The sequence below is a fragment of the Centrocercus urophasianus genome, unplaced genomic scaffold (genome assembly GCF_019232065.1).
Source record: "Centrocercus urophasianus isolate 14NV4802_14NV808 unplaced genomic scaffold, USGS_Curo_1.0 seq_5, whole genome shotgun sequence".
Lineage (NCBI taxonomy): Eukaryota > Metazoa > Chordata > Aves > Galliformes > Phasianidae > Centrocercus > Centrocercus urophasianus.
The window spans coordinates 2,474,705-2,546,279 of NW_024885088.1; the positions used below are offsets into that span (position 1 = coordinate 2,474,705).

The following is a 71,575-nucleotide window of genomic DNA, read 5'->3' on the forward strand; positions in this document are numbered from 1 at the left end:
GAGTAGGGTCTTACTTTGTGTTGTGAGATCAGCAAACTGGTACCTCAGGTTGTGGTGCCTTGAAATTAACACAGGAATCACTGCCTGTGCTGGGAAGCTGTTGTCACCCTAGTGTCTGTCTGTTCAAAACTCTCTGTATCCACATGTTGCGTTCTTTTTTTTTTTTTTTTTTTAAGTGATCATAAATTCAACATTAACACAGCATCTTTTGTGCCTTGTCAGAAAGCTAAAGACCGTCCCTATCACAAGAAGGTGCAGCCTGTGACAAGATAGTGTGGCTGTATATAAACAAGAAAGGTAATTGAAAGAATGAGGAAATCTCATCAGTCTGTAAGATGAGCAGTTCTTGAACTGTCAGAACACCCTGACTACTTATTTCTACTTCTAGGGAAATGATGTCACAAAGGAATATTCTAAGAAATAACAATAAAGTGGCCTTGTGTGCATAATGGGTGGGGATTGGTTCAAAATTGTTAAACATCAACAACTACCTCAGTCTAGGAAATTTTCAGATTTTATTAATAAACTTTTCAGATTACTTTTGGCATTACTGATATTTATAAGTAGTATGCAAGTACATCAATAACTATAATTATTTTTTGTTAGGATTCTTATCACATAAGATCTTCATAGCAATTGGATGGCTATAGAATAGCTTTCCCATGCATGCTTCCACAATAGCAGCCTATTGCTTTCTGTTTGTCTGGAGTTCGTCTGTAATATAAACTTAAACAGCAAACATAAAAATTCCTTAATGACTGTATTGCCTTAGTTTTCACCTAACAGATACCTGTGGCTTTTGTACATAGCAGACTCCTCCTTATCTTGTCTATGTTTTGCTTTTACAGCCCTATAGATACATGAACTTTGCTCCTGTGAAAGGCAGTGCAGGTCTTTAAACACATTCCTGTGTATCAAGAGGTACCTTGGCCTAAGAGAAAACATCATGGTGCTGTTGGACTTTATGTTGAAATAAGCAAGAAAAGCCAGCGCGCAGAAGCAGAACACTTCAGAAAGCACTGAGGACAGCTTGCTTGACTCTCACGAGGTAAGAGCAGTAAGGTAGTTTTGAATGCTGTAAGGACCTAACCCTCCTGTATTTGCAGGTTTATAGCTAGAGTACAGAACAGGAAGTCAGTCTGACTGCTCTGCAAGCATCAGACAAGAGATGAGGAAATACCACTGGAAAATGGAGAGAGGAGGGATATTACTGGCATGGTGATACCAGAAGGCCAGAATGTCATCCTCCATGTTACACTTAACCTCGAATATATGCTTATTACCACTGTATTTGTAACATAGATTTATAAATAAAATAAATGCTAAGGAGAAAGAGCTTGAATTTTGAATTTCTGCGCATTCAAACCTTTGAGGTAAGTGGGTATGCATACATCAACTATACTGCAATTATTTTTTGTTAGGAGGCTTGTCACATAGTCTTGTATCTTCACTACAGTTGCTGTAGAATAGCTTCTTCATGTATGCTTACAGAACAGCAAACTATCACCTTCTGTTACTCGAATATCCTTTGCATCCTTTGTTTATTTGTAAGTCTGTATAGCAAGAAACTGTGCAAGCTTAGTAAAGCTGATGTTTGTGGTAATCAGCCATCACTTAAGCAAGAGGTGGGCTTGTTCTGAGTTTACCTGCAGTGCTCCATTAGCTTCTCCTTTAGTAGTCAGAGGACAAAAAGAGGTCAGAGAGTTGGTGGCAGGATTAAACAGTAGAATGGTGTTCAACAGAACATATAGGTAGGTACAGAGTTTTTTCCTAGACTGGTAGTGTTTACGTGACTTTCATAGAATCTAACTTAGAACTGTATTTTGTGGTAAGTAGGTGACTTGTGTCCTCAGTTCCTCATCAAATTGCTGTTATCACTGTGTTGATACAACTCACATCAGCCTTATGCTGCAACTAAATGGTACTTACTTCAATTTACAGATATAAATCATTACAATTATGTTGCACATTCTCAGTGGTATATAACCACAGAACTTTCACTAGTGTCAGTGTGATTAAGAGCCCCATCCATATATTGTGGTCCAGAATGACACACTGCCATAGCCTAACAAGGCCTCTCAGGACAATGTCTGATTTTGGGTATTTCTTTATCTATGAGTAGTTCTCCTTTAATTCATGTCTCAGAGCACAACCTTAAGTAAGTCAAAACTTTCAAAGCTTTCCAGAGATTACAATAGTTAGGGTCTTTCTAAAACCCACACCAACCACAGTGATGTACTCCATTTGTATAAATGATTTCCTGTGATGCCATTGCTTTGTGAGTCATTCTATGCAAGCAAAAGAGTCATGCAAATCATTAACTTCAATGGTCTACTGGAGAGGTCAGACTCACAAGGCTTGGATTTGTTCAGTGTCTGAAATGAGTAATTTACCTGCAAACATGAGCAACAATGCACAATATGGCCCAGGTACTGGATGTGCAAACTATGATTTCTATGCAAACATTTTCTCCATTATGCTCTCCTCTGTAAGAGCTCTTCAAATCCTACTTAGTTGTGTTTACACACTCAACATCTGAGGTTAAAAAAAAAAAAAATCCAGAAAATCTTCAAAACAAAGTGAAGGTGGCACCTATCAGCAGCAATTTCTGGAAGGTAATATCTGTAATTCTTGCATAATGGGATGTACTAAATGAAAATGCAAAGGGAATAAAAAAGACATTTTTTCTGAAGTACATTTTCTATCTGCGCTGCCAGTTCCACATTTCAGGCAATGATACAGGAGTGCTATAATTTCCAAAGCCTCTGTTCATTCAGCCATCTCCAGTGGCGTCACTGGGAATGTGTAGACATGAGCAGTACACCTTAGAATTATATCAAACTCATTTTCCTACCCACATATGACAGCAGAGTAGTCCCTGATACACTCAGACTGAAGATCAATCTGGGAGACTATTTGTTGTTGAGCTTCTGTTCATTACACTGAATTTGTTTTTTTTCCAGTGGTGAATGGTCTTGCATTAGAAGGAAATAAGCATTTTTTAAAATGACTTCTGTACTGTGCTGATTCTGAATGCTCTGTTGTGTATATATGTGTAACTAATATATATATATATATATATATATATATATATATATTTTTTTTTTTTTTTTTAAGATAAGAGTCAGAAGAATAAACAGAAACAAATCTTTGGACATTTCAAAGCATTCAAAGTCAATAGTGTGGATCTTAAAGAGACAAAAAAGAAGACCATACTCATGGGTAGTGCCTATATTTCATTAAGACGAATTTCTGTTCATGAGGATCATTGAATGTGGTTAAATTTCAGCAAGTATCTTAATTCTGATCATGGCACAGCCTTTTTTTTTTTCCTTTTCTCTAATTAAGTCCTTACTAGCTGAATGAATGGAAAGGCCTCTTTCAGCACCACATCTCTGAGTTTGCAGAACAGTCTTTCAAAGCACACAAAGCTGGGCAAGCCACTGTTTGCAGACAGAGAAGTAAAATAATGCACTCCTGCCTACTTGAGAAGATACAGATAAGCTCTGTGAAACCGAGCTGCTAGCTGTAATAACAATTCTTTCAATGTCACACAAGATAAAAGAGTAAGAATTCAGAACTACCCGGAGCTGTGTTTGTACATCTGTGAAAGTATTTGTGTCTTTGTCCATGAGTTTGCATCCTAGATGGGAGCACAACACCCTGTACAGTAGAGAGCTCACTTTATTAAATATCCTCTCATTACTCTTCTTTTCCCTTCTTCCCTGTGCAACTCAGCCTGAGGGAGGGGCTTTTCTTCCAGGCAGAGGTCCCCCATTTTGCTGGTTGTGTTGTGATTCTGTTTCCACGGTGTTTATAAAACTAAGGTTTGTCATGAACAAAGATTTAGTCAGAAAAATTAAACGGCCTTTTGTCAAAAGCAAAACAACACAGTAGATACTGGAGAACTCCTGTTAATGCCATCAGTGCCACCTACTGCTCGATTTCCAGAGTACAGCTTGTGCAAGTAACTAATGCTACAAACCTGTAAAATTTTGCCCTATGTTTATGAACATTTTTAATATCTATATATAATTTATTTCTACAGCTGACCCAGGTGCACTTTTCTCATTATAAATTCAGTCAATAAACAGTATTGACTATTTCTTCCCCAACATGCTCTTTCTTACAGCCAGAGCCTGATTTTCCAACTTTCTTGAGGTGGTTCTACAGGAGGGACTGAGGGGTCCCAAACAGAAGGAGTTAGATTAAAGCCAGTAGAGATGACCACATCCTGGAATGTAACAGTTTTGAAAAGAGCTTTATATGGGGCAGTGTGCTCTTATCTGCCTATTATCCCTGCCTGTCAATATTCAGAGAACTGCGCTGCCAGTTCCACATTTCAGGCAATGATGCTGGATACCTGTCAATATCCAGAGAACTGTAGGAAATTTAAAAACAAAACAAAACACACACTGTGCCATTTCTCTTCAAAGACTTTTCAGACACAGCCTTCTTATTGTCCAAGATCTTGCAAGTGAGATTAGTTCAAGTCCACAAGCTGAGAACTTGGTGCAACCACCTATGATGCCAGGCCAGACTGAGCCATGTTGTATAATGCATTACCTGAGGGTGTTTGTGTACTTTGGTGATAACAGTAATATGGGAACATAAAGACTGGACTCAAAACCAGTTTCAGTACTGTGGAAAGTATTTTTATAAACTACTGTGTTGTGTAGGTTTCCATTTTTCCAATTCAGCAGTTGTCCTTTCTGTTATATTACAGAAGAAGAAAAAAAATCTATAAGTATTGTACTTGGGTAAGGGCAACCCTAGATATATGTGCAGACTGGGAGAAGAACTTCTTGAGAGTAACCCTGCTGAGAAGGATTTAGGAGTCCTGATAGATGAAAACGTTAACATGAGCCAGCAGGGTGCGCTTGCAGCCCAGAAGTACAATGATATCCTGGGTTATATTAGAAGAGGGAGTGCCAGCAGAGAACTGTCCCTGTCTGCCTTCTTGACACCCTATCTGGAGTACTGTGTCCAGGCTTGGGATCCCCAGTACAGGAAAGATGTGGACCTTTTGGAGAAACTCCAGAGGAGGACCAGGAAGATGATCAGAAGGCTGGAGCATCTCTCCTATGAAGACAGGCTGAGGGAGCTGGGCTTGTTCAGTCTGGAGAAGAGAGGGCTCTGAAGAGACCTCATTACAGCCTTGCAGTCTTTAAAGGGAGATTATAAACAGGAGGGAAATCAACTTTTTACACAGGTGAATATCAATAGGATAAGGGGAAATGTTTTTAAATTAAAAGAGAGGAGATTTAGACTAGATGGCAGGGGAAAGGTTTACACAGGGTGGTGAGGCAGTGACACAGGCTGCCCAAAGAAGTTGTGGGTGCCCCATCCCTGGAGGTGTTCAGGGTCAGGTAGGATAAGGCCCTGGGTAGTCTGATCTAGTGGGTGGCAACCCTGCCCACAGCTGGGGATAGGAACCAGGTGGGCTTTAAGGTCCCTTGCAGTCCGAGCTATTCTAAGCTTAGTGACTTCCTATCTCTACAACAAAAAATGGCACTTTCTTCTAGTGTTAGCACTGTCCCCTTTTCATTACTTGCCTCTCAATGCACTTTGCATGGAGGATAGACAGTGACTTTTTTCCTTTCTGCTCTTGGAACTGCCCCCCCACTGCATATGCTGTAGATTTGCTCATTCTTGCTAACAGAATATAACTTTGCTCCTGGAGAGCTGTTTTCTTTCTGTAGGATCACAGGTACCAGCATTAAAGAACTTCTAAAGAACTTCTCTATTGTGAGGGTTATGGAGCACAGGCACAGGCTGCCTAAAGAGGTGGTGGAGTCTCTAGAGATATTTAAAACCTGCCTGGATGTCTACCTGTGCAACCTGCATTAGCAGGGGGTTGGACTTGATGATCTCTAGAGAACCCTTCCTACCCCTGCAATTCTGTGATACTCTTTGAGCTGATGATCCTTGCAAACCCACTTGCCAAGACTAAAGGAGTTCTACCATCTTTTGCCAACCCACACACACACACATACACAAAAAGCTGGAAAAGCCTGGAAAGTCTGAAAACCTCAGATTATATGAAAACCTTAACATTTTTATTATTTTGACCTCAGCTCACTGTTCACATGTCTTTTAGGTTTGTTACAGCTGCTGAATGCCTGGGGGCAGCGGACTGCCATCGTCCATCTGGCATCGGTCAGTACCCCCGCTATCCCACTGCTGGCTGACGCTGTACCCTGACATGGCGGCCAGGCTATCGCGCCGTTGGGAGGCGGGCGCCCCCTAGTGGTCAACGAGCAGCACACGTGGTGTGCGAAACGGAGCCTGGGTGGCACGGGGCTCTGCGGTTAAGATGAGTTTGTGGGCTGGCTTGGATTTGCCCTCTCTAGTCGTCACCTGGAATGATATTTGTGAGGCTGTCAGCCCCGCCTTGGTTTTCAGAGAAAAAAATTTTCAGAGAAAAGGGTGACTTGGGCAGATTTGATATTAGAATCATAGAATGGCGGAATCATAGAATGGCTTAGGTTGGAAGGGACCTGAAAGATTATGTAGTGCCATCCTCAGAAATGGGGTTCAGAAATGAGGAGACCCCCACAGTATTACAGGTTTTGCATCTAAATAACGTGAGCCAGCTGCTCTGAGGTACTACATTGCCTGTGTGCTGTTGTATACACGTCCATTCTTGCAGACTGGCAGCATAATGGTAAACAAGAGATGAATATGGTGATGCTGTGACAAAGCAACGTTGGCATATGTGGGCCTTAAGCTCTCCCACAGTTCAAATATTTACTGGCTTACAGCATTCCTTACATTTCTATTTTACAGGATGCTGTCCATTCCATGTAATTATGTAAATTGCAGTATTTATTACTGGTTTCTATATAGGAAAGAAAAGAAAGTCATATTTGTATTACTTTTATACAGATGGGCTGCCTGTCTTCTAAACCTATCGCCTTGGACTTGCTCCGTCCATCTGTGCTGCTATGAAGTCCACGCCTGCCATTGCCTTCCATAGAGCTAGTGATGCCCTGGATATCACCTGGAGATCTGGAGATCTGGTCAGCGCTGAACTCTGGATTTTGGGCAAGTTGTTTTCTAATCTCAGACTCTGGCTGAGTGGACACAGCTGTCCCAGAGGAACTAGGCTCTGAGCATAAGCACATAAGTATCATCACAGTAGGCAGCTGCTCTGTGGATCTTGGGAGGTCTTAAGCTGCAAGCTCTGCAGATGTGTGCACTCCTTGCAGCATCCTAGCTTTGTGCTTTGTGCTGCAGCAAGATGGGTGTATTTTTTCCCTGGGCCCAGAGGCCAGAGAAAAAGAGAAACCATGTGGAAAATAGGGGACAAGATCTAGGGAGTGCCACAAAAACATGTAAATAGAGCAACTGTAGCTCTGTCTGTAGAAACTCTCAGATATGCAGACCTGTCCTAAGGCAGAATGAAACCAACAGCTTGCCCAGAGACGGAACACAGCTGGAATTCGCTGTGGAAGGCAAATTGTGTGAGGCAAATTAGTGCTTTTGGACTGATGGACTGAACAAGAATAGGTAACAGTGCTTAACCTGACAAGTAATCTTACAGGCATCATGTAGAAAGAGCCTGTTTACCCTGCTGGCCAGTGGGTAGAGAAAGTCTATGAGTGGTAACAGGCAGGGGAGGACTCGGGGGCTGGACTCAGATCAGGTGGTGAACTCAGAGTGTCCTCTTTCCTGGAGTTTGCTCAGGGCAGTGCTGGATTTACAGCTGGTGAGTTTCAATTGTTCCTGAAGGGGAAGATACTGAATGCTGTGGCTGGGGAGTTCAAAACCAATTTTTACCTCCCTTTAGGGGCAGAAGAAAGGCCTGCCCCCAAAGCGAAGACCTTCCTCAGGTCAGTCTTTTTTAAATTCTTACCTCTGCCAGCAGCTGCTTCTCAAGCCCTGAGGATTTCACTGAGCCAATTTAATGCTGGTGGTCAGACAGTTTAAACCCATTAGCTGCCAGCTATCTGAGTAAATTTTCTTCTCCAAACCCAGCGCACCGGCAGACCACTCCAAGCAGAACTGCAGAGAAACGGCTACATTAAGCGGACATTTGAGTACAACTGTTGTGGCCTGCGTGGTGAGCATTTAGGGGCTGAAGAAAATGCCACTGGCCAGATCACTGTCCATGACCTCTCTTAATGGGCTTCCTCAATGGGAAGATGAAGACCTACCAGTGGAGGACTTGTTGCTCTTTGAAGTTTCTTGGGAAGTTACCAACAAAGGTTTGTACAACACTCATAAGAGTCAGCACTGCTGTTTTTGTGGAAGTGGGAGGAGAAGTGTAGGATGTGGTCATGAGGGGCATTAAAGGGAGACCGGGCAAAAGCTGGCTGCGTGTGTTTTGTATCGGCAGGAACAAATGCAGCATCCATGTTTGTGTGTGGGCTGCATCTGCATGTACTTCCGTGGAAGGAGCATAGTAGTGTCAGGACATGTATTTGTCTGCACACCATTCACCACCAGGGCTGCGTTGTTTAAACAAACATCTAAGTGTTATGCCCAGGTGTGCACGTTTATGAATATACAGACATTCCTTTGTACGTATTTAGATTTTATCTTCTATGCAAATTCACTTGGGAATATAACACATGAAAATGGGCTGCAAAACAGACACTAAATTCAGAGAAGTTAGTTTCTCCTTCTATAGCAGTGTGGAAAAGAGGCCCAATTTGAAATAGTCACAAATAAACATAGTCGCATTGAAACCACTGAACAAAAACAGACGTCAATGACCAACAGTCTTTACGCCAGCTGAAACCCTTTTGGACTGGCTTTTGCAAACACAGGTAGTGCCAGACAGGGACTTCATGTTTTGCACACGTGTACAGACTCAAAATCTGCTCACCATGCAGTGTTACACATAAAGTCTATGCTACTTGTTACTCAAAGATCTTTCTGCGTCCATTACCAATTCCTTCATCAAAATATACCCCTTTCATAGAATGGAGCCATAGAATCATAGAATGGAATCATTTTGGCTAGGTGCAGTTCACTAAGGGGGGACAGGCTCCATTTTTGCCATAAAAGCGAATTAGTATGAGTAAATGATTGACCTATGTGTCTTATTGTCCTGGCAGATAAATAAAGAGATTAGACTGAAGAGAGGATCTGTAATCTGCTAAGATTTTAACCCTAACGGGGAAATATGTGTGAGAGGAGCAGAGTGCTAGGGTCTATCACTCTGGTGGAACTAGAATTAATATTCTGTGATCGCTTCCAGTATTTAGTCTGCACTGAACTGCAATTTTACTTGCCCAGGAGGATCAATACACAGAGGTAGTACAGAGTAGCTTTTACACTTTGAATCCCTGTGGGCTTATTTTTCAGTAGTTTTAGTCAAGTTTTTTGAGGTAGTTGTCTACTGTCAGAATTTGGAGCATGCAGCATTTACTTTTGCAGCATGCATGGTAAGTAAGCCATTGGCAAGCAGATGGCAGCAGAAATCTGGAAAGTTCAGATGTCCTCGTTCACATTTCTGAGCCCTGTGCTATTTACATACTTTGTTATCTGGACCCCCTGGCTACAGGGATCACACAGATATTTAAGAAAAAGTGAAGAAGAATTCGATGTATCTGTCTTTATGTGAAAAATGCTGAGAATGTTTTGATCATCCATACAGCTTTTAATGACCTTATTTCTAGCTGTGTCAGTTGATTTGGCTGCACTGATTAGTTTCGTGTTTTATGGGAGAACTAATATTTATAATAGAGTGAACATTTTTTTCAAATTAGTTAAAAATAAAGGTGCTGTTAATTGTCCCAGGTGTCAAACTCATATGTCCAAATGGAGCTGACACAGCTAGACATAGCAAACAGTGTCTTCATTAAAACTGGATTTCTGTACAAAATTACCATCAGCCAACCCTGACTGGAAATGTTTGTGCAAAAAGTCTTCAATAAGCCTATTTCAGCTTACTTTTCTGTGAGCCTTTATATTCTTGCTGCTGAAGGCTTTTTTTTCCTGTGTGTTCCATGCAATTGAATGTCAAAGTCACATGATGAGATTCCCCAGTGACCTTTTTATAAACAGTTCTTGGAAAACGTTAAGGCATTGGGCTTATAAGGAAAGAGAATAGCCAACAAAAGGGAGAGTCTTCAGAGAAGATACACAGGCTTAGGAAATACAATCACTTACACCATTTTCCCCATCCTCCTTTAGCAGTTCTTATGGAATAACTGTTCATTTTACTAAGTACCCTGCCCCCACGTAGATTTAATGCTGCTGCATGTTTCAGTGTTTTAGTTTTAATGTTGCTATCTATATTTCTAATATAGAGGGAAAGATAAGCATAAGCTGGGCTTATTGCCCTGACAGGCTCATTTGATGATTTAATATGATGCCTTAATATTTCTTTTCTGGCAATGCAAAGCTGTTTCAGCATGAAGTTAGCTCATGCAGCTGAAGTGGTGTAATGTTGCTGCTGCCTACAGGAGAGTTGAAGTCTTTATATGTGCCTTGTGTGTATCACTAGTTGCTTGTAAGCAGTGCCCTTTGCAAGTAGCTTCAGTTTTCTGAACTTCACAAATACATTTGCCTTCAGAGTTGGAGGACAATGAAAGGTCCTGCAACTACAGGAGTATATGTGAGTATATGTGAGTATATGTGATTGTATGGTGTGAGAGGGTTTTCATATGCCAGACTGCCTGTTGGAAAAGAGGGTTGACTGGTATTTCCTTGAGCAGGAGGTGGTGCTGGTTGGTACTGAGGTCTATGATGCAGCGGAAGGAAAGGATTTGTCAGTTGCATGAACTCAATATTCAGAGATATGCAAGTATTCATTATTCCCAGAGCCTCTTAAGTTCTTTCTCAACAGCTGCCACAGTGAAGGTGCCTCCCTTTTTTAAGTCTAGTTCATTTAACACATGCTCTAACTAGCAGAGTTTTCTACTTGCCTATGCTTCCTTTTTATACTCTGTGTTCCAGTGCTGCCTGTGCTGAGTGGCAGCTTCTGACATAAGAACTGGAAAGCACCAGCATCTCAGTTATTCTTTTTTCCCCTAGCTTACATAGCCAATTTGGAGCATGCAGAGATAAGATAGCTGAAGGAGAGAATGAGGGATTAAAAAAAAAAAAAGAATCTCATCTGGAAGTGTGACTCTCCCTCCACCTTACCCCCAAGTAAAGCAAAAAGGAACTTGCCGCTTAAAATGTGAGCACAACATTAACACCATCTTGCACTGAAAGTCTTCTGTCACAAATGTAAGAAAAATGTAGTTTGTGATACAAGATTCTCCTGCTTTGACTCTCCACTGATGGGCAAGTCCCATACTGTGAAGTGAATCTACTGTGTTTATGTGGCAGAAAGGGACGAAACCAAACAGGCAAGAGCCCCAGTGCACTGCAGAGCTGCATGATCTGGTGGTAATCTTGGAGAAACTCAGCTTTTTTTCACACTTCCTTCCCCATCTTTTGGGGCCAGTACGCTTCAGTAAAGCTAGATCTGGGCCTATCTCTATGCATGTTGCAAAAGTGGACTGTTTGCTGTGTTTTGCTTTTTTTTTTTCTCTCTCTCATAACACAAAGACCAATGGAATTGTAAGAACGGGAGCACAGAGTATTGTATTGAGCTTTGTATATCTTGTGTCTGAAGCTCCATAGATAGAAATTGTCAGCAGGAAACCAAAAGCTACTACAGGAGCGTGGAGGCAACTGCAGCAAATCTTCCACAGTAATCTTTTGTCCTCAATTCCTCCTTCTCAACGTCTTTTAAATATTTTCCCACTGATAATTGGAGTATTTAACTGAGATAGAGAAGTGTAATTCTTAGCTGTAGGTTAGTGAGTTTTTGGATATGCATAATGAGAAGGGCTGCAAACTCTGAAAATCTGATCTGTGCTCTTTGAAGATTCCTTTAAAGTCATTCAATTGATGCTTAGATTCGTATCTCTTGCTATACTTAACAGCTTTTAGCTAGAAAGAAGAGTGCTTAAAAATGCTGGTCTGACTGCCAGTTTCTATCATCATTCAGCTGTGAACAGATTGGCTCAAAAATCACTCGTAGGTGAATCTTAAATATTTTTTTCCAGCCCTACTGGATTCTGTTAAAAACAAACCGTAATTCATTTTCCCCTGAAGCAGAGTTCTGTGCATGGGTTCCCTGGTGAAAACCTGGACCCTTGGTTATTAAATCATGAAATCACTGAAGTCAGCAGGACCAACATTTCACTCTGTCTGCATTAAATGTTTTTCCATGGTGGAAGGTCTTTGGGAGAAGGTGGATGATGAAATCTGTGACACAGTTGAACCAGAACACTTTAGAAAGTGAAGATGTGCTAGCATATGTCTTAAATATAACACATATTTGTTATCCATAAGAAAAATCATCTTCTTGTGGGAAACTTAGCATGAGCACAGCATCATAACCCATCGTGCTTCTGGATCTGGTGATATCTTGGCATCAAAGTAATATGAAATTAAATCCTTTGTATTTGAGATGATGTACACTGTATTGTGTGTACTGATGCAGGACTGTATTGTGAAAATCTTCTGTAAATTGCAGTGTTTTGGTATTATTTCAAAACATACTTCTAGTGCCAGAACTTCAAAGGATACAGATAACTTCTGTCTTCTGATGAGTCCTGGACACAAAAGTAGCCAAAAAAATACATTAAAAGTATGTGAAGTATGAAAGTATGTGAAGGGGCTTTGTATTTTTTGATTGACATTATTTTACTCCAAAGATAGTCACCAGATACACATAATGAAAAATTCAGAATAGAACCAAACATTAGAAGAAATGAGACCAGGCCCAATTTTATTACGTCTATAGATCAGAGACAAATTTTGAGGGGAAGGGGTGAAATAATAGTTGACGTTAACTAGTAATTGTGGCAGTGAAGTCATTTTAGGACAAGGGGGAATGGTTTTAAATTGAGACAGAGGAGGTTTAGGTTAGATATTAGGAGGAAGTTTTTCACACAGAGGGTGGTGACACACTGGAACAGGTTGCCCAAGGAGGCTGTGGATGCCCCATCCCTGGAGGCATTCAAGGCCAGGCTGGATGTGGCTCTTGGCAGTTTGGTCTAGTGGTTGGCGACCCTGCACATAGCAGGAGGGTTGAAACTAGGTGATCTTTGTGGTCCTTTTCAACCCAGGCCATTTTAAGATTCTACAATTTTGAATCCTGAAGTTGGTACTACTTCCCTCTTGGATTCCATGGCAAGCACAGCCCCCCAGAAAAGCTCTAGTGCCTTCTGTGTCAGGTTGTGGCAAGAAAGATGAAGTATAGAAAAGATGAAGAGTGGAAGCACCTTCCTTCCAGTAGGGCTGGAAAAAACTCTGCCTCTGTAGCAAAGGTGTGCAGGGAAGGGCTCCTGCCTCTATCCTGCAGGTGACAGTCTTCCTGTCTCAATTTTGTAGCTTCTCGTGCCGTCTCTTTACTTCCTTTTTGGTGTCTGCTGCTGCTTACCTCTGTCTTTCCACAATGTGGGGTAGGTAGGAGAGAAAGTAAAGTGAACAGTAGGTATCTCTGGCAGCTTTGAGAAGTTTGGACCATTCCCTGCTCAAACATTCCCACCTGCACAGGCCATTTTCTAGAAATGAATTTCCTGCGTAATCTTGCAAGTCCTTCCTCATCAGGTGACAAAGAGCATTTGCAATGGGTCTTTCCATGTGGTATTTTCAGCAGAAATAGTGTGCTTTCTGCAGTGATAGATCTTGCATAAAGATCTCCAGTTGCGAAATCAGGTCTCTGCTTCTGCATAATGCTGTCCTCAGTAGCGATGTGATACAGGGAGTCCATTCTGACTCACAGACCGTTTATTTATTTAAATAGCTCTGACAGCTGTCTCAGTGTCTCAGAAGGCACTAATTACTGCTTGGACTTTAAATATGCAGCAATAATAATACACTTGAAATGGGGAAAGAAGTAAGAGGCTGAAGTAATGAAGATGATAACTTCTTAGATAAATGCGCAGTTATGGTAAAGGCTATGAAAAAATTCAAACTTGGGAAAATAATTTTATGAAATATTTTCTGAGCAAATATTTTGTTTTCATCTTTTTCCTTTTAAAGAGGGCACTAAAAAGAAGTCAAACTTTCTCATGTGGACCTTCTTTCCCCAAAACTTTTTTTTTCCCCTGTCCCTACCAGTTTATTTTTCCCAAAAAAGAGGGAGAGGATGAATGGAAATAAATGAGGGGAATTATTTTTTCTTGAATTCTTTTTTAACTTAATTTCCTCTTTCTGGTGGAAAAGTTAAAAATAAATTTTAAAAACAAATAATAGAAACGTTTTTTTTCTCTCAAGGAGGTTTTAAAATTATCGGAACTTAAAATATTTGCATGAAGTGTTTCAGGTGGAATTGGAACACTAAATTGGTCCTGGAAGCACTCAAGGCCAGGCTGGATGGGGCTTTGAGCAAACTGGTCTAGAGGGAGGTGTCCCTGCCTACAGCAGGGGGTTGGAATCAGATGATCTTAAAGGTCCCTTCCAACCCAAACCGTTCTATGATTCTATAATTTATTCACATTTCACTATTAATTCTTCAGATAACAGAACTTCAGAGGCTGCATACAGAAACCTAAAACATCAGGGGATTTTCATACATCCTTATTGTTTGGGAACTTTTTATAGCTACAATATGACATAAAAGTATGTGATTAGGGACGAACAAGGTGATGTATCATATAGGTGAGAATAATTTGAGAATCCTGTTAGGATCTGTGTATTCAACTTCAGCCTAGCTCTGTTAGTTGGTAGAATCTGTAATACACTGATTACTAACATAAGTATTTCCAGTGGATTCAAAGCCACTGTGCAGATATAATCTGTCTCTTCATAATATATAACATGTTCCTTGAATTGTTTTGGGAAAGTGAATTTTCCAAAGTCTATGTGTTGTTCTAGACATTGCTCTTTCCTTCTCAGGTTGTCTTTTTTTAAGTTAAGCCTGACCCTTTTCACATACGCACAGTTTCACTCGCCCAGTCAATGTAAGTTTATACAAAGATGTGCCTTGTGAGTCATATTTCCACAGTGGCAGAGAAAACAAAAGTAGATTTGAGGACCAAGTAACCCTGACCTTTTATCGCAACTATCTTCTGCAGAGTTTTTACTGTCCATAAAATGTACTCTTTTGTTTTTATCCTTAGTAATTCTCATTGCATTTCAGGCAAAATAGTACCCTCAACTGTAATTTACATTGCTGTGCGACAGATTATGGTGGTAGATCACAGCACACTCTCCAATTTTTCATTCAGAACAGGCCTTCCTTTTTGACAGGACATGTTTTAGAACACAGAGTAATGCTACACGAAATCTTGCGAACAGGATCACTCAGCTGTTGGCTTTGTAAAGTGATGTCCCAGGCCATTTATCTCTTTTAAAGGCAGTATCTGCAAACTCAGCTGCCAACATTAAACACCTTGCAGTGTGAAAGGCACTGATCTCCACTCTTTTGATGGAGGGGAAAGAGCTCCATGCCGTTGATGTCATATGTGGCTTTATCGTGTTATCTAATATTCTAATTCTTGCACATAGGTTTTTTACTCATTTCCATGTGGCCACCAGGTAACTTTGCACAAAAATCTCCCCCTATTATAAGACCAACATTTTTGCCAATAAAAACCAACTAGTTTCACAGCTAGCATTTCTACTTGTTTATCTGTTTCGGATTAAAGTGATTTCTGTTCATATGATGACCTTTCCATGAGAGCAGACAACGTTTGTGTCATTGTAACCGCATGACATTGTAGATTGAATCTTCTGATTGTCACATTATTAAAATGGTGTATTTGCACAAATACAATATATTCATGTAGTTTCTATCAGCTTATGAGCAGAGGAATTTGGAGCCACTTTCTTTGGACTTTTTGAAATCCCTGTCCAGAGCAGCTATGGTAGACAGTCATAGAATCATGGAATCATACAATGGCCTGGGTTGAAAAGGACCACAAAGATCACCTAGTTTCAACCCTCCTGCTGTGTGCAGGGTCGCCAGCCACCAGACCAGGCTGCCCAGAGCCACATCCAGCCTGGCCTTGAATGCCTCCAGGGATGGGGCATCCACAGCCTCCTTGGGCAACCTGTTCCAGTGTGTCACCACCCTCTGTGTGAAAAACTTCCTTCCTAATATCTAACCTAAACCTCCTCTGTCTCAGTTTAAAACCATTCCCCCTTGTCTGACCACTATCCACCTTCATAAACAGTTGTACCCGCTCCTGTTTACATGCTCCCCTCAAATATTGAAAGGCCTCAATAAGGTGTCCCCGAAGCCTTCTCTCCTCAAGCTAACCAAGCCCTCAACCTTTCTTCATAGAAGAGGTGCTCATGGTGGCTGTGATTTAGTTTCCTTGGCTTTCTGATCTGACCAAAGTACAGAAGAATTTTCCAATGCATAGATTTATTTCTGCAGTTCCATATCTCCATGATGTGTACACCTTAACTGTAGCATTGATTTAGGAAGACACGAGAATCTTCTTAGATCCTGAGTTAGCATGTAGGTTAGTAACTTAATGAAATAGTTTTATTTAGCAAGCTGCTAGATTGGAACTGCGTTTGTATTTGTTTGTCAAATGCCTAGAAATCTGAGACTCTTCGACATAAAAAAAATTAAGGTTGGGAACCCTTCAGGCATTCAGAACAAATGGCATGCTTGTAAAGAAAAAGATTTTAAGTATGCAAATTCTCTTTTAGGAACACCATTAGAAAGCATAGTTCTGGCTGCTCAGTTTCTCAGGACTGTAAGATACCAGGCTTGGGAGAAGGCTTTCTATACTTTTCGGGTGATACAGTTTAATTAGTTTGGGAGCTAATCTCCTGAAGCTCTGAGCAACTTCAGCAGCTATTCTGTAAGGCATGGTCATTTGGGGCAGATTTTTAAGAAGAATCAGGTCAACCTTGAAGATTTTTTGTCATCTGCAGTGGTTATGCGCTCCACCTGCACTTCTAGATACTCAAGTACCTTTCAAAATGAAGTGTGGATTGCTGAATGCTAGACAATGATCACTTGCATTGCTGACTCCTTATGTATTTTGATGTTGTTGCTGAAAGGTGTAACATGGTCTTTTTATCTGAAGTATTACCAAATGCTTCCAGATTCAGTGGGAGGTGACATTTCTGAGTAGGAACTTTCATTATTTTCCTATTATTTCCTGGTCTGCAAATGTTGTTTGCCTTCATTTGTCTTACCTTGCTTAGAATCATCAGAGCTATGACAAAAAACATCTGTGATATATAGCAGCAGTCTCTTCTTTTGCCCTCCCTTCTACTTGATTGATCTAAGCACTTATTAGTGTTCTGTTTTTGTGGTGGTGGAATGGCCACTGCCTTGCATCGCAGGTCCTGTGACCAAGGGGGCTGCAAGGCTGCATTGCCAGTGCATAGATCACAGGGACAAATGTGGAAAACTGTCAGGGAAAAGTAACGAATTGAATCTAGCATCCCATATGCAAGACTAAATAGATTCTGTATTTACTCATCAGAAGATAGTACTGCTCTATTCTCTTAGAAATTTAGTACTACATTTACTTTTGAGATTGACGATATTGAGGTGGAAAGTGCTGCAGATATTTATATTGGCAACGTAGGCTACGTTCATACCAATTTAACAACTCTTTAGATTAGTGATGAATGTGACACCTTTTGCTACAAAGATTTAGGTTTAAATCCATTTCATGGCCAATAGTCCATAAAATTCATCACTGCCTCTACTTCTCTCTGTGATTTGTGTGAAACAAGCTGGAGGTGCCAGCCTACTTATTACCACATGTATTTCCACATTGCAAAGTACATGTTTGAAAATGATGACTTCTTCATTAAAAAAATAAAAAATAAAAAAAATAGCAGTCTGAATTTGAAATGCAGTAGAATCGAAATTAGGCAAGGGAAAATGGAACTGTGAGCCTCAGGATTTGAATCCCATAGTCTGAGTGCAGATATTTGAAAAGATATTTGAATAAACCTAAAAAAAAAAAAAAATTGAATGAATATTTATGATGTGACTTCATACACTTGAAAGAAATTAAAATAGTAATAATAATAGATAGAATTGGTAATTAAGGCTAGACAGCATCCATTTGAGATTAGAGGAGAAATTGAAGAAGAGAAATAGGAGGAGAAATAGAAGGAAGCCATATACTGTTAACCAGAATTAAGCAAAGAATTAAATTGCTATTTAAGGATAACACATGGTCTGCTACCACAGCATACTCCTAAACTAAATGGTGAAGCTCTGGTTACAATTTAGGAGGCTGAATTTCTATTTATTTGTTAGATTCCAGGTTTCATTTTAAGTCTGAATATGCGAAGTGATTTAGTCAGTCTGACTCCCAGGTAGGATGGAACTTATTCCAGAGCTTTAAGGTCTGTTCCCATTTCTACTTTTTGTTCTTTGTGATCTTGTTTTTCAGTGGGAGGAATTTATACCGTGATCCAGACGAAAGCCAAAATTACAGCAGATGAATGGGGTGAAAACTATTTTCTGATTGGTCCTTATTTTGAGCACAATGTGAAGACTCAGGTGGAAGTATGTGAGCCTCCAAACCCTGCAATTAAGAAGGCAATGGATACCATGAAAAGCCAAGGGTGTCAGGTAAATCAGATGTGCTTCTGCTTCTCAGGACAACTAAGCTGACTTTGAGGAGATTACAGTTTTGGTTAATGCTCCCACTGTTCCACTTGACACAGCAGTCCTGGTCAATGTCACAATGGGAAAAGCTCAGATTCTACGGTTAGAACAGCAAAGTCGATTCATTACAGGTTATTTTTGAGGAAGAAACAGTTTATCCAATTAAAGGTTTTAACACTCATTTATCTGCAAGACTACTTAATTGGATTAATGACTTATTTCTCCAGTATCTAAATACAGTGAGATTTTAGTGGATATAATACGACCTTAGTTTGACTGAACCCTTATGTTACCTTCAGCATTCTTGTGCTGTTGAAGAAACTTTAAGAAAAGCATCTCATCATCACAAAATTTTTTTATGAAGCAATGTGCTGAGTTGAAAGACACAAAGGGAAAAACCACAAGTGTGCTTAAGAAAAAGCACCCAACTGATAAAGAATCTGCTTCCTCAGATCAATACAACTGACTATCCATTCCCTAGAAAGAGGGTTTAAGCTGTAGCATACATAGGGAGTTAATCTGTGTTTCTTGCTCAGGTTTTATTGGTGTTTTCTCTGGGACCTCAGATCAATCTCATAGCTTGACTCCAACCATAAACTAGTAATAAAGTGCTTCTTATTCAGCAGTGAGCTAAAAATGGCACACCAGCTGTGGCACTGGCAATGTGTTATTTCCTTTTGCTATGGCAGTTCTTAAGTTCTCATGCCCTGCTATGTGTTAAGTACACTGCTGGAAATGCATGAGCCACAGCTTGGGATAGTGTCTGTTGAGGATGCTGTTGTTGTACGATGCTTGGCATTGTTAAAAATGAAATTCAAACTGAAAGGTCTAATCTAACAGGAATATAAATCTGTATTTTTATCAGACTTCCTAAGTGAATTATCAAGTTTTATGTGCTGCACCTGTTCCTTACAGAGAGATGTCTCTGCAAGGTAGCACTCCTTTGTTTAGATAATAGCAAAAGGCTTGTGGGGCGGATTATTTGCAAAGCTATCCATACATATATATATACTTTATGCTGTTCCAGCATACATTCAATTTAAGCAGTCAGCTCTGGCAGTCTGACATGTGCATCGTTCTGCTGGAGTATTCATATATAGCAGGAGATCTATCCCAGGTACGTCAAGTATAGCTTTGATCTCTAATAATGACGCTTTAGATTCCAGGAGCTGCACTTATCCTATTATCAGTGTGTCTGGATTTTGCTTATGTATCACAATGGAACCCTTTAAACCAGGGGACCTAGGAAAGCTTCCGAACTTCTCAGGTCAGGTGTGTTCCTTGCCACAACTTGACACCGTATTTAAAATCAGGGTTCACGCAGGATCCCTGCCCATCAACCTCATTTTCCTAAGGAAGAAACCAGAATAGCTTGAAATACGTATGTAAGGGCCTGAGCTTTCTTCATATAGCTACCTTTGATGCAGCTTTTATTTTTTGTGCAAATAGGTCTGAGAACTTTAGTCTCTGTTTTCAAGACCTGCCCTCTGTCTCACCAGCTCTAACATTAGGACAGGATTCCACTCTGGAGAGCCCAGGGGCTGGTGAATTAAATGCAATTGAACAACAACGTAAAAGATTCCTATGAGCCGGGTACAGAGTATAAACTGCATTAATCTACATATAGTACCTCATTATCCACAGTTAATATGCCTCTGCTGCTATAACCATTTTGGGTTGAAGACCCAAATGAGTGAGATAATTTGAAATAAGGTGAAATAATCTGACTGTGTAGACTGCTGCAATGTGAAATGTGATCCAAATTGCATTGTGTTGCCTTAGGACAGTTCAGCTTATTCTCCTTGTTGTGCAGGTAGGTTATTATCACTGGAGTTATAATTCTGTTACAGATGTTTAAGTGTACTGATGCAGATAAAGATGGAAAGCTGTATATTTGGGGGCTGATATTTTTAGATATTGTAACACCTTCTGATTGTTTCTTCCTCTCTGCAAAGGGCACCAACTGTACTGTGTGGGCAGAATGAGGAAATGTCATGCAATTTCCACTTACCCCGACCTTTGATCAAGTATTACTCCATGTATTTTGCAAGGAAAGCCACAAATCCTGGGTGTAGAGGACTATGATCCTTAGCATTCCTTATGTAAAATACGTATGATTTGATGGATGAAAATACTTGTGGAAATTTGTTTTCACATTCACTTTAACATTTTCTTCTTATATCTTTGCCTATTTTCTTTAGGTCTTTTTTGGAAGATGGCTGATAGAGGGCAGCCCATATGTCTTACTGTTTGATATAGGATCAGCAGCCTGGAATCTGGACAGATGGAAAGGCGAATTTTGGGATGCTACCAACATAGGGATTCCTTTTCATGACCGAGAAGCCAATGATGCTGTAATTTTTGGATCAGTAACAGCCTGGTTTTTAAAAGAGGTACAGTTTTTAAAATCTGGAGTTTTTAAAACCTCAACCTTGTCAGCAGAGAAGAAAAGTTTTGGGATGTGGTTCCTGACCTGGATGAAATTTGTATTTATAACTTAAGTCTTATCACTTTAATTATGTTTTTCCAAGTCTTATGTGAAATGTGCCATGTCTTCACTGTCATTTCTTACTGTTTTTTTTTTTTCCCAACTCCTTTATTTGTCACTGGGTGTTCTTACAGATAAGATCCCAAGCTCCCTTTTCCTCTCCTACCATAGTCAAGTTGTCACTCTCACAAACGTGTCATGAAGCCAGTAAGAAAGTTCTCTCAGCTGCTAGATTGTACTTTGCAGAGATGTTACAGACAGAATGAATGACAACACCATGACTTCCATTACTCTTACCACAGCATCCCTGAAAAAACAAAACTTTGTCAATCTACAGAATCATCTCCGTTAGAGATGCTCATGACTTCTTTATCTAAATTAGAGTTTCAATAGCAGATAAGCAAGTTCAAAGAATGAACAGTGACTGTCCTTGCCAGAGCTTCCCAGCGCTCTAGGAAGGATGCTGTTCTGAGGTACAAGTGAAGGACATGTGCTTTGTGTGCTAAGGATTAAGGCTGACAGGAATCAAGACACATGACCACTTAGAACACTATACTGTTTGGTCATATGAAAGAGCACACACACAAGACAATATGAAGGAAGTTTCTGAGGCTGGGATGATGAACTGGATAATACACGTTTAATATATGTTCTTTCTAATTTTTTTCAGCTTTCCTGTCAGTTTGATGACAAGCCCAACATAGTTGCTCATTTCCATGAATGGCAGGCAGGAGTGGGTTTAATACTGTCTCGATCTCAGAAACTTCCAGTTGCCACAATTTTTACTACCCATGCCACTCTGCTTGGGAGATACTTGTGTGCAGCCAATATAGACTTCTACAACAATCTTGACCAGGTAAGAGACAGTTTTCTTATTCCTTCTCTTTTTTTCCACCTAACCAGCTCCTAGTTCTTTTCTGTTTATTGTGCAACATTATATATTACATTTTCCATGCTGTGTGATCACTTAAGTTGTCCCACAGCAGAGTGATAAGTCATTGGTTCCAACACATAAGAAATGGTAAGATCTTGAGGTGTGTAGAGCCTTGTGCTTTTGTCTCTATGCCATCTTTCTGTAGAGTATAAAATACTTGTACTTCCTTCAATTAACTTTAGGTTACCAGATTTTCACTGCGGAGTACTGAAAGTCATTCAGTCTTTAATCAAGTCAGTGCTTTGGTCCAATCCACAGCTATATGGAATAATATTGCAGCTGTACAGGTTTGCCCACAGAGATTCATAACCTTCTTTTCAATGATTTGGAACATTCTCAAAAGCATGGGAGAGTTATAGGGCCAGACATCACTGCAAGTAGCTTTGAGAATCTTCCCCTTCATGTTCAGGAGCAGTGATCAACTCAAGTAATATATGCTGCATTTTCTAAGTTAGTTAGCAGTCTGAGTAACTAGTAAATTTGAAACCCATACAGCTGTAGTCAGGTACAGCCTCACAACATTCTTTCTTTAATGAAAGTTCGTAGAAAAAAATAGCTAGTAGCTCTCTGCTTGCAGGAGATATCCTGTAGTGCCATTAAATGTTTTTTTTTTTTTGATTTTGCTGTTTCCTTTCCCCAGACTATTAATTCTTGCAAATCATAAGTCCTACTTTCAAGCTTCTCTGTAACAGAGAAGGAAGTATTTTCTGAGTTTAAAAGACCCACATCCACTTCTGGGAATTCTTGTAAACTCTTTAGTGGCTTTGGTTTTTGTTGTTCCTTTTCAGTCAAAGCATAACATAAACTAAAATTTCAAGGACCCAGATATCTTTAGTACTGCCTTCTATGGAGTCACATTACATGATTTGGGATTTCTAGTGTGTTTACAGACAAATCAAGAACAAGAGATTCTTTTCATTCCAGTGTGTATTGAGGGCAGCTTTAGTCAAAAGGTTAAAACAACTGCTTTATTCACTGTTCAAGCATTTCCTTGGCTAAAAGCACTGAATAAAATGAATCAGTTTGTAACATAATTGATGTTTATTCCACTCTGTGTCAAACTTAAGTGTCTCCCAAAGACAAGGCTGAAGCAGTAGTATGATACTGTCCTTATTCAAAAGCACAGTAAACACAAGCCAAATATCCTCCCTCATATTATCTTCTGTAAAATCTGTCTTACTCTATCACCTAGGAGAACTGCTCTCCTGAATTAGATATCATTAGATATTAGATATGATCAGACATTAAAGAGGCAGCATGCCATCAGACCAAACTTTAGGAGTTTAGACATTCCTACTCCCTTATATTCTCCTTATATGTATATATGCAAATTTTAATTACAGTCTCAGTACTGTATCTTTCTCTGGACAGAGCTAAACTGAAATAACTAAGGTCATCTCATTTCAGATTTAACAGGGAAAGCAGGGACTTTTCAGCAAAAAAATCATTTGTTCAACTTGCATTATTAGACATAATTTGTTAGTGAGGAAGCTGCAATTAAAAAAATGAAAAGGTATTTAAAATGAGAAACTGGAGTTTAAAAAAGAAGTGGGAGGAGCTAATAGCTTTATAAATCGATTCTAAAAATACTGTCAGAGAATTTCCTTCCTTTTGTAAAGAAAATTAAAAAAAAAAAAAAAAAAGAGTTTCATATTCTGATTAATTTGGTGAGCTACAGGAAGTCTTGTGAAATAGACTCCTTTTCTGAAAAGCACTTTTTTTTTTTCCTCAGTGATAATTTTGGGTCCTCATCCTTACCTGTGTACTCAAAAGAAAGTCATGAACTTGCATCTAAGCAGACATACAGAGTTTGGTATATTTTTATACTAGTCACAGTATTTATATCATTTTTAATGTTCACACATTACATGGCCAGCCTTTATGTGATTAGCTACAGTGTATCCTATTCTGAATCTTCACAAGCCTAATTGGTTACAATTAACTATGTGATAAATATAAATACAACCAGTTTTATTCTAAAAATATATTGAATAAAACATATGTATCTATTTAAAATATTATAAACTGCTGTAGAAAATATTTTGGTGAGGAAAGTTGTGGACGTCTAGACCGTACTCCTTTATGCCCTCTGCGTAAAGATTGACATTTACATGCAGTGTTAATACATGAAACGATGCCAAACTCTTACATTGCTGTTTTTCATGCTTAAAAGGTGCTAAAGCTCTCCCTGACAAATTTAACATTTAGTGAGAGATTAGATATCTAAATGAGGGCTCCTTTCACTGTAAAAAGGTCAGCTGGGCCCAAAAGCTTGTTGAGAAACGTAAGAAGTTGATCTAGAGTTTGGTAATTAAATGATACAGATGTGTCTTCAGAGGGTATTGTTGCTGTCCTCCAGTAGTAAACTATTAAGGTCAAACAAGTGATTTGTGCAGTGATGGAAATTCTCCAGGGCTTTGTAATATTAAACCTTTGGATGAGACAAAATATTTTTAGTACGTGTGAGCTCCCCCTCACAATTATGATAGCTGCTTTATCTGTTAGTGCCATTGCATGATGTTCTTTAAAGCATAATAGCAATAAACTTTACTTACTTTTGATCAGCTTTTCCTGGCTAGAATATATTTTCAACCAGCTTTAAGTACAGCAGTCAAGATGGGTGGGAAAGAAGTCACTGTGGTGTGTTCTGTGCCAGATATAACAGAAAAACAGTTGCAACACCACAGGAAAAGGTATGGCCTAGTTGTACTTGGAGATGATCTGACATAAACAGTTCCTGCAAAGAAAAACAGGAAAATTCACGTTTCCTTTTGTAGTCCTCAACACAGTCCAAGAAAAGCCATGTTTGAATGCATACTAGAGGGGTCTACTCTGGTCACTGAAGCCAAGCACTGAAGACCAGCACTTTCTTCAGTGCTGAAGAGGAACTTAACAGTGGGATCCACAAATACAACCTTAATATGGTGTTTGGATGCCTGAGAAAAGATGCTTGCCCAGTATCTTCAAAGTCCTTTCTCTCTCTTTCTTCTTTCACAGTTCCTTAGCTATGTTCTTTCTCACCGTTGTATTTCCCATTAGCCCTGAAATTAATGCACTGTTTGTCCTCCATTGTCCATCAGCCCTTCTCTCTTTGCACACACACATACAAACACACGTATGCACACGTATATGCACTCAGTGCAGCACTCTTTTACCCAGTGTTATTATGCTCTTATAGATAGGCAGTACCAGAAGATACAAGCTGAGTTGAAAGATCTCTTTTAAAGATGTGAAAGTGTTACTGAGATTTTCTTGAGTCTACACTGAAAAATACCACTTTGATTCTAAGAAAGCTTAATATGTACCACTGGCACAAATACAGAAAGTAGAAATGTATTCTCTAAAATAAGACAGTGAGAATATTTTGGCCCAAGTCCCATCCTGTTTGGAGTATCAGTGATCATGCAAAGGGCTGTGCAGCGTGGCCTGGCTGATATTTTTCTCTATCACTCCTATTAACAAAAAAGTCACCAGCTTCTACCTGATGGAGAAGTAGAAGAGAAGGCTCCATGTGATCTTCTGATAGTCTTTAGAAACACTGGATCTGCGAAAACTTGGCTTTCAGCTTTACTTCCTTTTGGTGGAAGAAACAATTAGTGCAAGGTTGCCACACTGTGATGGTTCTTTAGACTCCTGAAATCAATTAGGTGCCTGAACTATATGTCACCAGGACTCTATGGCTGCATTCCTATGTTGTCAGTCTGTGAGCTGTAGCAAACCATTTGCAGGATTTGGGAACAATGAGAGAATTCAAAAATCAGTTTGAATATTGGTTGCGCCAATGTTATGAATTGATTGTTAAGGAGAGCAACTGAATCTGAATGGAAGTAAGGAGAGAGAATACTGTTTATAGCCTTATGGTCATCATGTATCGAGCCAAAATAGCTGGAAAAAACAGGGAGCTAAAGACCTTTTCAACCTCTCCCCAAGCCATTTGTTATTTACCTTGGTCGGAGACAGGATCCTTGTCAGCATCACTGCTGCATCAGTGATACAGCATCACTGGTTGATGAGAGTGTGCAATTCTTACATTCTTACAGATGTAACTCAGTTCAGTTGGACTGGGAAAAATTCAGCTGGTCCTGCTCCAGTGAGAAGTCAAGCATTAAATCCTTAACAGCATGCACAGGATCATAGTAAATACTAGAAATAAAACTGTTGTGTTCAGCCGCATGTAACAAACAGATAGTATGAGCTGAGGACCCCTGAGGCAATAACCCTGAGGCAACACTTCAGCTTCAGTTCTTTGATTCACATTTAAATCACTCTGATTCTGGAGTGAAGAAGGGAGGGAAAGCAGAACAAAACAGAAGCTGATTTGCACAGTAACTAGTAGTGTCTGATATTTGTATTATTGTTCAAGCATCTGAGGAACCCTGTGTAAACAGATGGGGGTCATGGACTGCTGAACCTACCTGAACCTAAAATCTTCTATAGTCAACACTTTCTTATTTCAACAAGCAGAATATGTTATGAGCTTCATTCCCAATACATATATTATCATAAGTTTAGCTGTGCTTAAAAAATTTTTCAGATCTAAAAGTCCAACCAGCAGTGCTTTTTTTTTTTGGTTTTTTTCCTCTTTTCCCTATGTCCAGCGTAGCTTTTACACTGATGCAAATAAGGTTTTGTATGTTGCTACAATAAAAGTTCTGTGAAAAAGGTCTGAACCTGCTAAACCTTTTTCCTCCCCAGGAGCAGCTGGTTTATTGGCTGAAGATGGAGGATTTTAATCTTTTATATCTTCCTACATTAAGGAATCTGCTTTTCTTTCCTCCTCTCCTTTCTCCTTTTCTTTCTCCTTTTCCTCCTCTTGGATTTTAAATAGACCAATACCTTTTGTAATTGACTGAGAGACAGTGATGGTCCATGTTGGTTCCTAGATGAACTAGGAACAATCTTTTGGTCAAATGATCTAACCTGGAATTTCACCTGGAAGGTGACCTGGATCACTGGCTGGCATAGCCAAGAAGTCTGTGGGCTCTGACCTCTGCTGATTCTTACTAAAAAAAAAAAAAAGGTATTATAATAGAAAATGCACTCAGGCCACAGACATGATCAAAGGACTGGAGCACCGCTCCTACGAAGAAAGGTTGAGGGAGCTGAGATTGTTTAGCTTGGAGAAGGCTCCAGTGAGACCTCATTTCAGCCTTCCAGTACTTAAAGGGAGCTTATAAGCAAGAGGAGGACCAACATTTTACACAGTCTGATAGAGAAAGGACTAGAGGGAATGGCTTTAAACTAAAAGACAGGAAATTTAAGTTAGGTATTAAGAAGAAATTATTTACTAAGAAGATGATGAGGCATTGGAACAGGCTGCCTGGGGAAGTTTTGGATGCCCCATCCCTGGAGGTGTTCAAAGCCAAGTTGGATGGGGCCTGAGGCAGCCTAATCAGTGAGTGGCAACCCTGCCCACAGTAGGGGGTTGAAATTAAATGAGCTTAAAGGTTCCTTCTAACCTGTCTTTCTATGATTCTGCAATTCTGTGATAGGATTCTCTGTGAAAAAGAAAAATAAAAGATTAGTCTCACTCTTCGTAGCGGTTTTCCTTATATAAGGCTATCTTGCCAGTGAGTAGCACTTCTATTCAGACCTAGAAAATTTTACATTCAGTTCATTCAAGTGTGACTGAAAATAGTTCAGAAAGGAGTGGAGAATTCTGCCTCATCAAGTCTAAAAGGAAAAGTATTGAAAATCCCAATGGAAATGAATCTTTGAGAGCTTTTATGCTGACAATGTAAGAGCACAAGCTTATGTTCTTCTTAGTACTGTATTGTCATACCTGTCACTGAGCTTGCTGTTAAACAAAGCTGATCCGCTTTGGTAGTGGCTAATGAAATCTGACTTAAGCCAGGAAGTACAAATTTTTGTCTTATTTGGCTGTACCACAATACGAGTTCTATTTGCACAAAATAACAATCCATGGGAGTTAAAACTGATGTAAAGTAGCTTTTAAAAAAAGTGATTTTTATACCCTTCAGACTTCTCCTGCTTTTACCTTCGAAGATCCTCTTAGCTCTCTGAACCACAGTGTCATGCTGGGAGTTTCAGTGTTTAACTACTGTTCTCCCTAACATTTTAAGATACAAGTGAAATGTGTTCATCACCTGGATCCATAGAAAGGACAAAAACGAGTTGGAATTTTTCCTCAGAGGTGCATTACAACAAATGCAAATTTCAGTCAAAAACCTGTGGAGCATCGTCTTGTTTTGTTTTGAAGTCAGTGACCTTATATGAGAAACATTTTCCCATCTAATCCTTGCCATCATGCAAACTGTAATAATCTGCTTGGTTTCCAAAGATCAGAGTGGGAGTATAACCTCACTGAGAGAAATGGAGTATTTACAGTGAAGAGCTTAGTTCTTAAATGCCGTTGAGGGAAGAGACAATGAGTCTGTTTTCCTTTTGCTGTAGCTTTCATTTGTGGCTTTGTCAGTGTTCTAATTTGCTGATAATGTCAAACAAACAAATGTAAGCATTATTCACTTCACAAATATTTTGTTTTGGCCTCACTGAACATGAGCATTTTGGAACATATTTCATAGATGCTTGAGCTGTTTCTGACAAGCAGTGCATCCAGATCACAGAACAAATTGCTGTGTAGAAACACAGGTTTGGAGGTGAAGAACTGTGCTGACAGTCTGCTTCAGTTTGACACAGTAGGTCAGATGAGAGCTGTGCCCCATATTACCCCTAGTTCTGGAGTTAATACTATCACAGCAAGCTCAGCTGTCTTTTCCCAGTACTCCACTGTGTGACTAAATGTGTCTCTTGCACTGTCTCATCGGTTAAGTTCCATTCAACCTGTCCTTCAACTTGTCTAGGACTTATTTTCTGAAGTCACTTGTCTAGCCTGCTCAGAGGTACACGATGAGATTTATCATTTGACACTATAAATGAATTTAAAGGTTAGGATCTTGCTGTGTTGATCAGTGAAGGAAACTGCTGTAGAATAATTACAGGTAAAATGTGAGAACTCTGTGCGCCCAGTTTATATAAGCTAATGGACTAGCAAATTATTGCTAACTGAATTGCATACCTTTGAAAAAGCATGCCAAACATGCCAAGCATGTGCAAAGTAACATCTCCCATTTTCAGAAGATGCAGAAATGAATATCAGTGAGGAGATATCATTCTGTGGATGTATTATTCTGTGGATGTGCTGCATGTGTTAAGTGTTCATTGCAATCAAAGAAATAAAAGCTAGAAAGGAGTGAGCCATAGTGTTTGTAACAAACCCTTTATGAATCTTTCTCCCAGTAGAATTCAAGGGAGTGTTTAGTTAGTGAACATGTCCCAAATGTAGTTTTTAGTAACATTTAGTAAAAAAACAGTTATTGGTGAGAAAAAGAAAAGAGAGCAGAAACGTTTTAAAGTTTGGCTAGCTATGTTTTTCATTAGCAGTTAAAAAAAAATTAAAGTCAAACATATTTAAATAAACTTTTGCATAGCTTTGAGTGTGCAGTGGCATCTCATTTTTGTCTTTGCGCAGCATGGTATAGAACTGTTCCATTTTGCGTTTTTGGTATACAGGTTGGTTGAACAATCACAGTGATCTTACTGTATGTTTGTTCTGTCAGTGTGCAATCTGCTACCTTATTTAGTACATGCAATTAACATTTCTGCTCCGAAGATCAAAACTGTGGTTTTCTGAAAGCTATTTGTGGCATTTATAAGTGATATATGAATGTTCCAGTAACATTCATTCATTAGTTTACCACACACTTCAGGGTGTGGGGGGTAGCTGCGCTATCAAATTAAAAAAAAAAAAAAAAATTAAAACCAAAAAATATTAAACACAGACTACAGGTCCCATGAATTTCCAATGCAGATGTAAATGTTCAAGTGTTTCCACAGATCAGATTCAAAGGTATCAAGATAGTCTCCCAGAAAAGTAGAAACGCAGTTGGGAACTTATTGTAAAAGATTTGGGTTAGGATAAGCCAAGCTTCATGCTAGAGCCCCATATCACTTTCAGGAGTTTAATTACTTTTTTCTTCTTTTCTCTGCTTTCAAGATATGCTCTGTACCAACTGTTAGCATGTACTCAGTGTGGAAATTCACATTCTAAATAGCTTAATTCCAGGCTAAATTCCAAAGTACTGGAAGCAACTAGCCATGACAAAGATCAGACAGTTGTAACTATAGATAGTGCTATCTGCTCAGCCTGTAATAGTGGTTAAATCCATTACGGTCAATGAAGTTCCAGAGTCAAATGCAATCAAAATCCGACTGTGCACCTAAAATTAGGCACTGTTAATGACATAGCACATTGAGAGACATTGTCACACTCCGTGTAACTAGCAGTCTGTTTGGTGCCCATGCTGTTGACCTTGGGAGAATAACCTTGATGTTCCCAGAAGTGAAACATCATGTAAGACTAAGAGGATTGACGTTTAATTGTAATCATTGACACTTCATTAGCACTGTTCTTTTTTAGACTTCATTGTATTGACTTTGCAGTGCTCATCAGTAATGAAAATTTGATTCTGTGAACCTTTATACATGAGCTCAGTAGGTATTTTAGATTTTCCTTGCTTTGAACTTCGTGATTACATTCCCGCTGCACAGGTTTTACCAGTTTTTGTTTCACAAACCTCTTTGTGAACCAGCAAATTCATATAAGAGGGACAGGAAATATTCCTTTTAAATGCCTTTATTCCTAGTTCTGGAAAACTTTTGTAAATCTGAATATCTAACATGCATTATTCACATGCATGCATGAAATGCAATCGCATCTATCTAGGAAACTATCAGATACTTACCAATGCACAGGAACATTACAACATACTATAAGGCATGTCCTTCATAACCATAGTGGAGAGTACAAGTACGGAGCTGTAGTTAATAGATACTGGGAGAAGATTGATCCTTTTCATGTTGAAACTTAGAGTGATCCAGACCTGACTTTTCTTTTTTGTTTTGTTTTGTTTCTACTTAAATCTACTTAAAAAGACACCTGCAAGATTTAAGGGTGATTCAGAAATAATTCAAGGTGATTTTATCTGGAGTTTAACTTAATCTGCCATTGGAAATTAATGGCCTTCAAACTGAAGTAAAAGAAACAGCAAATAATTGTGGTGAGCTTGAAGGAAGAACAGCTCTGAGTATCAGAAAATGCCTCAGTTTCCATTTTCCTTGTTCCCTCAGGCTTTGTGACTGAATGTTTACATCCCACTCCTCTAAAACAACTCAGTTTCTCTCCTGACTAGCCTTGATTCTCACTATGTTACCCAGCCTCCAGATCTCCTCTGATCCTCATTGTGTTTCTCTTCTTTTCCCTCTGTTTCCCTCTTCTTTAAAGAACAGCAAGTTCCCTGTTCTTTAAAGTTTTCCAGCAAGTCCAATCAAGAGGCTGCATGACGTGGCCAGTCTGCAGGCCAAACAGCATCGATCCTTACCTATGTAGGAATCATTAATCTGGGTTTCCTTCCCACTGTTCAGCTGTCATCTTTTTCCCAAATAGGCATGAGCTGAGATCTGACTTTCTCCATCAGTCTGTTGACTCTCCATAGAATGGTTTGATAAACAGGCAGAGAGACTATAATCACAAATGATTCCCTTGAGAAATCTAGCTTAACTCAAGAGACTTTCTTTATGGTAATAAATCTGGTGGGCACACTGTATAGATATCTTTTTTTTGTATATTTTGTTATTTAACAGTTTGACATTGACAAGGAAGCAGGAGAGAGACAGATTTACCATCGATACTGTATGGAACGGGCATCCGTACACTGTGCCCATGTGTTCACCACAGTCTCACAGATAACAGCAATTGAAGCAGAACACATGCTTAAAAGAAATCCTGGTAAGACTTGAATTTTTTCCTTCTTACATTTCCTCTCATTACCTACATTTTCTCAGATTGAATGAAAGCAACAGGCATAAAAACATAAGAGCAAGGCACACTGTGTAGCTATGTGTGGCTACACTGCAGAGAACAACTGTTTTTCAAAAGGCATGTACAGACAATATCACTCGAAACACATTCTAGTACCATATGTAATCTGGAAAAAGTCAAGTTCAGCATCATGCAATAATTATATTCCGTACCATTTTAGGAGAGTATTAGTTTACCTCTGTGGATGTCAGGATTTTTTTACAGGGAGTTTATCTACAGTAGGAAACATATATTTCATCATCCTCTGGTGATGCTAATATATTCTAGTCAACTGAAGAAAACAGAAGGTGGAATCTTTGTAATACATTTCACCAGCTTTCACAACTTGCTTTGCTAGTAGAGAGTGATATGCTCTTATAGAAATGTGGCAAAAGGTTTCATATGTGAAATGATCTTAGATGTATTATACTTTCCAGTGATTATGCTGTTCCTCTTTACTTAATATTGAAAGAGATGAGAAGGCTAAAACAAACCATAGATCACTACAACTAATTTCTGTATAAATATCACAGCCAGGAACAGCAATGTGGTTGAGGTCATAAGCATCTTAGGACTTAAGCATGATAAGTTTCAGAGATGGATATATTATTTTTTGCTAGACAATCAGAACAGTTTAAAAACATAGTTAATGTATGTGCCCAAAAGTTTGTTTAGCCCTATGCATCACTCTCATTAGATATGGAATTTATCAGAAAATTTGTCGTATAACATATAAGGTAATGAGCCCAGTTTGATGAATCATTAAAGCTCTTTTTAAATCAGCACAATGCTTTAGAAAGATAAGCCATAGCATTCCATCCACAGGTATACATAATTTTGAGATTGTTTAGCAGATGTGCTCACGTCTTGGTTGTTTCAAATATAGCAATTCTTTAAGGACATTTAAGGACTTTGGGTTTTTGCGGTTTTGTTTTGAATTTGGTTTATTTATTCTTTTTAGATTTATTTTAGGTGAATTGCAGTGCTAATTATAGATCTGGAACTGTTATCCCTGCTACCTTCAGTGCCACAGGCCACACCACAATTTCTGCATTAGGATAAACAGAAAGTTATCCACTGGACCCTTAACTTCATTGCAGTCTGACTGAAAAGAATGTGGGGTCAACAGAACAGAAACATCCTCCTTTTCTGTTTACAAACAAGCAATCTTCTTCTCTGACCTCCTAATTCACTATGGGAGAACTGGTTCATATAGGACTTAACTTTAATACTGCAACCACTTTCAAGCTCTTCCTAACAACATAGGAATCTTTGACTGTTTTTCTTTCTGGACAGTTTCCATCCATTCTCTGGTATTAATGAGGGATTTTTGAATATTTTCACTCATCCACAGCAGGCTGTATATTGACCAGTCTCATATCCTTTGATTAAAATGCAGCTCCATTTACCCTTTCATCAGTAGTGGTGTTCAATCTGTCATTTACATCAGTCTCCGAGGTATAAAGCGAATGTGGTTTCCCAAACTGACCAGTTCGCTGTTTCTGCTCAACAAACAATATTTCAATTCTGTGCCCTACTGAAAATAAGATGAAAGAGGGCTTTACTCCCATTGTAAATGCGGGGTCATTTTGTTTTGTTTAATGAATTGGTGAAAATTCTGTTCAAACATTGCCCCAAGTGAGTCAAATCAGAATCAGTTGATTTCAGGAAGGAAAGGAAAGAAACTGGAATTGATTGAGGTAATAATAGCACAGGATGATATTTTCTGTTGACAAACTGCAAAGATTCAGGGCTTTTTCAGAGTTTTCTCTTACGATTTTGGTCAAATATATACAGCTACAAAATCTAGGTCTAGATCTTAACTAAGTCTCCTGGAACTTTGATTCAGAGTATTCTCTGCTGCTTAGGAAATGTATGTTTTGTAACTGAATGAAAATAATAGAAATCCCACAATATTATCTTTCAAATCATGGATAAAACTTATGATCAGAGACAGAACCTTACATGATTCATCAGAGAGCAGGTTTAACGTTAGACACTCAAGCTTTTGTCAGATAATTTCCTAAATTATTATTCAAATTGAGTACTCCTAAAAATTAAGCACAACAGCAGCATGTGAAGTTAGTTTGATGTAAGCAGTCACTCTGCCAAATTTAGACTGTACACTTTATCTAGCAAGAATGCAAACTGCCCTTTGCCCCAGTGCAAAAGCTCTCTTTTCTGTTAAATCCTCAGAAGTCTGGATAGAACAGGCCTCTGTTATGCCATGCAGTGAGTGAGTGTGTAGTAGAACACAATTTCTGCTTTCAAGAGCTTTCTATCAAGTAATAAAGCAGGCAACGGTGATATCAGGATTAAAGATGTAAGGGACATATTACACAAAAAATGGCTAAGTGGAGGCATAAATTCAGTCTTGAGAGGACAACAAGGACCTTTATATCCAGCAGGGTTTATATTAACATTGAGTACAGGTCAAAAGAAAGGCACTTCAATGTTGTAGAGAGTGGAATATAACATATAATAGCTTTGTGGACAAAACTAACAAAAACCATTGTATTAGGTAGTGCTGTTCTCGAGCCATGAGTGATAAGACTATGTATTAACTGTTCACATACTGCCATTGGAAGGCACACTTGTTCTTTCCTTAAGAATTTCTCTGACTCTGAAGATGTTTGCCTCTGCCTTTTCTCTGCTTTTCCAGATGTTGTCACTCCAAATGGCTTGAACATTAAGAAGTTTTCAGCAATGCATGAATTTCAGAATTTGCATTCCATGTACAAGGCTAGGATTCAGGAGTTCATTCGAGGTCATTTCTATGGGTATGCTTTTACTTTTCCGGATTTAGCAATGATTTTCCAACACTATTTAAAGCAAAAAAACATGCCAATATGTCTAACAAACACTTCATAAAGGAAGTGAATTGTTACCAACTTAGTCAAATATCTGTCTGGGATTTCTCAGACAGAAACTGAAGGAATTTCAGATACCAGCTCTAACTCTGCTTAAGACTTTGTGGGACCAGGCAGAAGATCTTGATTATTTTCATTATTTACCCAAGATGGACTTTATCAGATTGATAGTCACTTTGATATGAAGAAAAGCCTCTCTTTCATTATTTTCCTGGGGTAATAAATTTCTCCAGAATAGAAAAACATGTGTTTTGTATGATTACATCTTGAAAAATACTTTCATGCTTGTCTGTTTGTTCACTTGGTTTCAGCCACCTTGACTTCAGTCTTGAAAATACCTTATTTTTCTTCATTGCTGGGAGATATGAATTTTCCAACAAAGGAGCTGATATGTTTCTAGAAGCCTTATCAAGACTAAACTTTTTGCTGAGGGTAAGTAAGCTTCTGGAAATGTAGAAAACTTACTGTATTATAGAAGTCATGTGCGATAGTTTCTATTTCATACTCTGGTTTACAAGAAAATAATTATAGCACATTCAGGCTTTTCATACAGCTATCTCCCTGAATCATCAAAGCATACAACAATGCCAGATTGCTTAAAAATAATTGATTATGTAGCTCAAGAAGTTAATTTGTGGTTGCCACTCTTGTTTTTAAAGAAAAATACTAAAAATATGATTTAAGAGTTTACTCTGAAGGAGCACCTATCAGAAAGAAGATAAAAAAATAATCACATAATAATACAATTTAAAAAATATTTTTATGCTAATAACTTAAATTATTTTCCCATAAATTAAAGATGGCTTTATTGTTTTACTGTTACAACGCGCTTGTCAGCTCCAGATTTCATCCAAAACTATTCAAAGAACACTTGCTCTGTAATTACTTCGGAAGGGGATTTTGGCTGGGATCAGAAGGATACTCTTACTATTTGTGAGCCTGAAAATGATGGTGAAATTTAAACTAGGCTCCAGTAGTGTGCCTGAACCTCAGAAATGCTCAGCATTGGATACTTTGATACTTTGAAGACAAACTGTATACCTTAATGACAGTTTGTTAATATACTCTAATATAATAGCATATAGACTTTTGAGCTGCCCTAAAGAAAGGGAAGAATCTTAAAATCATAAGTGAATCTTATTATTTTACACTACACATTTTTTTGTACCTCCATCTGATAGAAGCACACCAACAGTATTTTTGTTTGTCCAATGTTTATAGAGTGGAAGCAATTCATAATAATTTTTACAGCTCTGAGCAGTTTACTCTTAGCTTTCCTTTAAAGAGTTGCTGACGAGAGTCCAGACTTGTTCTGCTCCATATGAGGAGTCTCTCAGGAACTTGATCTTCTGAAACTTGTTTATGCACAAGAGAAGTAAATGAAACCATCTATAACCAAAGGGTTGGATTTTACATCTCGTGCTTTTTGCCTTTGGAGTAGCTAGATGTAAGAAATGAGCAAGAGGTTACTTGTGTTTTTTTTGTGTGTGTGTCCGGCAGGTTCTGTGTTAGGGATTCAGACATACAGTGGTTTCTGATAACTCTTTTAGAATTTACACCTGGGGCATTGCTGCAGAAGATTGTTCTGCTTGCTGTATGGAGTCCCCTGCCCCACATCTGTGCACTCCTCATCTAGTAAACTAGTTTCTCACTCCTTTAAGCCAACCAAGTTTATGTCACATGAGAAAATCTGTTTGCTATTTTTATTTTTATTTTTATTTTTATTTATTTTTTTGCTGTTTATATTCATATCCTAAGCCATGCTTTACTAAACCATGAGAAGCCAGGAAGATCCACGTTGATCAAACTGGAATTGAGCAACTGATACCTGTTTATCGGTATCTATTCTCAGTTATATTCCTGACTTGATAAAAACTTGACAGCTAAAGGGAGAGGAGTAAGATCAGAGCCTTCCTGAATGACCAGTGAAAGTCTGCTGGGTTTTGCTGTGACTATTTTGTAGTGTTAACGTGGGCTTTGATACCCAGTGGTGAGTTTTTATTTTTTCTCTCCATCTCATGTCTGTTCAGGTACATAAGAGTGATGTTACAGTTGTTGTGTTCTTCATTATGCCAGCAAAGACAAACAATTTCAATGTGGAAACCCTGAAAGGACAAGCAGTCCGGAAGCAGCTCTGGTAATTGCCATTTTCACTGAGAACCTTGATTAGGGAGACATATTGATGTTTCTGATTAAGATTAATGTTCTTTCTTCTTGTCACAGTTTGTTATGAGTTTAGAAGGTTGTTTTTTTAAAAAAAAATTATTTTACTACTTTCCAAACAAAAAAGCAAAATAGAATTCAACCACTGAATCTCATCTCCCTTTAACTACTCTGTGATTCTACACAGGAGGAGATACGTGAGGTACTTTCACACTGAAACACATCATAGAACTGAATGGTGATATTCAAAGAAAATCAAGAAAATGAAGGATTAATTTTGTTTAAAGAAAAAGTGGAAAATGTAATTTCATTCAGCGTATTTACAGATTAATTATCTAATCAGGGAAATTAAAATGTACACCCTATCAGATGAGCAAAACAGTTAAATACTTTTACTGCAGAAGTAAGGAAGCTGATTTTTAAGCTAACGGACAAAAGCTCCTAGCTTCTGCCTTGATACGTGTTTCTCACTGTGTTTAACCTCTTTCAGATGCCAATTCCTTAGTTATAAAATTATAGAAATAGAAATGACTCAGAGATCTGTATATAAAAGGTACAGATTACGAAAAGAATACCGTTTAAAATATATATATCTTCTTAACTGCCTCCAGCAGATAACCTGTGGCTGAATTTCTGGGTATCAGGAGACAAGTTGAAACCTTTGATTAAAGAATAATGAAATTGCATACACGCAGCAACAGAAATAGTTTAAGGGTTATTGGAATATCTAGCTCTGACTGTACTTGAGAAAGAAGTCAGATATGAGAAATCTGTTTGCTTTCTAGATTATCTCTGGAGTCATCAAACAGTGACTTTGGGGATTTTCAGAAAATGTTTTGCCACTCTGAAAATGGATGCCACAAAGGTAGAGGCTGGAACTGGTTGTTCAGATGTGGCTTCCTAAAAAGCAGTGCCTCTGAGCAGCCTTCATTGGCAGTAGAGAGTGATGGTTCATTCCAGATCACAACTCATCCTCTACAACCTCAGGAAGAGTCTAAAATGGGCAAGCAAAATCATCTTTTGAAGTTGGCCAACACCTTCTGTGGATGTGCAGAGGATTTACACAATTATCTTCAAGTGTGGATGGCTAAAGTGCTGTAATATATCCAGAGCTTTTAATGAGAAAGTGTATGCAGGAACTGACCATCCAGGGAGAAATACCATTGAAGCCTGAACAGAATTAAATGGATGGTGTGTTGTTGCTGTCATAGGGCAAGATTCTGGCTCTACATCAACTTCAGTAAACTAATGTGAGTGCAGTGAGAGACAGCCATGCTTTCAATGGGCCCTTTTTGCCTCTGCCATATTTTTAATTTAATGCATGTAATGTTTGAATGCAATACAACAGGTATGTATTAAATAAATACTATATTTTAGGAAAGTTTAAATGAAATGCAATTTGCAGAGATTTTTCCCAGTTGTATCTCTATTACATGGCTGTTTCTCTGATACTCAGAAATGCAGGCACAATGGCAACTGTAAAAGTAAACCAAAAGGTGTGAAATCATGCAAAAAGTTCTGTTTCCAGATGTTCTTCCCACTGTCCTCTGTGAAAAGTAAAAGATCCTCTGTGTCCTTCAGTGCAACAATGCCACGATCATCATGTGAGCTGCTGTAAAAAAAACCACTTGCTATCACTGTTAAATAATAATATTAATTGATTTGATTTTAAGGATGCCACAAAAGTTAAGTACAGGGATGGCAGTTATCAAGAAATAGATGATGGCTGATATGGGATATAAAATATTTCTTCTGCTTATGAAACAGCAGCCTATCCTATCTGGGTTAAGTTTTGGAGATTGTTCAAGGCATGAGTCAATAAAACATAGCCATGAGTGGGCTAGCTTGCTGGTATTTGAATCAATTTGTTTTGACATTTAGCTGCTTCACAGCTCACAGAGAATTAAGTCATCTACTATTGTATCAGTGTGAGCCGAGAGAGAGCAACTAAAAATAAGTATGTGGTTTTTGAGCTTGGTAAAGTTTAGAATTTCACTCAACAAATTTTGTCCAAGTCCAAAGTCTAATTCTTAGAAATCAGAAAAGCAGGAAAAGTCCCATGAAAGTGGGCATTTTAGTCAGACTGAGAGTGTATTTGCTGTCTTGAGAGCACTGCTTTCAGCTGTACTTCCAAGCTCTTTCTTCTAGGATCAGGATGATATGGCTCTTTGCTTTAAGAATGGTTGTTCACTCAAGTTCTTTCTGAACGAAAATATAACACTTCTGTCACAGGCTTTATCATTAGCTTAAAACATGGGCAGGGCTTTCCAGAAAGATGTTTGATTTCCAAAACAATTTATGCCAAATTACTTGTTAATCTAACCCTTATTAAAAAAAAAATAAAAATTAAGTGAAAGAACAGGGCTGAAATGGAAGGAAGAATCTTGCTTTAAAATCACCATTTTTTTAACCTCTTGTATTGCTCATAAGGTCAAGTTAAACTGAAAACATCTGGGCCTTCAATGCCTATTTCTCTACTTAGAGTCACATATATGTCTTCTTTTTCATAGCTGAGATGAAAGTGTGACCTACTGATCAAAGTGCTGGAAATAATCATTAGTGAGTTCTGTTTCTGGCTTTAGCAGTTAGTTCATCATTGGGTACAGATTGTATCCTCTGTTGCACTGAAATGAGTCATGGCTGCTGGTTGGGTAAAAGACATTTGAGAATTAAACCTCTGCTTCTGCATTCTTGGTTCCACCAGCACACAAAAGCACAATATTATTTACAGCAGCAGGGATATGTTTTATTCTGTCTTTGAAAAGGATTCTCATGTTTATACATAAATGTATTTATTTTCCTAGGGACACTGCACAATCCGTGAAAGAAAAGTTTGGAAAGAAACTCTACAATGCCTTACTAAAGTGAGTGTGTAGGTTACTTTGTCCTGTCTTGCAGGGCCACATATTCACGTGGCTTACCTATAGTGATTTGGTGGTTCTACTCTTTGTCTAAGAAATATTGGGGTCTACAGAAAGGATATAGGAGAAGGATATGGGACCCTCTGTGCTGCATACAGGATAGTTGTATGATAGGCAAACCACAGATGAAAAAATTAAAGGTACTAACATCCCATATTGTAAAGGATCTTAAGAGACATGGGGGATGTTTATGTAATGCTGAGAATTACTCATGGACAAAAATGAGCACCCGAGACAAATATGGGTTACTGAATTGGTCGTATCCTTTCAAAAGACAGCTGATGTGAGCTGGAAGTGAATCATCCAGAGCTAAGAGGACTGAAACTTCAGCAAAAATAAAGTGTGATTGAAAAACAAAACAAAACGAAAATTCCTTTTGGAGTTTTCTGTAAGCTAATTGGAAGGATAGCAATTTTGTGGGAGAATAAATTGTAGGGAGCGTAGAAGGGACAGGAAAACTAAGGAAAGATTCAGGTTGACATCAGCAGACTTCGGATCAGATCTTGTTTATTTCTTCTTTTTTTTTTTTAAGCATCTTTAATGCAAACTCATAATGCTAGTTCTCAGAAGGACTGATAGTAAATCATTTGGTAAACTAGGCTCTGTGTTGCCTCCGCAGAGGAGAAATTCCAGACTTGAGCAAGATTCTTGACCGGGATGATATAACCATTATGAAAAGAGCCATCTTTTCAACTCAGGTCAGAAAGCAAATTATTTATATGAAAATCTACTGTGTAAGTTAAGCACAGCTGTGTACAAGGATTGTGTATGACATGCGTGCTTTGAAAAAAAAAAAAGTTTTTAACAACAAAAAAAAAAGTTTTTCACTGGTAACATTTAAAGATTGTCTGTGATTGTTTTTGGGGAAAGTCTGATGCAAAATAATTATTTTGGCAAATCTGCAAATCTTCCCCCAGTCACATGCAGGACACCAATGCTGAGAAAACTCTTTTCTTTTATACAAAGTTCAAAGTCTTTGCATTGTTTCTGAAGCTTGAATTATTCCATTTGAATGAAAGATGTAAATTCAATCCCTTAGGAGAGTTAAGGTCAATCCTCTGCCACAAAAAACAAGTAGAATAAATATGGTAGGCATTTCTAAAGTTAATGCAAATACATTTCTTTTGAGGTAAATTAGCCTGTGACAGCTTCTATGGTCTATTTTGTGTCCTGGGCTCTGTAAAAAAACAATGTTCCGTTCATGTCTTCAAATGAAATGGTAAAAAGCCATCCACATTAAAAGCAAAATTTCCCAGTGTCATCCACTAACCTCAGAAAATGGTAACAGGACACTTTTCTGGGAGCTTTGCCTGGCTCAAGGATTGTCTTTTCTCTTTTAAGCGACACTGTCTGCCTCCGGTGACCACCCACAACATGATTGACGATGGCAATGATCCCATACTCAATACCATCCGACGTATTGGCCTTTTCAACAACCGAACAGACAGAGTAAAGGTACCTTCTGTTGTTTTCTCATTCTAGATATAAAATGGAATTAAAGAGTCTGAATCTGGATCATTAGCATAGAAAGAACAGTCGAATTCCTGATAGAGAGTCAGTAATGTACTATTTTTTCCCTCTTGCCCCCTTTCCAGGAATAATGATCCAGTGAGCTCTGAGAATAGAATACAAACTGTTTGAATAATTAGTCAGTAAATTGCATGTAATACTGTAGACACCTCCTCCTGCTTCTCAACAGGCTTGACTGGATAGGTTGTACAAAACTGGCATTACAACAGGAAAATTACCTACTATACCAACAGGCTTAGCACCTAATAAGCTGAATGTCATGGATAAAAATTCTGTAAAGTTGAAAGAGAAAGTCATCTTGAGACGTGTATTACACGTCCATGAAGACACAGTTAGCATATGAAAAAGCTACAGTGATGCCAATGAAAAATCTTACTTGATTCCTTGGGATCAAATAAGCTTGCATAATGAGTTTACAAGCCATTTACTGGCTGAATACAATTTACCCAAGAGAGTAACATGATTATATTATTAAGAACAGAGAAAGGCATATCCCTGACATGGAATAATGTTCAGAGTATGTAAATGCAAGGAAGAAAGGCCCAGAGAAGGTTTAACCCTTCCCTCATAATCCTTTCTCCCTGAGCTGATTGGGCAGGCTATACAAGGTGCTTCTCTGCTTGACAGTGGAATATGGGGCAGTGACCTCAAACCCAGCAGAGTCATGCAAACAAATTAGCTTGGGTCCTGGAAGAGGGATATTAACCTAAGCTAATAAGCTTAGTCTTTCAGCAAGATCAGTTAGCCCAAGTCCAGAATTATGGTGATGGCATTATAATACATCTGGTTTCAGTTATCCTCTGAGAACTGCAAGCATTCCTATTTTTCAGCTGGGTGCTCTGGAGCACTGTGTTCTTATGAGGCCTCCTCTGGAAGAAAACATCCCAATATTCAATATTGTGGTACAACAGACCAAGAGAACCAATGTAGTACTGGTAAATGTTACAGCCTTAGGCATAATCAACAATGTGCATGGCCCTTCTTGAGCAAGAAGAACAATGCCAAAGACCCATTCAGAAAATAGTGTTCATTATCAGTATTATTTCCAGGACAAGACTACATACAGACAGGTTACAAGATAATGCATTTTAGTGTGAAATTGAATTAGATAACAGGATGGACAAGGAAGGTATTGTCCAAGTGTTCAGAAGAAGACCAAAGTGAAAAAAATTACTGAAGCTTACTGATAAATGCAATGCATTGATGATGCTTCTCTTTCACCTCTAATGTAATTTTTGAATATCCAGGTAATAGTACATCCAGAGTTTCTTTCTTCGACAAGCCCGTTGCTGCCCTTGGACTATGAAGAATTTGTTAGAGGTTGTCACTTGGGTGTATTTCCATCATACTATGAACCCTGGGGTTACACTCCAGGTAGGCAATCTGTACATTTTAATAGGTATCAAAAGATGAATACCCGTTCTGCTGATGCAGAATAGATTTAAAGCCAGTTTCTTCTAGAGTGCTGAAAAAACTCTTTCGACTCTGTTTCCTCTGCAGTGCAAAGGTCTTACTGCTGAAAAAATTTGGGGGCCAGGTGGTATTAAATGGCATCTACTGACTGACAGCTACTCAAATTTGTCCCTGCGCTGGACCCTTTTCCATACTAACATGTAATCTTTCAATTTTCTGTGGGTTTAGAACAAAATAAAATAAAATGAAAAAGTCATTTTTAAATATAATTTTTAATTTGCATAGGGGATTTTAAAAGATTTAGAAGAATGTGCGTATTGAAAAACAGAGAATAGAGCAAGAATTCTGATGCTGCCAGCAGACATACTTCAGTGGGTTTAATTCAAGATAGCAATTAAGTTTGGTATGTGTATGTAACACCACATCTAAGATATTTACCACAAATACCTACATGAAGTAATAGATATTCTCACAGACTTAAAGGGAAATTTTTTAAAGATACAGAGAACATTTAGTTTTAGGTTCAAAAAAATTTACCCAGACTTACAATGGGTACTTAACACCTAATGAAATCAGTACAAACCATAAACTTGAATGTCTATCAAGATCAAAGCCTAGGTGCCTGTTCTATTTTGTATATCCTGCAAAATATCTCCTGTAATCTTGATACACATCTGAACATTTGGATGCTCCTCTGAAGTGAATTCGCGGTAAGCCAGTGAATCAGAATAAAAGTTTTGTGAAGTTGATCATTCTCCAGAGCTATTTCTCACTACTTAAGAGAGCTATCTAATTCCAATGCAAGTTTTGGATTCTGGCACTTTCTCTTCCTGTTTTAGTCTCAGCTGAAGTATAAGGAAAATGTGACAGCCAGGGACGATTTTGAAATTAAATTTTAAAGTAACCTGACCAGAAAAGTTAGACTACTACTTAGCAGTTTGAGGAAAGCTGCAATTTACACTTGTTAAAAGAGTTATTTGTTTTGCTAATGCAGAACAGATTCTCTTTGTTGATATATCCATTTAATTCTCCCTGAAACAGAAAGTGTTCTTTTTTGGTGGATTTGTAGCTTTGCTGTATCAGCTTCATTGTCATATGAAGGAAGGCCATGTAGATGGCTTTCAGCATTTCAGTTGGAGTATTTTACTTCATATGTTTGTTGCTTTAGGTTAGGCTTAATATTCATCAGCAGAAACTCTTTAAGCAGGAGTAAAAAGTTATTCTTACTCATAACAATGATAGAAATAACTACAAAAGAGGCATGCATTTTACAAATTTGTAAAGCTGATTCCACATGTACTTTGAAAGCAATTCAAACTTAATGTTTTCTCTGTTGTTACTATAGAGACTAGTTTAAAAGCACCTAATAACAACATACAACGTATTGCATGCTCTTGCAATTAGGAGAATCAATTTTGCAAATAGTAATGAATCACCTAATTAACATTTGTGTGCAACAGGCTTCAGTTTAAAATGCAGACAGTCCAGGCCATGTATCACGATTCTGTTTCAACACTAGAATCCTGCGATTTTTTTCAGTTTAGCTACTGGAAAACACAAAAATATATTTGCAAAAACAGTATGAAATTTTCTCTTTAAAAATCCTTTATTTTTCTTTCTCTTTTCTTTTCCCCTTAATCCACAACAAAGCATTATAGTTTTCCCTTGATTTTTTCAGAGCAGCTCTAGTTTTATGGGACCTTCTGTTCGTCTATTTCATTTTCTTTTTTTCTCATGGGGTGAAACCATTCAAAACATATTGCTTTATATTATAAACATATTGCCTTATATTGCCAATATTTTTTTTTATCTATTTCTTTTGGCAGCTGAATGTACTGTGATGGGTATTCCCAGCGTGACCACAAACCTTTCTGGATTCGGCTGTTTCATGCAGGAACATGTTGCTGACCCAGCTGCTTATGGTAAAAATTTTTAACACCATATCAAAATAGTGCCTCTGAATTAGGAAGCAAAACCACAGCAACAATGCTTCAGCTTCTGAATTTCATGTTTTTACTAGTACAGTGCATTAGGAAAATACATTCAGAGCTCCAAAACTCTGGTGATGTTGAGCAACCTATTCAAGCTTTGATATTTATCCATTTTTTTTTCCAGGTTCTCTGTCTGTTATCTTTAATCTTTTGTTTGCTCTGTTGTTTCAAACTCAGCCCTCTTTATCCCACACATCCCTTCAAAACCTCTAGTTACACTGGAACACTTGGAGACCTTCAAAAGAAGCAGTGAAAATACCTTTGAGTAGTCCAAGAAGGATATGCTGGGACTTTGGGAACAGTGAGGCATGCCCTCATCAAACAAACAGTAAATTATCTTGTACACTAAAAATAAGCCTTTGACAATAAAAGGAGCCTACTTACAGATAAGAATCTGCTCATTAAACTAGAAAAATGATCCCTCATTAAATTGTGGTGAGGAGTACAGCCAAATCCCAGTACATGAAGACAATATTGAGAATGTGACCAAACTAAAGCATCTTACTAAGCACATTGGCTTGTCTGTACAATCAAATGGAAACATCTCCACGCTAGCCCCAATTATATCCTGACCTACTGGAAGGGATAGGGCCAGCTGCAGAATGTATCTACACCTGCTTGGCCAGACATGTCTTTGAAAACCTTTAGAAAGGTTACAGGTAGAGAGATGGGTCATTTGCTCTACTCTGCAAAAACATAGATGTGGGCAGTGACACATCTTAGGTAATATTTGTAAGACTATGTGACAGACAGTAGAATGGAAATGTAAGAGGTCAGATTCCACTTTCAGTTCAGCTTATCTTCACATTTTCTTTGTATCCTTTAGGCATCTACATAGTTGACAGGAGGTTCCGCTCACCTGATGAGTCATGCAACCAGCTGACTCAGTTCCTGTATGGATTTTGTCAGCAGTCCCGTCGCCAGAGGATCATCCAAAGAAACCGAACTGAGAGGCTCTCAGATCTGTTGGACTGGAGATACCTAGGCAGGGTGTGTGAAACTATTAATAGAGGTATTAAAAATTCCAGACACTCTGTCTTCAGCATCATGCTACAATGCAAGGAGGCATTCCTGTTCTGAAAAGCACCTGTCAGAGGTGCTAAAGATGATGGCTGCCTTTATAGTTTGGTGTAATTCTTCTATTGTCCTGTGGTAAGGATAGGCATAACTTAACTGAACGTGTTAGAGCAGAAGCCAGACACGGTGATCTCTTTCTACTCCTTATGCCAACTTCAGTACAAAAAGCTTATGTCTCTGAGAACCCTGGCAACTGTACAGTGAGTAGGATTTGTGCTCTGTAGTCTTTCAAGAATTCTATCTGTTCTTCCTAAAACGCTGCTAGACCTTGTGGCTCATCAGCACTCCTGTGCACTAAATCTGTGCATTAAAACAAAATAGAGTTTTTAATTTGATGTAGAAAACACTACGGTACCACCTACTAAGAAGAAATTAGCAAAGCAACGTTCTTAAATCTACAGGAAAAAAGAAGTGGATGGATGCACGTTTATCAGTTTTGTAACTATTTTAGATCTTGTTCTGTGTTGGTATCTGTGTGAGAATCTTTCTGTTTGTATGACTGCTAACACTGTAAGACTCTGACACAAGCTATTATTTTCAGTACAGGTGATGGTGACTGGTGATTATAGTAGATTCATCAACTATTTTTGACAAATCCTTTAATGTCACACCTCATCAAACTCATAAATATTTCTTCTTTTTAATGGTTACACAGTCTTCCTATGCGAAGATGAACCCAAAGTTTGAGTGTATACACATGTATATTTAAAGATGTAAAATTCTCTGGATAAAAAAGACCCTGTTATATGTTGAGAGATAAATACTAGTCACTCTGCAACTCTGAACTACACCAACCGTCATGAGTGCTGGTTTCCATCTTGGTACACCTTCTGCTTCAGTATTGCTATTTCCCAGTAATACATTTTTTACAAATATCAGTACCATTTGGCTTATCTTGTGTTCGGCCATTGTTCATCACCATCTTTGAGAAGATACTCATTCTTTGTTCCTTTTTTTTTTTTTTTTTAATCTAGCCAAGACTTCCTTGACTTGTAAAGATTTCTCTTTTATGTTGCAGTATTACATGCATGCTAGACACTTGGCCCTCAGCAGAACATTCCCTGATAAATTTGAGATGGAACCATGTGCTCCACCAAAGGTAAAATCTGCTTTTTGGAGATGAATTCATCTGCATTTTCAGTTACTTTACAGAGAGAAGGAAAAAGAATATGTGTGTGTGTGAGAGAAAGTCAATAAGGTTTTACTTAACTATAGGGAAGTTAACTCACAGTTAAAACCTCTAGTTGTAGACCCAAGCTCCAATCAGAACTTATAATGGTGTCATATGCAAACAGTAAGGGTACCGTGTGCAATACAGAAGCAGTTCTTCAGATGATCTAGAGTGACATGGATGGGTCTATGCCACTATAGACTAGCTGAGGAATTGGCCTTTGCAATTTCTGTTAGAAGAGAGTCCCTAATTTTTCGTCCAATTAACCCCATGGAGAAGTTCGGTACAAACTCAACTATTGAAGAGCAGTTGGGAAAGTGTAACTAGGGGAAAAAAAAATATTGCATTAATCTAAACAGAGGATGTGAGGAGGAGACTGGCTGTAATTTCAAGGGGTCAGTTTATAGGCACACTTCCAGTCACTTCATGTATAATGCATAATAGCATCAGTTTGAAAAGGGACCCAGTCTAAATTCCATGCTATTTGAACTAAATCTACAGAAACCACGAGAGCAACTTGTATTTTGAAATGAGAATGAGAAAGGAGGCTTAGGCCAAAACTCCTTGTTTGGCTCTAGTTCTGCAGATGTTGGCATTATAACTAGAAAACTGTTCAAACTTCAGACAGATTCTGAATTCAGCACATTCTGACTACAGAACTTAGAAGGATTTAATGTAATAGTGAGGATTTTAAAGCTCAGTAAAGATTATCATATTTTACAAGAAACCATGCTGGAAAGAAAGCCTATCTTTTATGACACCAGCTGAAGATCACTGGCATACAAGCACTTTCTAGCAGAGCAGGATTTAAGGGATCTGTGTTCAAAGGAATTTATTTTTGGAGCGCAAAGCAGTCTAGTTTACATCCATTACCCATGATTTGCTTTGTAGCAATGACAGTCTTAAATTGCTATACACAATCAATTAAGGAACACTGTGGTAATTTGTGTGCAATTTGATTCTCTCTCTGCCAGACGGAAGGTTTCAGGTTCCCAAGACCTTCATCAGTGCCACCATCGCCTTCTGTCTCTCAGCATTCCAGCCCTCACCATAGTGAAGCCGAAGATGAAGATGAGGATGAAAGATACGATGAGGATGAGGAAGCTGAAAGGGATAGGCAAAATATCAAGTCTCCATTTTCACTTGGAGTATTGCCACAAGGAAAGAAGAAACAGCATGGAGAGTTCAGGAACTGAATGTGTTACTCTCCATCCACGCAGAGTCTCTCCATGTATTTAAGAGTAAAGTAGGCATTGCAAGCTTTGTATTAAGGACAGTATGTTATATTTTAGGAGAATCTTAAATGACACTTGATCTACACTGTTGGGAAGCCTAATTTTTCTTCATCTTGAAAGTAGTTTAAATGACAATTCTTCTGTGCTCCTCAGAAGTAGAAGAATTTTATCAAGCTTAGTAAACTTAGAGAATGTAACAGTCTCCTTAAGCTTATCTAAAGTGTAGATCACACCTTTGTCTGCATAATCATCTACACTAATATTAGTTCATGCTGATAGTTCTGCAATGGTTGTTCCAAATGAATTCTTCCTTCATTTATGTCCCTCACTCCCTCCTCCCAAACTAACATAATCGTTAAGCCAGAGCTCAGAAAATTTAGAGAAAAAAAGTGTTACACTGGAGAAATCTTGTCAGAGGTAAAAAACTGAGAAGAAAATGGTCTTTATCTTTCCTTATGCTGTTTACCTTATTGTAAACTTGCATCATTTGAAACCTTTTTTACAGCACATGGAAGTGTCTTGGACTAAAACACACTGTGGAACAATATAAAGTCTTATGAGGTGGTCATTTGAATTATAGATACAAATGAAGTCATCTTCTTGAAGTCCTTTAGACCCACAATAAACAGCAGACTGTTTATTTTCTGACTCCTCTGGTATGTCTCTTTAATTGTTTTCATCATGTTTTACATTGAGTTTGTTAACAAACTAGTTCAGAGAGGAAATTAATGTGACTTGTCTAAAGAGAATGAGAAAATTAACTTAATTAGCAGCTGCACATGCAGACAAAGATATGCCACAGAACAATTCAAAGCGGTGTAATTTTAGTTCTTCCAATTGCCCGCTGGTTTGGGCTCTATTTCTATTTTTTGGCAGAGATCTGCCAACAGTTTATGGGCCAGTTTGGTCCAGTTGTGTGACTAATGGGGCCGGGGGAACCCATGGACCACAACCTGAGAGTGAGAAAGGGGAAAAAGTAGGGAGATGGACCAAAAAGAGAACAGCAGCAATGATCTGAGGATGCAAGTTAATTTACTAGATAAGATACCGGAATGCAAAGTGACACAATATAATACAATATAATTAGAATTGAAGCTAATAAATCAAATGAAATGAGAGTGTCCAAAAACTGAAGGCCTTACTCTAATGCTGAATGCAAGACTGCTAGAGAGCGCACACCACAGAGATGAGCAGAAAGGAAAGGGGACCATCTCACAACTTGTGAACAGTTTTATCGTTCCCTCTAAATGGGAAATGGAAACAGAACAATAAAAAGTCCTCTGGGAGATGTAGTTCTTCTTCGCTTCTGAGACAGGTATACTCTGAACTATCGACAATACATGAAACTGGAGCATTAGCTCTTTAACTCCCAGTGCTCTATATGATGTTATGATGTGGAATGCCAATAACAAAAATCATAAACCCATGACATTCCACCCCTTATTCCACATTAGTACATCATGCTTACTATATATATACAAACAATGATTAACATGCATTACACCCATACAAACATATATATATATACAAACAATGATTAACATGCATTACACACATACAAACATATATATACACATATATATGTATGTGGAATCACTGACTACTCTCCCTCAACATCAAATTCCCTTGTGGTACGCAATGAACATCCTGATTTTCCTGTGTCACCCACCAAGTGGACCCAGGTCCCTGAGCAAAAACAGTTCCATGGAGAGTTTTGCCCTTTCCAGAAGCTGGAAAGACCAAAACCACTTTTCCCAGCGTGCTCTTTACATGTACTACAGAGTCCTTATCTCACTCTACAGTATGTAGGGAGCTGGATTGGGCAGGAGCATCTCAATTCATAGATCCTCAAGCCATCAGCCAGGTGGCTTCTGTCAAATGATTCTCCCTATGCTTAAATGTTTCATCACCCATTATGTTCAACATACTTTTTAATAACATTGTATAGTTTGATTTTACCAGAAGATGGTGCATGACAAAGGTGCATGGTAAATTCACTCAATACCATGATATTTGACCAAGAATTTAAAGAGAATTTTTGAAATGAGTCCCATTATCAGATTCAATTCTTTCTGGAGTGCCATGTTGCGACAGTACTTGTTTCTCAAGACCCAATATGGTGTTTCAGGCGGTAGCATGGGGTACTGCATATGTTTCAAGCAACCCAGTGGTTGCCTCCATCATGGTAAGCACGTAACACCACTGCAAGATCGTGGCAAGGTGATACAATCAACCTCCCCATATTTATACTTTTGGAATCGCCCTCACCCCCAGAGAGGTTTCATCCTCCTGTTTTTCTTCAATTGCAGTGCATGTTTCACAGTCATGATTAACTCGTGCAATAGTGTTCATAGTTAAGTCCACTCCTTGGTCTCTACCCCACTTACATGTTGCATTTCTTCCTTGATGGTTTCATGGGCCAACATAACTAGAAATAATTAATGCTTGTTTTGTCAGTCTAAGTCTATTTGAGCCACCTCAGTTTTGGCAGCTCAGTCTATCTGATGGTTATTTTGTTGTTCTTCAGTACCCCAATGCTTTGGCGCATGAGCATCTGCGTGACACACCTTTACAACAGTAATCTTTATTCAGGCAGCAATGTCTTTCCACAATTCAGCTGCCCAAATAGGTTTACTCCGTTGCTATTTTTTTTGTTCCCACTACCATAACTATTCCCATAAAGCACTTACCACTGTCCATGAGTCAGTACAATGATAAAGCACTGGCCACCTCTTGCATTCAGCAATATGTAAGGCCAGCTGGATGGCCTTTACCTCTGCAAATTGGTGGCCTCTGCAACCTGCTGCATAGGGCTCCACATAGAAGATTTCCATCTGTGATGCTTCCCCACAATACAACATGTTCTATCTGTGAACAGTGCAAATTTCTTTTCATTTTCTAGTAGTTTATTGTATAATGGGACCTCTTTAGCACGCAATACTTCTCCTGGTGATGTTCCAAAATTTTTACTTTCAGGCCCATCCATGATCACTACTAAGATTCCTGAAAAACTGAGGTTCTCCATCTAAGGTCATTGTATAATCAACACAAACCACTTAATCCTAGTGGAATCAGTAGCCTAATGGGTAGAGGGACCTGTTCCTTTAAACATCCAGATTAGCACTGTCAGATAAGGTAACGGAAGGAGCAGCATTTCACTACTGATTACCTTGGAAGCAGCACAATCCCCATCATAGGTGGCAAAAATCTCCTTCTCAGTTGGAGTGTAGCACTCTTCAAATCCATTTTACAGTCAACTCTAGAATCAATAGTTTCTTTCCTAAAAACTATAGAATATCATACAATAGCAGAATTGCACGTGGAGAGCCTGCCGGACTTCCTCCTGTAGCCTAAGAATGATGGAATTGTAGAATCATTAAGGTTGCAAATGACCACTGAGGTCATCAAGTCCAACTATCAAAGAATCATAGAATCGTAGAATCACAGAATCATAGAATCATAGAATCCTGGAATTGTAGAATCACAGAAACGTAGAATCGTAGAATCACAGAATCACAGAATCACAGAATCATGGAAATGGCCTGGGTTGAAAGGGACCATAATGATCAAAGGGATCATAATGATCTGACAGCTGGGACACACGCCGGCCCCAATGGACCCTTGCCATCAGTGTCCAATTCCACCATGCAAATAAACTAGAAAGACAAACTGCAAAAATACGTGTTGGCATTGCTAACGGCACAGCCGTTGTTGCTTCCACATCCTCGATGCTTTCTCCCCTTTCTCCTGCTGCCAAGCCACTGCTGGCACTGTTGCATCCCGGTCAGGGACCCCATGACAGGGGAAGGGCAAATTTCTGCACCTGGGGGGAACATCCCCGGAGCGCATGACAGCTGGGGTTAGCCAGCTGGAGCGGACCTAGGAGTCCTGCTGGACACGAGGCTGAAGCAGCAAAGAGCCCAGGCTGCCTTGGTGAATGGCGTCCTGGGCTGCGCGAGGCCTGGTGCTGCCAGTAGATGAAGGGCTGAAATAGCAACAATCCACAGAACAGCACTACTAGCTACTCAACTCCCAGCGCACTGTGTGATATTATTACGCGGAATACTGATAACAAGGCTCACAAAAACATGACAAGACCTAATCATTAAATAAAATCCTACAATAATTCCAAATCCATATATTTTCCTCATACGGCATTTGGTAAAGATTATGAAGCTTCTTTTTAAAAGCATTGAGGACGAAGTGAATCTGTGAATGAGAAACAGACACCTGATTTGCCTGGCAAGTTTCAACTGTCTGTAACTTACATAGATACAGAGTGGCTGGATAAATATGTTTAGAAGTAGGTTTCAACACAAAGACATTAGTAAGGAGATTTTTCCTTTTTTGTGAATCAAGAATTCCTCACGCTGTTCAAGAAAAGCCCCTTCCAGGACTTGATTCAGCCTTTTCCTTATCAGGTAGGAAGATCTGACCTCTGGAGTTGTTTACCTCCACTGCTGTTTGGGGGTGAGGTAGGGTCAGATGGCCTGCTTTGAATACACACTGACCCTTCAAACACTTGACTGTCACCGAATGGCACTGGTCCTCCTACACAGATTATTAAGAGTAAAAGTGATTAACTGCCACACTCTGTATCTTCGGCCACGTAAAATCATTTTTAAAATTGCATTTTCATTCTTAAGCTAATCTGGATCACTGAAAAAAGATGCCGTGTCAGAAGCCTTGTTCTAGCTTTACTGCAGTATCTGAAATGAATTTTAAAGGAGTTTCTACTGTCCCAGATGATTTTAAAGTAACGAATAATTACAATTAATGAGTATTTTTCATATTAATGCAGTGAAAGCAAAAGTACTGCCGAATGTTCATAAAGTTTACTAAATGGAGAGTAGCTGCACTTTGTGAGCTCAAAGGTGTATGTTCTTCCTTGGAGTGGTTTTAATTAAAGTTACCTCAGAGTCAAAGGTTGAGAGTTGAACAAAAGAACATTTAGAGGTCATAATGATTGAAAGTTGATCTTCTCTTCCAAAAAAAAAAAAAAAATCAAGAAACTTGGCATTTTTACTTGCATTTCAGTGCATTGTTTTACTGAAGAAGTCTCATCTCACCTCAAATTTCCTTTCATCACAATTGCTTTAACATGATCTGAGGATGATCCAGCATTTCATTACCTAAAAATGTTCTAGTAGTATCAAGCTAGTAGACATCTATTTATCATCATTCCAGGCCCAGCTTCACTGCAATGCTAGAAGATGTGATCACTAGATACATCTTGTAAATGATCATGTTAAAGGAATTGTGATGAAAGGGAATTTGAGATGATATTAACTGTAAGCAACTACTGAAAATGCCTTTGGCCTGTCGTAGAAATTAATTTCTCCATACCTTCAGATGCATGTCTTTATATTGAGGAGAAACAACTTCACAGTTAATGTGTGCTAACAAAATAAAACATAACTGCTTGGACGCAGGGATCATGTAATGACTTTTCAATTACATGAGAACTACAGAGGGCTTCCCAGTAAGACCTCAATGCTATGTAAATAATGTTCCATACATCCTTATCAGCATGGAACTAGTTTATGTATGATTTCAGTTTATTTCAGTTTCAAAGCTTAAAAAACAGGCTGGCAAAATGGTACAATGATGATGCAATTAATAATCTATGTGCCAGTTATCATGTTTGACATGAGATTTGTAACTAGTGTGTCCCCACTAGCTCTAGCAGAACCATGCCTCCTGACAACAGAAGTGTCTGTATGCCATGGTCATTACTTGATGCCCTGATCCTGTGTTGACATACAGGGCCAGCAGTGAAGTGGTAAAGGAATCTACCTTTATCAACAATAAAAAGACTTTAATATACAGTTGGGTGGAAGGTGGTAAAAGGTTTTCCTATAACTATTGATAAATTGATATTAATGAAGTAATTGTCCAAAGGACAATTCATTCATCCTTTCAGCTAAGATGGTACAGTGGATCTTAAATTTTGGATGAGACATACAATATTACCTAAACAAGACAGGAACTTCACAAATGATTTTTGGCTGAAGTTTTAATCAGTTTGAAATTCAAAATGTTGCAATGAATATATACATCAATTTTTTGGCATTTAAGTGGAGGTTAAACACTGTTTGCACAGATCATGGTTTCAGGGTAGATGGAATACAAATGTTAAAGAAATTTCAAATGTTTCACCAGTTTGATAGATTGTCCATCAGGTAGCCAGGATGATCACTGTTTTCTTCTTCCACTGCAAGACAAGACACAATGGGAAAAAACAAATTGTAGATAAGGAAAAGTTCAATCACTTCAAGTTTCCAGGATATATGTATACCTCAGGGACAGCCCTAGTGTAATGTGGCTGATTAGCTAAGACATGAAAATAGAAGTAATAATGCCTTCTGTCATTTTAAAGGCAGCAATTTTTGATTATTATATCTTTGATTATTTTGTTAGGCTACTACTGCAATTTCAGTGTTATTCCATGGAGTTCTGTCCAAACAAGCTGCTGGTTTTGCTTAGATCTCTCAGATGTCTTTTTTTTTAAGGGGCTGTTTCCATCCCCTTTCTCTTGGAACAGAAACAGCAGGTAGGAAAATATCACTAAAATTTATGAATTGTGAACTTCAGAGAATTTTCTCTTTTTCTTGGTGCACACACAAAGAACACTTCCACTGTTTTATCTTCAGAAATGCTCATATACTTCGTCCAAACCCCCATGTTCTCTGTTAATTCTACCTCTTAATTCAGAATAGGCATTCCTTTGAGTTTAGACCAATAAAAATCTGAAAAGCAGATGAAAAGCTGAATACATTAAAGTTTGCATACTGTTGTTTCTCCTATTCTTGTTCTTGACTCTGTAAATGTACAACTCGATATAATTCACTCTGTTGGAATCATATTTCATTTAAAGACAAGTTTTTAGATTAAAGTGTTATGTACATACTAAAGCATATTTATAAGTACATTTACTAAAAAGTACATTTAAAGTACTTATAAGTCCCCTTTAAAAGCTCAGTTTAATACAAAACATATGTTTACCTTCTTGATCTTTCCATAATGACCTAAGGAACAATGCTGCAGCTTCAGAAAGAGATAAAGGATTTGTGTTTTGGCTGCGTGTTTCTAGAATTAAAAAAAAGTAATCATAGACATTCAGTTTGTTGTGTTTATTGGGACTTCTTTATATTGCTCTTTTCTTTTTTGTATTTACAACTAGAGACCCAAGGAGATATATTGTGTTCTCCTTTACAACATTATGTGCTCAAAGTCAGGCTGATAAGTGAGTAACACATAAGAGCTTATCAATTTCTTGCTAAAGGAGGTTATTTTAACATTCTTCAGAAAGTTAAAAAAATGTTCTCTTTTTTCATGCATTCTTCATTTTGCTACAGTTATTTCCTTTGTCTGACGTGGAACAATGTTCTCCACTTTTGTCATTTTTTCTGTTCAGCATAATTAATAATTGGATTTATTTTTCTTTCCACTGAAAAAAGAAAATCAAAGGGACTGATTCTTATCCCTCTCTACACCCAGTCTGTGTGGAACATCACCACTTATGAAAGTGAAGTCACATAGGTATACAAGAGAGGAGAACCAGGCACAGGAGAAGTCTTGTGTTTCACATGGTTTTTGGAGTGAAAAGTATATATGATGAGAGGAAGTCATGTAAGTGCTTCCTTGACCAAGATTCCAGAAAAGCAAAATTATTTCTCCTGTTCTCAAAGATTTCTCCCCTAAACTGAGCAAAGATCGGTGTTATATACACCTGTGCACATGTACTTACCAAGCTGCATTCTCCCATACAGATCCTTTCGCTGGCTCTCATCTGAGATGAATCTACGTCCCTCTAAAAGAACAGTGTGGAAAGAGTGAAAACAACTTCCCAAATCTGATGTAGTTGGTACCTTATAACCACCAAAGTAGTCTTTTCAAAACACAAAATTGCAGCAGTAATTCTACAAGCATAAAATTGGATGTGTTTATTCCTCCTGAGGTCTTTTGAAACGAGCAATAGCCCGTCCTGAAACAGAACACTCCAAAACATCTTTTATTCCATGAAAGTGTTGTTCCAAAAGTTTCCATGCTTGTATCATCCTGCTTAAGGAGATACAGTCTGGAAGAGTTTTCTTCAGTCATTCCTCAACTGCTAGCCAAGAACCTTCAGTCTCTTTGCTGGCCTATGAGGTATTGCTTTTAAAAGAATTTTTCTACATGAACTCAAAAAGAACTAGAAGAAGACTGGTATGCAAGCAATACAATCCATTACTCAGTTTGGAAAAAAAAATAAACTAAGGGGCTGAATTATTTGCTTTCATGAACAGAAATTGTCAGCAGAATTTATTTCACATGGTGTTACCTCACTGTTCTTTGTAGTTTATATATCTATATGTATCGTGGTTGTAATTGGAAGGAACCTTGCTCCCTTAACATATGCTTTGCCTGGTACAGTTTGAACTTTCAATTCCATTTGGAATTGAATTTTTAAAACTAGAAATGTTTTTGTTAAATGCTCTGGGTCTGAATCAAAGACCAAGGTCTCTCAGACTCAGAACATTATTTTGAATGCTGCTTCAACTCTGTCCTAATAACAGAAACTCGGAAGTTAATTTGCACAACCTTAATACCACATTATTGATAAGCCTGACATCCAGTTTCTCCTTAGAAAAGGTCACTTCTGGTCTGAATACTGACTATAATGCAAGATGCTTGTAGTAGGAATGTGTTATCCTATTGCTTGGGAAGATGTTTTAATTAAAGCCTGAATAATGATGAGGAATGATATGTATCAAGTGTGTGTTAAATCTCCTTTGAGATTATTTCAGTTAAGGAAGTTGCCTTTCCAATAGGTTTCACAATCAAGCTTCCAACTATGTATATCTTCGGTAGTTTCTGGTTTGCTTTTATTCTTTCAATAGTTGCCTTCTTCAGTTGGATCCCTTTAAAAATTAATAATAGTACTGGCAATGCCACTGTTTCAAAGGCAAGAAGAGATAACGATAAATGCATCTTGGCAGGCTTCAGAACTTCTACCTCCACAGCATCGTCAGGAATTTACTGCTTGTGTACAGCCAAACAGATCAGGAATAATCCAATGGTATAGAAAGTTATCTCCTCAAAATTTAAAGAGCTTAGAACTTACGTGCACCCTTCAAATAGAGCATAGCCTGAGGAGTCCAGTTTCTCCTTTGGAAATGAGCCTTTATGACAAAAAACAAGTGAAGAGACATGTCAGCACTGTATGACATTACTAGCAATTACAAGTATTAAATAGCACCGACCTGTGAGATAGAAGCTGTGCATTCAGCCCAAGTCAGCTGTTTACCTGAGGAGCACTCCAGGAAAAAGATAGGAAGGACACTGTAAGGAACAGTGCCAATGCAGATGCTGTCAGTTTACGCAGTCCCTGTGCACAGCAAAGAACCACAAGATATAGGAAAAGCTTTTCAGATCTGTAAATCTTCTCAACTTCAAATCTAAATGTGAGGGTATTTCCTCTTCCTTCTTTCTCCCTGTCTTGCTGCCCAACCTCACCATGATCTCTAGCTATCTCATCTTCAATACTCAGCGATCTAATGGGAGGATGAATGTTAAATCAAACACACTTATTCTTTTTGCTCTATTCTTCTTAAAGATGCATGAAGGTGAGAACTGCCATTGAGTCAAGCACCTTTTGTGCTTCTGTTTGCAAGGACTCTAGATCCTGCAGAAATAGGAATAATGTACAGACTAGCAGGGAAGTATGTTATAAAGTACATCTTGATTTCACCAAGTCTGAAGATAGAGATCAGACAATAAGCAAATGTAGGGGCTGGCCACTGCAAACAAAAGCAGGGAAAGCACATCACTACTTCCTCAGGAAACAAAAGTTTTTAAACTCAGCAGCTTATTTCCTTCAATCAAAATTACATACACTTCAAGAGGATTGCTTGCTGGATCCTTTTAATTTGTTTGCTGATGCAGCACATGCAGATGAAAGCACCAAGCATGAATCCTCTGTGAACAAACTGCATGTCCGCTTGTTTTGTGGAGCATTGATAACAGGGACAGGCATCAGAGAGCATCTAGCTCTGTGATTCACAGTGTTTTATTCCATCCTGTCTTTTAGAGCATGTTTTTAATGCAGTGGTTTCAAACACACTAAACACAACTATGTGTATATGCCTTCGCTGTTATTTCAAAGTTAAAATTACTAACTGCAGTCCCTGAAATATACTCACATGAAAAATCTTAAATTGCAAACAAAATGTTACCCACATACCAAAAGAGTTTCACTCACCTTCATACCTATTGAAGTAGCAAATCTTCAGTCTTCGTTTCTTGGAATAACGTGTCACAAGACCTCCTAAAGGTTTGGGGGCACCTTTTTAAATCTTCAGAGTGAATGTCCCCTCCCCTTCTCTGGTGGGCTGGAGAAGTCCAAAGGGATCTCTTTGTCAGCTCTGTAGATGGAGAAGTAGAAGGTCTAATGACTCCTGAGGGAATCCTGTAGTCTTGCAGGAAGTGAGGGAAATGATGAAAAGACAGATGCACTTGGAGATGCACCCCATTAGCCATGTGAATACTTTCTGAATGCATCAGCATCAGCTGCGTGCATTTGCAGTACAACGTCACCTTCTTGCCAGATGATCAATAAGTATGGCCAGAGGCAGGTATTAATATGAATAATGAGTATTTACCCAGGATAATATAACATACTATATAACAGGTTGTTATCCATTTCGGTAGCTGGAAAAGGTAGTAAATTACTCCCCAGTGATAATATGCCAACACTGAGAAAAAGGTGGCATATCCCATGTTACTAGCTTGAGGTTATTCCTACTTTACACTCAGAGAATGCAGTTTCTTGTTCACTTCTCTAACAATCTCTTGCATATGGTTTTCTTACACACAAATGAAAATACAAAGCTGAGTAACCAAAAAATAATAATTTTGAAAAACCACCAACCCTTTGCTGTCTCATGGATTTGTTGGAGTAAAAGCCAAATCATGGCTTGAAGAGGTCAAGTGGTGTAGCTGTTAACAGAACGGCAGGAAGTAGGAACGAGAGAAATCATTTCCATAAGCTACTTCTATTGGACTTGCCACAGTCATGTGTAGTTGTTTTGATCCTCAGACAAAGAGCTCATCATGCCTGGTACTTAGCCTTGCTGGTTCTGTATTTGACATTTTTATCTTCACTGTTTTCCTTTGTAAAATGAGAGAGGGTATCAGAAGGGGAAAAGGTGCAAATGGGAAGTGAGAAATTTGTTGATTAGAAGACTGAGCAATAAAAAATTTACTGTGGGACCTTCACAAACAGAAGCAGCTTGTTTAGTAGCAAAAATAAGAGTCAGCCTGTATGTGGGACAAATGCACACTCATGTATGTGCAGTCTGAATGAAGAGTATACAGGCAATGTTAAGATTTGTTAGGAACTTTTCCCTGACATGAGGTATATGTAATAGACTGCTCTGAAGGACACCACTACTGAAGGTAAAATTACTTTCCTGCTTTTGGGGAAATTTTGCTCTGTTCTGTGCTAATTCCAGTCATAATTGGTCATCCCATGTAACTCACATTAGCTGTAGCTTGCTCTGGCATAGATGCAGTAAATTAAATGAAAGTTTAGGTTTTGATCTCATGCAGTTCTCATGGTGATTGGGAACTGCCACTGTACCTCTATCCTTTAAAAAGGCCATGCCAAGATGGAGCTTTATGCAGCAGAATGTATTCTACTTGCATCTTCTTCAATGTGAAATTTACATTTTCCGTGCTATTTTCTTCATGCTCTGACAGATCAGAGACTTTTCTTGATGACATTTAACCCTCAGCCTTAGGAGAGGGTTATGCAGTGCATTCATGAGACATTTGACAAGCAGGAACTCGAAAAAGATACAAATACTCCCTTTGTAGCTGCCTCGGTGCTGCTCTTTATGCACAGACCAAAGGTACAGAATCACAACGCACAACAGAGTCTGTGAAAATTAACACCCAAAGTTCACTTCTTCTCAGTATAAAATACATTGTCTTCATGATTATTGCCCTTGTGGAAAACAACCAGAATGTACTAGGCACTGAAAATAAACTCCTGTTCTCCTGCCAGAGAGATGGGACAAGTTAACACAATCTATGGAGACATTCAGCTCTACTTCTCCTATAGGAACTGAGGGGGAAGAGGAAGAGAATGGGAAATATGGAAAATGATTTAGATAACTACTGTATTGTAGAAAGAAAACTTCAGCCTTTCTTATCTTCTGACCACTTTCTTAAGTCCTGAGCTGCTTGAATTTGGTGGTGTTGAAATCCCAGGCTCTTGCAAGCATGGCCGTGTTGCCATGTTGTCATCTTCTCATAGCAACTGCAGCTTGTTTGTGACTATGCAGAAGACAGCAGGGAGGAGACAGGTCAGACCCTAAACTGACTTACTGTAAGATTAAGTGACCATCATCTCAAGAGCAAATGCAGGACCTTGCCAGCATCCTCTTAAATTAGCCAGAACTGTTTTAATGCTGTAATGTTGGGTTTCTTAATGGCAGTAAGGTGTTTAAAAGTGTAAAGTTACTTTTCTGTCATTAGCAAGAGTCAGGCTTCCTTGCCTAAACACAATCCAGAACACCTAGGACACCACATAGGACCTGCAGGAGACCCAAGACCTTGTGAGGAAGAAGCTGGAGGGTAGGTAGGATTCCTAACGTACCTAAAATGTCACTATTTCCTTGTGACTAGGAACTGAAGCACTTCTGCAGTCTGCCTTTCAGTGGAGAGAAACAGGACCTTGAAACACACCTCCTGGCCACAGAGCTTACGACATTAGGAGAGAATACCCATCTGAAGATGTCCATTTCTCTTTGCTGGCTTCAGACAGAGCCTAGACAGATGGCTTTTTACACAGACCTGATCAATTGAAATGAACCCAATTCCCAGTTAAATTTCCTTATTGGTATAACATTAGGACCTTCGTAATCTTAAACCTAACAAGTGTGGAAATCAGCAGAGGCTAAAGAAAAAAGATTTTCTATTTCCTTAAATTCTTAGTGCCTTTGTGACTTTTGAGCCTTGAATCTATTTAGTTTTAGTATGAGTAAGTATTCTAAGTTGCCTAGATATTTTAACAAATGTATCTCAAAACCATTTCCCTGGAAAGAAATAAGAAATCTGTGTGCAGAACAAGGAACTCCAGATTTGTCAATTCTACCTTAGTGATTAAAAATTTAGACACTTCTCCCTTTATAGCTTTCTTGCCGTGAGTCTGTGAGAAGTTGGGCATCTCACTCTTCTCAGAAATCTAGCTACTTCTGGGATGGCAGGGGAGACATGATTTATTTGCAAACTGCAACAGAAGACAGTACTTTCAGAAGGAAATGCAGAGTACTTGCATTCACCAGAAAAAAAACCCCAAACCCCACCCAGTGGATGTGCATAGGCATGTATAAACTTATACTGTTGAAAAATGAAGTAGCCTGTAATTGGGTTACGGATCATAACACACTAAATTCTACAGGACTTCAGGGTGATGAGCTGTGCATGAAACACTCATTGTCAATCCTGCCATTTCTCAGCTGATTCACATAAATGAGGAAGTGGCTCTGGCATGTAATCAATACTCTAAGTGAGGGAAGTAGAGTGAAGCTCACTGTAGCAGCATGATCCCTTATTAGAAAGAACATAACCTATGCTTATTCTTAAAGATGATCTAAAGGGCAGAAGCTGCTTATCCTGGCCCTGTAAATGATAAAAAGCCAATTTCTGGGATTGGCAGTCAGTGCTGACGTGTGTGAAAGTTATTGCGTGGTGGAGATTTACCTTTTGGAGCCAAATATATATTGGTGACTTTTGTCACGACCGTGTGTTTTCCCTGTTGATGATCTGTTTTTTGCTCTTGAGTGAAAGGTGTAGCTGTTGTATGTAGGTGGCCAGTAGATACATCAGCAAGTATGGTATTCTTATAGTATCAAGGTACAAATGTACCGTTACCATGACCCTTTTCTCTTACCCTCATTTCTTCTGTGCATTCCTCCTAGTATGTTAACTCTTTGGCAATTTCATCTCACTGCTGTCTGGTATGTGAACAGCATCTACCACAGCATTGCTATAGCTGATACGTACTACCCATTACGTCTTAAAAGATTGAACTACTTGAGGCAGAGTCTGCAAAGTAGGAAATGGCAAACAACTAAGATTTTCGTTTAACACATAGCAAGGGAATTTAAGCTTGTTGATAAGGCGCTTCCAGTGGTAGCACAGTGAAATATAGATTGCCTTAAAAGGCTATGGATCTATAATCACTGAGAAGCTTAGAGAATAGATTAGCCAAGCCAGTTTTAGAATTAGTTGGTAAACTGATCTTGCCCTGGGACAGAGTGATGAACTGTATCATTTCTGAACATCTTTATCTGGCTCTGTTTTTTATAATTCTGTGATGTTTCAAAGCTCATTCTGGATTTTAGCACCATACGTCCAGAATGGCGTAAACTTTATGTCCAAGTTCTATATTCACCTTGTAAAATCTGTTCTCTGAGTAAAATTATCTGTCATCAGTTGACATAGAAGAAGCCTAAAATGTCATGTGAACACGCTTTTCAGCACTGTTTTTCAGAATGGACCCAAATTCTCTGAGCACTTGTATTTTCATGGTGCAGTTCTGAAAGGAAGAGAAGCAAGGCATACAATTACAGAGATCATGAGTAGCTGGAGTAAAACTTAACTACTCTGTTGCCCGTTCAACACAATAATGTCTGCATGATTCCTGTGCTACTGCATCATTTCTGAAGCTGCTTTTCTTCTTTTCTCTAGACTTTACAAGAAGAACTGTACTAAAAACTGCTTGAGTTACGGTGCAAGATGTAGAAAAGTTTGTCTGCTAGGGACTGTGTAAATTGCCTCACACAGAGCCTTTGTTGAGATCTACAATGTGACCAATGCTGTGTCCAGGTACTACTGTTTTCAGTAGAGTTTGAAAAGAAAGAAGAAATTTCAAAAGGTAAAGTAAATGAATGAATTAATTAATCGATAAGTTAAATTGAAGATATTAGATGAGGCAAGGAATATTTGTAAGTATCAAGAAAGAAGAGAAATAAACAAATATTTGAAAGGTGCAAACATCACAAAAAGAAGTATTAGTTGTGAAGTTCAGTGACCCATAGAATAGTACAACATTTTTTTCATGGTTGGAAATGTCTGGGGCAAACACCAGGAAGAAGAGTCCAGCTGAAAAAGTTTTCTTCAGTTTGCAAGCTGGAAAAGAGATCTGACCACCTAAGTAAATGCATTTACCATGTAAGTTAGCAGAAGCATATACTATCAAACACATCACACAGAGCGTGCCTTTCTGTAGTGACAGAAGCACCAGAGGCCAAGGAGTCCTCTGACCTTTACTTCCATCCCCATGAACTTGGCAAAAAGGATTCTTGTCTTTGTCAAGAAGTTACCTAGAGGGCTACCAACTATAGTAAGCGTTACGCATGTAGTCATGTGCTCTTGGCAGAGCAGTATGTTTGTCACACAGTCTCACCCATGGAGCTGGGCAAGAAACATAAACACTATCACTGAGAAGCTGGATGCCAACATTTTGCTGGGTGGAACTGTGGAGGTTACACAGAGAACCTGAGTGATAAATGGGCAGTCAGGAGTCAGAGATGGAAGCAGTCTGCTCCGCGTTCTTCACATAGTGCCCAAACTGTACAAGCACCATCTGTAAAATGTGCTCTTTCCTTACCCATGGATTCCAGGAGAGGTGGAGAAGGGTTTTATATATTTGTATACTTGTATTTATATACAAAGTATATAACTTGTGTAGAGAAAAATGTTAAACGCTGAATCAGGGAGTGCTTTCAAGAGAAGCCAAGTATCTTAGGATCTCTGCTATATTAGCACTTGTAAAACTTCTAAAATGTTGGTCCTTAATACTTTCTCACACCTCTAGAATACATGGCACACTAACTTTTGTATAATATGTTGATGTGACTATTAGGAGAGTACATATTAGGGTCTAATTAAACCTCAGACCCTATTAGTGAAGCACTTTTATCTGTCGCCCTGTTTTTGACTCCATCTTTTTCCGTATAGATTACGTGGTCAATAGGCAAGGACTGTTTGCCCTGTGATTGCTCAGTGCCTGCTCTGCTAGCTGCACACTGCATGGGTATCATCATCACCTGGAGGAACCCCTTGAGAACAGGCCACTTTTTCCTGTCAAGGTATGAAGGTGTGAGTGCTGTTTTAATGTGGGAGGCCGCCTCTTCAAATTGGGAAGTTAAATAGCTTCCTGTACACATAATGAATTGCTCAAAGATAAAAGAAATAAGAGATGAGGCCCTCAGCTGGACTGGCTTGCTCTTGGAGACAATACCTCTGTATTAGAATCAGCTTTACTCCTGGAAAAAAGTGTCTAGTCACAGTGCTCACTCACCTGCTATTTAAGCCAGAACCTATTGCACCAACACCTGGTATCTGGCAACACTACTGAATGGCAGTGCCTACTTCTTGTTTTAGTTAACATTTTTCCACAAAACAGAAATGCCAGTGCATTTCCACATTTGGAGCTTAATCACAAAGTGACATCAATTCTAGTTTTCTGCAGGCGTGCCAAAGCAGCCTGTGGTAGACAGGGAGGTGCCATTTCTCCAAGAACTTGGAGCCTGGTGGGGTGCATGGTTAGAATTTATGTGACAAGTAGTAATGTTCTCTCAAAAGCATTGTATTAACTGATTCTATTTCTTGTTATTTGTAAAACATATACGTAATGATCCACAGTGTTAAAAAACAAATCTTGATTGAGAATGTAATGTTGAAAAGAGAAGCATGCTGGCAGTCTTTATAGCAAAACTTGTTTTCTCATAGAACCAAGTTTCAGATCAGATGGCAACACAGAGACTTTACAGCCTGCAAATTTCACCTTCTGAATTCCTTTAAAAACTGATAAGAGCTCTGAGTTTTCATATGATTTTTACATTCCCTGTTCAGTTTCGGTACAGGAAAAACTAGGTGAGATCTGCTGCCTAAAAGCTTACAGCACTGGGGAAAAATAAGAAAACTGTTAATTGAAGTGAGGAACATCTTGGGCACCTCAGATCAGAGCAAAGCAATAAACTGTATTGTTACTTTCCCTTTAGAAATTAGAGTACAAGGGCAGTGAAACTAAGTGCATTGTAAATCCGGGTAGCACACCTAGCAGGTGCAAAAGAAGACAAATAAGGTAGCAAGAAAGTTGCAAGCTGACATTTTATTTGCACCTCATTGCAACTTGTTGCCCCATTGGCCCTACAGCTGAGTGGCAGGCAGCAGCAGGTGTACCTTGTTAAGGTGATTTTCCAGAAGGTGAACCCTCTCTGCCTATATCACTACCAAGGTTCCTTTATTTAAGTCCTAGTCAGAGAAACAGCTAAAATAGGTTTAGTTAGTGTGTGCTGTTGTTGTCTGAGAGAAAGTGAAGGTATTTTTCTGTGTTTTATTCTGCTGTTGTGAGTATAAGTCTTATGCTAATTTTTAATCAGGGAAATGCAGGTAATACTTAAAAAACGTTATTGTTAAGTGATTAGTGTTCTTTTATGATCTGTTACTTGTATCTGAAGGCATTTGTAAGCTTAAAGGACGTAATTAAGCCTAACTGCAATGTGTTTGTGTTTTTTCATTTAAGGTATGTTGTGTATTATTAATATAGAAAACTGCATTACTTCCTAGCATTTGTTTTTAGGACTAAATTCTGCAAATCAACCACAATGATAATTAAAAATGAACTTGTTTTTTTTTCCTCTAAAAAGCATGCTGAGTATCTTACTATTGTTATTAATCATAAAGTATTGCTCAGACCAAGAATGTGGTCCATATGTAAATGTTGCTGCTTAAAGAATTAATAGTAGGAAAAAAATATATATATGACTGAAGCAGTGAAGATCTCCATCTGTAGAACTAAGCAGTTAGTATGCACATAGCTTACAATAGATAAAATAACTGAGTATTTTCTGGCAGTCTGGATTCATAAATACTTGCTTGTGCTTTTCCTCTTTACGCTACAGGATTGTACAAGCAGTATATCTTACATTAAATGCTAATGAAGCATGTTGCTGTATTAGAGGAAAATAAATATTTGATAAAAGAAATAGCAAGGAATTGTTTAAACCATTTTTTATGTATCTAAAGGGAAAATAGGGAGTTAAATTCCTAGGGAAACTGCTATTAATTTGTTTTGTTTTGTGATCCTCAGTCTGAGTAAAAAGATGCAATAGAATGAAACTAAAATCTATAGGTACCTGAAGCTGTAGAAGATATCTTGAGTAAATAGCTGTTGCTGGTTGCTGTTAAACAGAAGTTTTGATCCTATGTGATCAAGAGGAAGCGTATGCTACAAATATGGTCAGAAGTAATAACTAGGGAAGTTATGTGTATTTCTGTTGTTTTTTTTTTATATATATAATGGTCTATGTTAAATATATAATTTCAAATAAACTGAGATGAGGGGTAAAGATGCTTACTGCTCCCTTTAAGAAGATAGGTAACTATTAGGCTGGAGGGGGGATTTCAGTTTAGCTCCTTTATTCCTTACCCTCCCCCTACCCCTTGGCATGGTTACAGATCATAGAATGGTTTGGGTTGGAAGGGATATTTAAGATCATCTAGTTCCAACCCCCTTGTTACAGGGAGGGACACCTCTGTCTAGACCAGGTTGCTCACAACCCTATCCATCTTATCTTGGATGTTGCATTTAAGAACGAGTAGGAAAATTTCAAAATGTATTTCCCACCCCTTCCAAATCTGCAGCACTTCTAGTTCCCTGGAGAGCCAAATGTTGTAGTTGAAGGCTGCTGTCGTGGCTGGTGTGAAGACCAAGGATTTTCACATCCCTTGATTGCGAAGCTTTGAGCTCTCTGCTCAGTGAACAAGATGGCACGAAGGATGTGTGCCCGTTGTTTTGACTATTACATCTTGTCCTTGTTCTTTTCAGACGCTTTGCAAGAGTGGGGAATTGATAATGTCTTCAGAACGTGGTGCTAGCAAACGGCATCACAACCCAGTGGACAGTATATGCAGGAAGATCAAATCAATCGAAATGATGGATCAAGTCTCTAACCCTGCTTTGCAAATACCAAAATTTCAGTCTCGCAACTTTGACAGTCCACAGTGCAATATCAAAAAAAATCTAGAAGAAATACTGAAGAAAAGAACTTTCAGAAGCCGTAATAGTGCCAGTCCCCCCTTCTTCAGTCCCAGCAGTGACAGTGTTTTCTCTGCAGACTTGCAGTTGCTCTCACCTTGTTCCAGACGTATCTCAGACTGCAGCTCTGCAGATGCTACATACTCTGTCATTGAAAGGGAAGAGAGGACCAGCAACACATGGTTGCCAGTATGTTCCATGGACAGCTGTTCTCCACCTTACTTCACATCCAGAGAGGAGAATGCCCAAAACCAGCAGTGTGCTTTAGCAAGCATTGAATCTGAAGATGTGCACCGTGAACAGAAGTACATGACGTCCAGTCCGCATTTACTGTTGTTTGCATCTGATAAAAAGTTGGAAAGTCCTGCGATCCAGCCCCCTGTGCCAAAGAGATTATCTCTGAGTGAAAGAGGTAAAAGTTCTGGAAACAAAAGCCTCTGAGTATATAAACTTAAACAGATTAACTTTTTTACTCTTTACTCTTCTTTACTCTTTAAATGGGTAACAATATGTTTTAGGATAAGTCTAACCTGATAAGTCTGTTAAAAAGCTGAACAAAATCTCATTTTTTTTTTTTTCCCTGAGAAATGTGAATCTCAATGTAAAACATGAATAAAAAATACTTCTTCAGACTTGCTGATTCCTTGTTGAGGAAAGGGGGCTTTAGCTATCTGTGTAGTCCACCTTTAATATAAAAAGATCAAAGTATACACATGGACTTTTAAATTCTTATTATTGAAGCTTTGGGCTTGTTTTCTCAACCTGACCAAGATATGGTAAGATTGGAAGGGAAGAAATAGATACCTGGCTTCATAACGTGTTCTATTTACGTAGTATTTGCCTCAAAGGAAAAGCTAGAGTTCCCAAACATGCATGCATAGAAGTAGACATGTAGGCTGGTTCCCAAATTCAAGTCCTCAGCTATTATCAGTTTTCCTGCTGTTATTTCTTGTTTTTTTTGTGGGTTTTTTTTTTTTTTTTTGTCACCTGAAAAAATGCATTGTCCAAGCTGTGGTATGCTGTGCAGCCTTATGCTATTGCAGAAACAATACTGCAGTGAGAAGGTATCGTGCATGGAAATTACTATGAGCAAATGAAGATGGATAATGACAAATTTATTCTTCACAGGGCAGAAGCAGTCACGGGGCTGCAAAACTGATGACATGTATGATGTGAGCTTGATCTGTGAAGAAGACTTACTGACCACCATATTTCACGCGTGTGACATTAAACGTACAGGTTTGGTGCTTTTTGTTGCTGTTTTTCCAGCTTTCAGTCAATACGTTTTCAAAACTAAGATCATGTTACAGCTTGGAGCACTGTGATCTGTGATATGTTTAGAAAGAATAGCTGCCTTAGGTAGGTGGCTGTACATGTGGCACATCATATGATCATGTCTCCTTTTTTATGATGCATCCCTTTCCTTCTCCCCTCATTTCTCCTCCACCCCAGATAACTTTTGCTGTACAGAAGTGCAGAGCAAGTAGAGTAGCAAGCATTTCTGACAATCAGCCATATTGGAGATGATCTCTTATTTCTTAGAGTTTTTCCCGTTAGGAACGAACTCTGGGAAGCTTCAGAGCAGGAGGTTATTCTTCCAAGTTCCATCTCAAACATGAATAACATTGCTAGGCAGAAAAGTCCAGCAGAGTAAGATGATGTCACATGTTTTTCTCAATTTGATGAGTGGCCTGAATGCAGTAACACAGTAAATAAGGCATGTTTGTTGTTCTTAAACTGATTTCCACAAAATTAGTAACTTTCATGCCTCTGCATTAGGGGAAGAAAGAAAGAAAAGGCACCACCACCAACAATAGAAAAAGCATTTCATTTGAGCTGTAGTGATTGATTGCTTGTCTACAGCTCTAGAGGACAATTTTGTGTTCACTATGGCAGATCAGTAATTGCAGCTTTTTTTCATTAGCCTACTAGTCTTCACAATCTGGTACATGGTCCCATGTATCTATTTCAGGAAAAGTAGCAGTTTCCAAGATAGTTGATTATTTGAGACACACAACAAGTCGAGGACTAGAAGACAGTGGTCTTGAAGAGCTGTGCAACATGCTTGACCCAGATCAGAAAGATGTCTCTGTGGACCTTGAAACCTATCATGCCATCATGAAAGAGTGGATTGAAGACTGTAAGAGGAAGTGGTAAGAGCTTCTTATCAATTTATCTCAAATATTTTGTGAAAAGTTTTCCTGTGGTTTGTACTTCCTGTACTTTGGAACATGCTCATGATGTCCAGTCATGACCATGAAGTGGTGTTTGGCTGAAAACTTTAAGTATTACAATCTGGTAAGCAAGATCAGCAAGCGCCTCTTTTGTACTCTTGGATGTGACTCTTGATGCTTCTGTATTTCAGGGATGGTAGTGCTACTGAGGAACCAACAGCAAGCATAGAAGACCAGGAGTTTAAAGTGCATAGAAACACCTTTGAAGGTGCAGACCACTTTATTCTGATATTATTCAGGAAAGTACTGTGTCTCTATTCCATAACCAAAAACGAATCTTTTTCAGTAAAAAAGACACCGCTTTGGATGAATGTTACGTCAGGAAGCTTGGAGGCATTTGGGGGTGATGTGTCCAAAGGAGACATGTAAGTCTATTAAAGCAATTCTTTTGCAGAATTTAGTACTCTTATCTTTTGGATTACTTAAGAGCAATTCCTAGAACCATTGAAGCTGATGGTTTCGGAAAACTATTTTGGTGGAAATCCTGATGCTCTTGATAGTGCCACATTCTTCCTCACAGCTTCTACTCGAAGTGAAAAACAGTAGTAATTTTCCCCACTGGTATCTTAGTCCTTTTGTGTCTGTCTGCCTTGTTAATTTCCTGTGGTCAGAGTTTTTCTGAGAGGGGAAAATTATGGTTTTTCTTCTTAAACTCTCCCTTCCTCTTTCCTAATTATTTTTTTTTTTTCCAAGTTCTTAGGTACATGATAATAGAATAGTGTTATCTCCTGAAAAATCTGATCATTAGTTTTGCTTAGGTTATTTCTTTATTAATAATCATGACTCAGATTTGGATTAAGTTGATACTGAAGTACTTAACACTGGAATTTTTAAAGATCACTTTTTGCACTTTGTGTAGTCACAAATCTTCAGATCTACTTTCTGACACTTCTCTCATTTTTAGGACCTCAGAAAAGTGGTCCTTGTTCAAGTTTCAGTTGAAAGTGTAGTTGCAGGGTGGTTTTGGGAAAGTGAAAGGACTCAGTAGTCAAGGAGTTGGAAGTATTAGCTAGAGCCTAAGAGTGGGTAAAAGTAAAGGCTGAAGTAAAAGATAAAAATAAAGGCTGAAGGTGCTGTCTTGCAGGCATAGGGATGTGACACTCACCTGGTGGCATACTTTCATTGTAGGGAGTAAAAAACGCTTCTTAAAGACAAAATATTTGCCTAGTGCTAGTGTATGTGGAGTTTTAGAACTTACCTATGATTTGATATTTTGGATTTTGACTGCAAATGGCTGTTCACTGCAAGCATTCATAGTCCTTTACAAGCCGTTATCTTGCCCCTCTAATAGCTACCACTCAGCTTCAGGATTTAAAAAAAAAAAGTCTAAGTTAGTCAGTCACTTTCCTTGACTTTGGTTGTTGTTTGTTTTTTTTTTTTTTCCCTCTGGTTTTGGTACTGAAACAGGGAGACATCTGACTTGATAACCTGTGTCGCAGACCTGCAGTACAACAACCTGAAGCTCCAGGAAGAGAACAACAAGCTGAAGCTTACCCTGGAAGCTGTGGATGAGACCAACAACAAATTACTGGCAGATAACGAGAATTTATGCCAACAAATAAAAAGGTGGGAGACCCTGGCACCATCTGTTCTACTGTGGAGTGTAATGTGGGTGGATCTATATTCTACCAAGTAGTCCAGCCTTGCTTTGTGCTTGCGGCCTCACTAGTGCTTCTTGCCAGCAACTTTCTTGGCTTCATATTGTGTTTGTGAGGCTTAATCCTCTTGCCTGATTATTCTGCTCTGTACCTCCTGGTTCTTATTACAGCAGTTACTCATTTTTTTAGCCTGGTTCTTGCAGGCTGACTTGCATCTAGGCAAAATTTTAGAGTAAGTATAAATAAACCTGAAGGGAAAATAAAAACTGAGGTGATGGGGGTGAAAGTCTTAATATTACCAAGAGAAGAGTTATGCCCTGTAAAGTTTCCAGTTCTGTGCTCCCTTTTGGGGGGAACTATTCATTTTGCTTACTGCCAAGCAGGGAGGAAATAACTGTGTAAGAGCTATTCTCCTAGT

General features: G+C 38.6%; 3 protein-coding genes and 1 long non-coding RNA gene across 6 annotated transcripts in view; 3 read left to right on the forward strand and 1 right to left on the reverse strand.

Annotated features, from left to right (window-relative positions):
* The first annotated feature begins 859 nt into the window (after positions 1-859).
* Positions 860-7,044, forward strand: LOC122169147. Its single transcript, XR_006171486.1, has 3 exons — positions 860-1,048; positions 6,101-6,159; positions 6,889-7,044. It is a non-coding gene; the product is annotated as an uncharacterized LOC122169147 (long non-coding RNA).
* Positions 7,045-7,613: 569 nt separating this feature from the next.
* On the forward strand, positions 7,614-48,877 carry GYS2 (glycogen synthase 2). 3 transcript variants are annotated; one of them, XM_042835036.1, is made up of 18 exons: positions 7,664-7,711; positions 7,793-7,835; positions 7,981-8,210; positions 18,339-18,520; positions 20,758-20,949; positions 21,715-21,900; positions 31,642-31,786; positions 34,521-34,638; positions 35,040-35,160; positions 36,759-36,865; positions 39,696-39,755; positions 40,432-40,510; positions 41,154-41,267; positions 42,590-42,716; positions 44,582-44,677; positions 45,573-45,736; positions 46,842-46,922; positions 47,969-48,877. In XM_042835036.1, exons 3-18 carry the CDS (start codon positions 8,090-8,092, stop codon positions 48,188-48,190), a joined length of 2,115 nt encoding a protein of 704 aa, XP_042690970.1. In that variant the 5' UTR covers positions 7,664-7,711; positions 7,793-7,835; positions 7,981-8,089; the 3' UTR covers positions 48,191-48,877. The 3 variants fall into 3 exon arrangements, with proteins under 3 accessions (XP_042690971.1, XP_042690970.1, XP_042690969.1); XM_042835037.1 differs by lacking the exon at positions 7,793-7,835 and having other exon boundaries at positions 7,614-7,711; XM_042835035.1 differs by lacking the exon at positions 7,664-7,711 and having other exon boundaries at positions 7,718-7,835.
* A 5,507-nt stretch (positions 48,878-54,384) lies between these two features.
* SPX (spexin hormone) lies at positions 54,385-58,478 on the reverse strand. The gene is made up of 6 exons (XM_042834883.1): positions 58,473-58,478; positions 57,519-57,599; positions 57,336-57,393; positions 55,980-56,042; positions 55,235-55,318; positions 54,385-54,443 (listed from the first exon to the last, which is right to left on the reverse strand). The coding sequence occupies exons 1-6, from the start codon at positions 58,476-58,478 to the stop codon at positions 54,385-54,387; spliced, it is 351 nt and encodes a 116-aa protein (XP_042690817.1).
* An 8,664-nt stretch (positions 58,479-67,142) lies between these two features.
* Positions 67,143-71,575, forward strand: part of IRAG2 (inositol 1,4,5-triphosphate receptor associated 2) — a 37,173-nt gene continuing 32,740 nt past the window's right edge. Inside the window, exons 1-6 of the mRNA XM_042834914.1 lie at positions 67,143-67,737; positions 68,454-68,564; positions 69,298-69,478; positions 69,691-69,767; positions 69,846-69,924; positions 70,967-71,125. Coding sequence (XP_042690848.1) covers positions 67,143-67,737; positions 68,454-68,564; positions 69,298-69,478; positions 69,691-69,767; positions 69,846-69,924; positions 70,967-71,125 — 1,202 coding nt within the window. The remainder of the gene's footprint in view (positions 67,738-68,453; positions 68,565-69,297; positions 69,479-69,690; positions 69,768-69,845; positions 69,925-70,966; positions 71,126-71,575) is intronic.

Excerpts from the sequence above, each read along its gene's own strand:
- GYS2 (XM_042835037.1), top strand. The coding sequence starts at position 8,090 with ATGCCACTGGCCAGATCACTGTCCATGACCTCTCTTAATGGGCTTCCT. Across the intron at positions 18,521-20,757 it reads TGAAAAGCCAAGGGTGTCAG|GTCTTTTTTGGAAGATGGCT; the intron begins GTAAATCAGATG and ends TATTTTCTTTAG. Across the intron at positions 39,756-40,431 it reads CTCTACAATGCCTTACTAAA|AGGAGAAATTCCAGACTTGA; the intron begins GTGAGTGTGTAG and ends TTGCCTCCGCAG.
- SPX (XM_042834883.1), bottom strand. Across the intron at positions 55,319-55,979 it reads GTATGGGAGAATGCAGCTTG|AAACACGCAGCCAAAACACA; the intron begins GTAAGTACATGT and ends TTTTAATTCTAG. Across the intron at positions 54,444-55,234 it reads ATTATGGAAAGATCAAGAAG|TGGAAGAAGAAAACAGTGAT; the intron begins GTAAACATATGT and ends CTTGTCTTGCAG.